General features: G+C 35.8%; 1 protein-coding gene across 1 annotated transcript; it reads right to left on the bottom strand.

The window, feature by feature from the left end:
• Positions 1–19,123: 19,123 nt before the first annotated feature.
• On the bottom strand, positions 19,124–59,092 carry slc6a11b (solute carrier family 6 member 11b). The gene is made up of 15 exons (XM_088916545.1): positions 58,862–59,092; positions 58,207–58,440; positions 55,454–55,588; positions 55,164–55,304; positions 53,885–53,969; positions 50,845–50,977; positions 43,938–44,072; positions 33,409–33,512; positions 32,209–32,333; positions 29,573–29,685; positions 27,530–27,667; positions 25,680–25,782; positions 25,121–25,221; positions 24,674–24,844; positions 19,124–22,436 (listed from the first exon to the last, which is right to left on the bottom strand). The coding sequence occupies exons 2-15, from the start codon at positions 58,424–58,426 to the stop codon at positions 22,284–22,286; spliced, it is 1,857 nt and encodes a 618-aa protein (XP_088772671.1). The 5' UTR covers positions 58,427–58,440; positions 58,862–59,092; the 3' UTR covers positions 19,124–22,283.
• Between the last annotated feature and the right edge of the window lie 12,997 nt (positions 59,093–72,089).

The following is a 72,089-nucleotide window of genomic DNA, read 5'->3' as shown; positions in this document are numbered from 1 at the left end:
GGGTCAGTGTCCTGTTAAGTGGTGAATTTTTGTCTTTATACTGTAGTATTGAAGCAAGTTTTCCTCTAATTGTTGCCTGTTCTTTGTTCCATATCCTTCCCTGCTGTTGGGAAGCAGGACAATAACATAATAGTTCCACATCATGCCTTATAATGGGTATGGCTCAAGCATTATGTTAGGTTTTCAACAGATGGAATACTTAATATTTAGACCAAACATTCACTATTATGTCTTGTCAGACCACAACATGTTTTTCTACATGTTTGCAGTACCACTTAAATGCTTCATTGTGTGTTTTTTTCAGTAATGGTTTCCTTCTCGTCTCTGTGCCGTTCAGGACAGTTTTGAGGAAGGACCAGGATATTGTTGAACTCTGTACAGGTAGCTCTTTTAAAGTCACTACTTACTTTGGCAACTAAGCTGCTCAATTTGAAGGGACACCCTGATGTAGGCAGTGTTTGGGAATACAATATACAGCACCTTTCACTTCTTAATGAATTACTTCACCATGATCAAAGGAATGGCCAGTGACTTTGAATTTGTTTTCTACCCTCTTCGTGTTTTTTTACAAATTTATCCCTGGGATGTTCTGAAAGCTCCTTGGCCTTCACGGTTGAATTTTTGCATGAAATTCACTACCTGACTTAGAGTCTTCACAGAGACCAGTGTCTCAGAAATCTTGCAAAATATTATTACTGCACATAGACAGAGGCCAATGAACTAATTCTGTTACTTTTCAATGTAATTTTGTGCACCTGAACGAATTTAGTTTTTTTGCAATTTTTGCTGAAATTTAACTCCTTTCAGTTTGTGCATTTAAGTTTTGATTAAAAAATATTCACTTCAAAAACTGTGTATATATCATTTGTAATTAAACAAGACGTAACACTTCTGGAATGGGCTGAATACTATTGTAAGGCACTGTATATATAGAAAATACAGATGAAACTAGAAGTTATTTGAAAGGCATTGAACATTATGCAAAAATATAGCAGCTATGCTAAATGCAATCATTCATATATTAGCATTTCCATTAAAATATGTGAAGGGTAATCAGTATTACCACTCAGCATAATTACTGTCATTAACACATACAGAACAGTCAAGCAACATGATTTGGCTATAGTTTTATGCAGCTGTTCTGTTACATACAGTAATTTTAACCTTTCACATGCAAGAAATGAACTACAGGTACTGTATATATGACAATGTTGATTTATAACTGTCTTTACATTTCTGACAAGGCTTAATTAATTAATTTATGTGTGCTTACAAGCAGATTTATTGTAAAGAGTTCCAAAATATATTTTGAATATTATTATAAAAACACAAATAATAAAACATGCAAACTTTAATGAAATAAAAAAGTAATAATTTGTGGTAAACATGAGAAACTAGACGTTTTTGGAAACTACAGTAAATACAGACTGTGCAAATGACCTGTAAATTATAGCTCTCCTGATGTCCTACAATGATTTAACCTCAAGAGAACTGTAAGTGAAGGCAGTGGGTTTACTCAATTTTGTGGCACTGTGGAGAAATCTTAGTAAACTAGTAAAGTATGACAAATTCAAAGAGAATAATGAAAAATGTGCAACAATATCCTAATAATGAGTCATAGAAAAAGTAACATTATTACATGCTTATCATTGTTGAAAGCTACTGCATGGTCTATAGCTGGTATTTTATTTCCTTGGGGATCAGAACTGAATAGATGCACCAAAAGTGTGACAGTAAAACTTCATTTAAAACATCTACAATGGAATTCAAAATCAGAAGTCAGCAGCAGTCAAATAATCCCAGTTGCCCCATGACTTCAAAGTGAAAATTAATGATTTTGAAAAATCAGAATGCTGCAAGCCAAATTTTGATTAATGTAAGAGTCTGTCCATTTTTTAGATCAATGCCCTTTACTATGAAAGCAATTTTCTCTAGTTACAAAGCAAGAGATGAGAGAGAGAGATGTACAATTTCAGCAAAGTGCATACTCTCAATCTGTGCTTTTTTTTTAAAAAAAATGTGGTGCAGCTGGAATCAAATAGATTTTCTGCTAACCTCTCTTTTTTATACAATTTTCTTTTTTTAACTTAACAAAATTTGGGTTGCATGACGAAAGGTCCAGTTTAGTTTAGCAATAGGTGGCTGTGACACAGCAAATGTGTGCATTACGTCTCTTATTTTACAATATATACTTTGCATATTCTTTTTGGTAGTAGCAATTGTAGAATTATTTTAATCAGCTTGAAAAGTCCAGATTAAAATCAGTCAATTAATATTGTTCTATGAACTGCCTGAAAGATATTCCATTTGCTGTTCCTTGTGGAAAGAATATCTGAAGAGCTATGGGAATGATGAGAATGAAAAGTAATTAAGTTTAAGGGTTCCAAGGCACTAAAAATACTTTAAGATACTTTAGATAAAGTTGTTTTAAAAAGAGTTGAAAGGACTTTTACAGACTTGTATATTTTTTCAAAACATGCTACTGTAAATCTGCAATTCAAGTTCGCCTCTTGAAGATGGCCCTGAATTTCGAGAGATGAATCAACAATAAATCATCAGCAATTTACTAAGAAATGGGAACGTTAACAAAGGATTATTACCCAATCAAATTTTAACTCACTGCGAAAAAGGGCACCTAAACCATCAAAATGCTGCTGACATGTTCACTTGGTTTTTAACAAAAGCATGGATAGCAGCAAACTAAGCCACAGCACTGACCTTGAAAATTACATTTACTATTAAAATTTGTTTTTTTATCTTGATTTCAAATTATAGAAATCTGATTAGGACAGCAGAACTTTTTGTATGACTGGACATTGATTTTACTAATACAATTAAAATATATAGGTGGACAAATTAAAAAATTACATAAGGCCAATATTCTTTATATACTATAGGTACAGTACACACATTTCTCCTTTTGCTATACTGTGATCTGCAAACAATTGTATTATACTCTTATAAATACATCTTTTTTTCTATAATAAATTCAAAAATAATTGTAGATGTCTCCAAATGGTTATTGCAGAGTAACTTTATGAATAAGTTGCCCTCTAAGATTGAAACTGCAATCCCACAAAACGACTGACACCTTTTTAATTTCCCTGCATGCCCGTAGCTAAATTGCAAGAAAAAAAATATTTGTCATGGTTTAAGAGGTTTATTAGCTTCAAAGCAAATGGAGCTTGATTCTAAAATCCATAATTCATGCCACACAATCCTCAGCGCTCGAAACAGAATAGAGTGGATCATGTGTGTTAAGTTTCAAAGTGAATTCGGAAGTTAAAGGTTTTACATCAGGTTTTAGATGTTAGTTTGAATTTGCAGTTTGCAATTTAATGTTATACAATCACCACACAAACAAATTAGGTATACCTGTATGCAGCACTATCAGCACAGTTAGGATGAATCAGAAATAAATGGATAGGTTTTATAATTTTCCTATCCTTAAATGCCTGTCACCCTGAATCATCTGCACAGTAACCAATGGCAACAAACAATAGCACCTGTCAATAGGAAATAATGAAAAGGAATTAAATGGTTGAGACATTTGTATTCCTTTGCATGTTAAGTGAAACCTATGGGAAATTGACCCAGTGCTTCTAATGGCTGCTGTGTGCAGTGGCTTGGGATATTGTTTAAGATAATAAAATCCAATCAAGAAATAACTCATGATTATGTTAATGGCATTGCAGTTGTCAATTTGGAGTCTTGAAATTACAAAATTAAATAATTCATTGAACACATCAACAGAAATAAAGAACACTCAATCCAAATGGTCATAAAGGTTAGCAGCTAGCAGCTCCATGAATATCAATCACTGACCACAACCACAAACAATCTCACGTACACACGAACAGCCGGCTTCTACTGAGCCTTCTGTTGCCGTTTCAATCATTTATGACATATAATGCTGTAGATGTACTGTATGAAACCCATTCCCCGGGCTCCAATAGAAGAAAAGGATGAAGTTGAATCAGCCTTTCAGTGTCTTTGAAAAATACTTTCACAGTACATAAACACCACCACAATACTGCTACAGCTGCACCTGAGAACTTACACTGTATGTTCCAAATTGCAGCAAAGGAATAAGCCTGCACATGAATTCTAATGATTCAGTAAAATGTAAGAATATTATGTATTTTCTAGGTTGAAGAAGATACTGTAATTTGTATTTCAGCTGTAGTAAAATATTTGTCCTGTAACACATTGATACAATTTATTTAAGTACAATGCCCTCTTTCTTTTTATGTATTTTAAGATCCTGAACCATAATCTCAAATAGGAGTCAATCTTAAGTAAAGGCTTCCAAACCGGTGTCTCTATCACATACAGGAATATGCTTTTAGATATTTGTGTCAAACAGCAAATTTCAGAGCTTGAATGCTCATGCCATTCTCTAACTTTGACATTTTCCTGTAAATACATTTTTCTTTTACGTCAAATCTAGTTTTGGAATTGATCTGGTAGTGTTGTTACAAATTATCATCTTAAATGACAAGTTGCACTGACTGAAGGGTATGTTTGAATTTTCAATTTTTCTGGAGACACCCTAGATTTTATACCCTCCTTTACAATACAATGGTTTGGCCTTATAGTCCTGTTGGTTTTAAAATACAAAAACATCCTAACAGCACAGGTTTTTAAAATTCCTTTATTAAACTTTCACTTTGAGATGAAAATATGCAAAAATAGTTCCGCTTTACCTAACACGGGGATTTAAAATAAAATGAGATACTATGTTAGCATGTTCAGTCATCTGCAGCAAAAATAATTTATTTAGATTTTAGTAAAGGTTATTAAACTTGCAAAATCTCCTATGGGCTGTTAGCCTGTTTATCTAATACAGTACCTTCAAGTGGATTTCAGTACTTTTTCCAAAAACATCTGTAGCTAAGCTATTTTCTTAACCTGTTTAGTTTTTAGTTTAAATTTTTGTAAATTGTAGTGGGAAGCTTTAAAGTGTATTGCAAGAACAACAGCACCACTTTAACATAGTAAACTCTCATGTGTTGCTCTTTAAAAGAATAAATACTAAAGTCAAAGATGCCTATTTTTGGCCTTTCTTCTTATGTATATTTGTATGTGTGCATGTTTAGGTTGAGGTTATAGAACAATGATGTTCAGCTCTATCAAAATTAAATTAATCTAAAACGCTTAAAGTAGTAAAAAGACAATTTTTCCTTTGTTTTATATTTCTGATACATAGTTCCATATTTTATTAGTTTTGGCTTGATGTTTTATTGATAGACTAAAAATCAATGGTAATAGGTTAAAAAGGTGCAAAATTTGAAGTCTTGTTTTATGTATCTATTGATCCTGAAACTAAAATCCATTACTTAGAATAAAGAAAATCAAGGTGTGATAGCATTTTATAAGACACAAAGATCAAATAATACCTCATCCATCTATGATTTAAGAAGTAAACCAACAAAATATGGAGGCTGTCAATTTCAGTTAAAAAATACCTGTTGTATTTTGGTGCACATTAGCAGAGAAAGCTAAAACTTTAATATGCGTTGTTGACCCAAAAAACGTTTTTTTCCAAAGGATCGGATTTACCCACAAATGATACAAAAAGGAGAAAAACACACACAAGCATTATATTTGAAAAAAAAAAGTTTTAAATTGAAAACTTGGAACATCATGTTTGATAATGCTTTCCTTCCCTTTTCACTTTCTGCTTCTGCAGAGGTCACACGTGTTAATGACATTCTGTGAGATTACAGCGCTCCAATAATTACTGTCCCACTGCTAAATATGATACTATCTGTCCACATTTGAATGTTTAAGTTAGAAGATTTGAAATGATCAGATCTGCTGATCAAGAAGAACCTCCGGTGCAACTCATGGTTGTGCAGTACACATTCACTATACTTTAAAGAGAGATTTGTTCTGTCGCCTGTAGTCTAATCATGTGAGATTTAAACCTGGGTCACAAATTTTCTTTATTTCTGACTTCTTTCTTAGAAACACTGCTGTTGTGTGCTTTTTGGAATAGAGAATTACACACTTTTATTAAATTAAGGTATCTAAACAGGACTGTTGCCAGAGTTTATATGCAGTATATGTATTTTTGAGTGCATGGTGCAGATTGGTGCTGTGACTGGTGCTTTTAAAAGAGTACAAATACCCAAAACACAAAATGAGCATGGTTTTGTGTATAGAGGTTCTTTGGTTGGAAACTTAAAGGATGACACCACTCATGCAAATTAATGGGATGTGGACTGCATTGTAGAAATATTGGTCTATTGATCGTTTTGTACTATTTGTTCTTATTGTGTTCTTCTTTTTGAAACTAAGAAAGCCTCATTAAATAAATCATCTCACAAAAAAAGAACTAGCACAGTTTTGAAGAAATGTGTGGCAATAAAAAAACCTTCGGAGTATACCACACATGAAATCTAATTCAAAGAGCAAAAGATCTCCAGAACATTAATGCAGTTCTAAATAAATTCCGTTACAGACAACAAAAAAGAGATTTTTAATTTACATTATCATGAGTATGTCACAAAATGACAATCATTTATGTAGCATGAATGTTTTGCAATTACACTGTGATTCACTGTTCACAAAAATGGGAAAAATGGATGTCTGAAAAAGTAATTTTCCTTCTCCTTGATGCTGTCACCCTGAATCTCTTCATACAATTGCCAAAAGCTTGCCTAGCATTTCAATGAACTGGTTGAAGGAAATTTCACCCCACAGTAAGGCCCTGAGTCCTTTAAGTATTTTTTAACGGTTGATGATGTTTAATTAAGGTCTCTTCAGCAATTATATGATTGGAGTTTCGCCAAATGTATATCAGTAGTTTATTTTCTATCTGGTGATTGAGTAATCAGCCCTTCCTGGTGAGAGTACAGCAAAATTACTTGGGAATGCAGGTAAATGTCTTTCTTAACAATTGTATTTGAGTCACTTTAAATAGCAGAGCCTATTTAGATACATATATTGTAAAAACTGGGACTTAATTGGCATTGTAATTCTTATTTAAATGGAACACTAATAGGAATGTATTTAAACTGTATATCATATAAAAAAATATTTCCTATACTCTGTACATTTTTTCATATAATAGATTAAAGTTCTTGCTTTGGGCAAGTGATGTTGAATTCTAAGCACAGGAAACCAGGACCAGGATACTGAGCAACCAACAGAACAGATCCTTTCCTATTCTTCACAGAAGGGATGCAATTCTTCACTGTTTGGTTAGGCGACAAATAGTTGCTATCTGTCAAATTCACATCTTTTCTTTTAATGTTGCAACAGAACACTGCCACAGGTCTGCCACAGATGACAGAATCATGAGGTCATACTCGAAAGACATTATAAGTATTGTGATTTTTTTTAATAGCTGTTACTAAGGTTCAGATCAATAATCTTTTACCACAGATCTTCGAACAATTCTGATTTCCCTCCATGATGAAATCAGTGCTGACTGTTATGCTTCCTTCAAATGCTTTATGAAAAATATTTTTTATATTACAGTACGTTTACAGTTCATTTTTTACATATTTCCAAGGCATGAAGAAAAACTGAACATTGTGTCTTTAGAAAATGTGCTATAATTTTGCCAATATTATTACAGATATCTTTTGCTTAATCAAATACTGATTGTCTTATAATTATTCATATTTCAATTCATTGGTACATTTTGTTTTGCTAGACCAGCTTCCGATGACATTTTTTCAGTGGTATGAATACATTTATTTCCCATGTTGTTATACTTCTGTCACATAAATTATTTTTGTATACCATTTTCTTGATTTTCCATATTGTAACAGGAATTATTTGACAGTAATCAGACGAGAACAGCAACAGGAAAATTAATTCAATAAAATTGTTGTAATTGATGTTTATAGCTAAAAAGATGCCAATACACTCTGCATTTGTTAGGAATCGTGTCGCCCCTGTGACTTAAAAATGGATAGGAACGTACTGTGTATTCCACACATGCCCCCCCTCCTTCTGGAGATGCTAGTAAAAGAGAAAGAAATCAGTCTGCTGGTCAGGAGGCTACTATTGCAAAACAAGGTCTTCAATGTTCAGCTGTTTAGGACATATTTGAACAGGCTTCTCAGAAGTTCTTCATTCACATTAATTCCGTGAAATAAATTAAAAATAGAACTTTTGGAAGATGTGTGTTCCATGCACTTGATTTTACTGCAGGGAGCACCGTTGTGTTAAAATCCGGTTGATTTTTATTATTATGATTACATAAGGCTATTTTAATTGGCTGCATCAGATCACGACATTGTGTCATGCAGAAATGAGAATGAACATTTGGTGATGTCACGTAACATGTCTGCATTGTCTTTTATTAATGAAAATACTGTATTCTTTGTATGTAATTTAAGCTTTGATTCAACGTATTTGCAAATATCATTAGGCTTTAGTTTTTGTTATTTTTTTAATTGTGCAACAGATAATCACCATTCATTGACATGAAAAATAAAGCATACAACTGTGCAGAGAATTACTTAAAAACATACTCGGATAGCAGATAGCAATTCATGCTAAAGTGTTGTTGCTTTCTTTGAAGGTTGTGGAACTCTTAAATTGCTGAAGATGTTAAGCATTGTACCGCATATCCTCAAAGTCCTACAGCCAGTTCCATTGGAACAAATAATCCACTGGAAAACCATAAAATTGTGCCAAGTACTTGGGAAATCATTCAGTTAGTTTTTGTTGTTGGCAACAACAGCAAGAAAAACTGACCTTTTCCTAGTTTCTCAAGGCTATGCTGTGAGTTACATGAGGTATGGATGTATGTAACATTTCTCAGCAACTTGTCAAATTAAAGCACACATGACTGGAGCACTGCAGGACTAAACATTGAGTTTCAGAGCAACCGATACAGTAGGTGATTGTAAAGCTACAGTATAAGAAAACAGAATCAGCTTACATTGCATTAAAATACATTACGTTTTTCACATGTGATTTCACTGATCCCTGGCTAGTTCCTTGCCAGTGTAAAAATCTTTCAATATTCCCAAAGAGAAAAGCTATTGGAAACTGGAGGAACAAATAGCAGCCTTAATACTTTGCAAAAGAAATATTGCAAGACAATTTAGATTTCAACTTTTTGGTCTTCCAAATGCCACTGAAAATCTGACTAACTTCACTGAATGATGAATTGCCTCATTTATACCACTACTGCAATAAAATCAATTAAAAAATTTAAGGTGCATTTGAGAACTATATTTCGCATGATTTGTAGAAAGTATAAGTTAAATTGTAAACTGTGTTAAGAGCATTTAGTTCAAGACACTTCTGGAATAAAAATACAGGACATTGATGTCAAGATTAGTGTTAGAAGGCAGAACCATCTGAAGAGGCATTTTGTTCTGCCTCATGTAAACAGAAGTGTGGGAGGAAGGTAAGATTTCCCAATCTCGCACACTGGCGCTCTCCTATATACTGTACTGTATATGGGTCGCACCTTTTAGGCCTTGCCTTTGCGTATCTCTCTCGTCGCATCTCCCCCCGCCCCACCATCGACAGCCTTGCAGCCACTCCTCAGCTCAGTCCTTGACATTGTGAGGGTGGCGTGAGCAGCTTATCCTCTCAGAAAGACAGCCATTCCCTCGCCTAGGCGAGTCATGTCAAATACTGTATTCTGTACGTACAATATTTCATCTCTCTGTCACGTTCATTAGTGTCTAACAGAACTGCTGAATTTTAAGTTAAAGCTAGTTAACCATGGACAAACTTTTCTTTGTTATTTAGGTTTGTCTGCATGGTATAGATGTATGCAGACCAGCGAAGACAGATATTAATTTAGCTCTACTTCTATTACATAGACGTCTAATTTTCATTTCTGTGGGCAACATCAGAGTTAGCAGCCAGATGTTTCACCTTTATTAGGACTTATTAGCATGACAACTAATTTCTAGAGAAACAGATGTATATGCATGTTACAAGGAACACCTTTCAGTGTTATGCTATCTTTTAAGAGCAGGTAGTCGACCGTGAATTATGAGAATTAAAATTAATTAGCTCTTACCAGTTCATAACGCTGAGGGGTGGAACAGTTAAAAAAGACTTCTGATTCCGCCCTTTTGCTTATTGAAATTAATTTGCTCATTAATTCTGAATGATGTACAGGTTAAAAAAAATAATTCAACAACCAAATACTATCTTTTTTAAGATACAGGTATGCATCAGGTATGACGATAAACAGATGTCACAAATTCTCAACTGTCAATGACATATATTTGCACATATTGCCATGTTGAACAATTTAAAGACATTGCACGTTAAACTCTTAAATAAAATAGATTATATTTAGCAGGACTCAAATATTTGTTGGACTGAATTAAAAAAGGGGTTGACTCATACTGTACATGTATGACTCATGTATGTCTGGAAACTAAGTAGTAATTAAGAGGAAAATTTAAAAATTATGTCTTCCTACTGTACCTACTGTAATTTTGTGAATTATACTGGAAAATGCCTTTAACATTAAAATTAATCTCTTTCTTCTTGATGAAGCACATACAACATATACAAAGGTATTCGTATCACAGCAATATAATTGCATTATAAATAACTTAAATTACACAAAACCCTGAGATCCTTATATCAAGCACGGTTATCACACCCAATCCTCACTTTAGAAAAAAAACTACTGTATTTGAATCCTTACAATAAAGCCTTTTAAACTAATAACTAAAAGATCGCATACACTGTATTTAATTTCAGTCAGAGTGATGCTGTTCTATGTGTATTTATTTCTGTTGCAGTACTGAGATTACTCAAATTAAAAAAGAAGAACCACATTAGTATTTTAGTTCACATCTTATTATGTGAACAAGATTACAGTCCATTACGAGTCCACAAACAGCATTTGTTTCTATCCCAAAATAAATACTAAAATATCTAAATACAAAAACATTACAAAGCTTTTATGTGTCAAACCTTACAATAACACGTAAGCAACTAATGTAAGTGTACAGTACAATTAAGTATAGTAAGGTTCGGGGATTGATAAAAGTATGCTAAAAGCAAATTAGATATGTTTAAAATATTTTCAGTCCAATGAGTGCAGGTATTTTTCATTACATGAGATATCCAAAAAACAAAACATTCATGATACTGAATACTGTATAAAGTTCTTTTCTGTATTCTGAGGCTAAATATTACATGCTTTGTTTATGGATTTAGGAATTCTTCTTCTTTTAATTCATAGGAGAGTTAACCTCAATTACCCTTTTAGAAAAGGAAGAACTTTGAAATCTTCACTTCATTTTAGAGGCAAATCTAATCGTATAAGTCAGATTCATTCCCGTTATGATATAATGACATTTACACATAATCAGGCTTTGAAGTGCTCTGGCAAAAGGGGTTGTTGGGTACTTCTGAGCATATCCATTCTACTGCTTATTAGTTTTTTTGTTACTTGATTCTTCAGCATATAGAAGATTGAGAATTCAAATTAAATCTTCACACATAAGGAGAAGCAAGATGTTAAATCGATGAAAGTAAACCACTCCAACGAAGTACACTAAGACACCTGAAAATATTGTCCTTTTGACAGCTCATTGGCAGGGCCGAATGGAAAACAAACCTGGAGACTTAATGATAAAGCAAAGACTTCTCTCAACCCTGCAGACAATGTGTAAGTTCATTATTTGCACATAACGTGCAAAATAAAATATACAGTGTAACATAATCACACACTAATATTAATAAAAGCACTAGCAGTACAAATGCAAACTATGTCAACCCTAAAAGAATGAATATTTAATATATAATACATAACAGGCTATGATAACTGCTTTGTGACATAATATAATAAAGGAAATACTTTTTCAACAGTGCTGGATCGGTCAGGTTTGCGATGCAAAACTAAAGCTCAGGTACACATTGTGTCTAACACAAGGGCACGAGAACAGGCTACACTATTTTATTATTTTTACTCTTGGTCCCATTTTTTCTCTATAGTGCATATTATATTTTTGTCTTAAGTTTTATTAACTGGATGACCACAACATTACGATTTAAATCTCTGCCTCAGGAAAACAAATGCAGATCATGCATCAGCAAATATTTAAATTCAGATTAAAGACTACTAAAAATGCTGAGAATACTTTAAAGCATGGTATACTGTACAATTGTGTAGGTTGATTGTTTGAATCACTCTAATTTCTTTTTAAAAACAGAATTAAATCAGGGGTTAAAATGAATTCTCTTTTATTTGGTAATGGAGCTACAAGGCCAACAAAATCCTAACAGGAAAATTACACAGTATTTGCCCTGTATGAATTGTGACTCACAAGATTACATGTTATGGTGACACTCTGTTTTGAAACGTTTCTCTCAAAAAACTGACAAAAAAAGAACTACAAGAGATAAATAGTAACACAGGATGTCTAAACTGTAATTTGGAAGGACTGTCAGAACCAGAATGAGTTTTGAATGAATAAAATATTGAAATGAGCAGAGGAAGATTGAGCATGTCGGTTAATCTCATTTACGAACCATTCAGTCAGCAGATGTGGGCAGCAGTGGTGAGGATAAATGGAAGGTTGAGGGTTCAATCTCAGGTTAGATGCTGCTGTTATAACCTTTAGCAAAGTACTTCACCCAAACTGGTCCAAAGTTACCCAGCTGTGTGAATGGTGCAAATGTTATGTTGCTTTGGAAACAACAGCCAAATAAATTAGTAGTCAAATATTAATGTTTTAACAATATCTAGTATATACAGTAACATATACGTACAGTACTGCATAGAAATAATGACACATACATTTCTAATTCTAAGATGAGGTTATCATGACCCACACATAATGACAATGTAGTGAACTTTCCCTTAGATTTTAATTAAAGCATCTGTGGGAAAAAAAATACATACAGATACACACGATCACACGAAGAGAGCATAAAAGATTGAAAAATGACCTATCAAGACAATACTTATCTATACTGCATCTGACAAAAATGGAATGGGCGATATAATATTTTTACTTTCAGTTCCATTCCATTACAAACCATCCTCATACTGACAGAGAAGTATTTATTTTCTACTGTACATAATCTTGAATTTGCCTACCAGAAACTGCACCCATGCTTTTTTTCTTGTAGAAGTCACTTGATGTTACACTTAGCATGATAAAAATTATGTATTAGAACAAACACACCTACTGTATATAAATACACAATTAGCTAAACACTTATATATATATAGTAGTATATTATAGTAACACATAATATAAATATGTAATACTTTCTCTATAATGAAAACTATTTTACTATAAGTAAATATGTACATATGTACTGTAAGTAGTCTACATATTGAAATTGAACTGTATGTTAATGCAGTAGTGATTGTCCTTTTGTTAAATTACAAAAAAGCTGTGCGGCTTTTTAACAGTGTACAATCTAGTTTCTTGTCTCTTGGTTTGTAAAAGGTTGGCCAGCCCTACTCTAAGCGATCCTAAAAATAACACATGTGAATCTTGTTTAACTGATTGCATTCTTCCATGTGTTAAAGTGTGGGTCATCCTGATCACTACATTTTCAAGGCTAAAAGATCATTCACAGCATATAACATAACAGAAAGAGAAAGAAGTATTTTCGTAAAAAGCTGTAACTACTGCGCATGGCCTTTGTAGTCTAAATTTGAGGTGTATTTTTAGTAGAGCAGAGGGGAATTTGTTCTCTGAATTATATGACTCAGACTTTATGGGTGATTTGTACAATCTTACTAGTTCAGAGAGCAGTCATAATTCATTCTTTGCCTCTCACATACAGTATCTGTTTGTAGTTTCTTCAATAAGGTCCTTATAGCTTCTGACAGCGCAGCCCACTGTGACGAACTGCATTATCATAAACTAGTGCTCTAACGCTTTCATTGTCTTTACAGAGTGACAGCAGTTGCTCTCTTTTCGTATGAGTGTTATGATTTTTCACCAAAGGGCAAAGGAATGGTCAGCTGATGTCTCTTATATGCATTCTCTAATTTCCATGTGACATGCAGCTATGACTTTATATGATAATGATGGTTTAAAGAAAGAATGAGTCATCTTAGATCATTATTAAATCAAGTGGAAACCAATCGCTGCTGCACCGAAAATGATGCACAGAAGTAAACAAAACGTTCCCCAGACGTACAAAAATGGTGGGTTTTTGTACAACCTTGTCCAAAAATGAATACCCAGCATTTGCTTAAACTGGCTCACATTACAGACAACATATTCCACCTCTCCCCTAATACCTGTCGTGACTGCTAGGTTGACTTAATCCATGAATTTACCAGGTCTCTGTTACATTGGTTTATTAGTAATAACAGAAGAAGACTTTTCTTCTTTATCTAAAGATAAACCTTGTTATGCCTCACCACATACGCCACCAAAATGTTTCCTGAGCTGTGGTCTTACAATTACTTTGTGAACTCGGCTTGATCAAGCATGAAATATACTGTAAGTGCATGGGTGCATTTGACGTCTTTTCACACATTTTACTTACAAGACTTACTTTAAAAGGACTGTTTGTGACATTATTTGAAATCAATATTTATCCACATTTTATATAAGAATCACATTAAAATAACAGAATGATGAGACAATAAATACTGTACAGTACATAGGTCCTCTCAGTTCTTGAGATATGCTGTGTCAGAATCCTAGATTTTCTAGGCAGGCCTAAGTGCATCTTTGAGTGTAATTATTAGGATGTAGCAGTGGCTAGTAAACAGCTCCATAGTTGGACTAAATTAAGAATTAGATTTAGGATTGAACTGTAACTAAAAAACCAGCTTGTAAACTATATAGAGAAAACAACTGCATTTTATTACAAAACAGGTCAAAATGGAGGACTGTAAGGCTGGCAACTGTAATGCTGCTATATGCATTTTGTAGCAGGGTATTTAAAAAAAACTCAGTAATATTTTACTAGTACCATTCCTGAGGCTGATTAAATGACCAATGTTTAACCTGTATTTGAAGCTACTGGCTAAATGATCTAAATCATTGATCTCATTTTGACAGTCATTTTTTTTCATTCGTATCAATTCACCCATTGCAAATATTGTACTGTATGTTCTATTTTTATTAGTATTTCTTAACTTATGGAGTGCATCCATCACAGTTAAGGGCACTTTTTGTCCTGTGGCAACAATAAGGCCCCTGCCCCCCCTCCCCAAGAGAGAACAACATGATAGTCATCAAGCCCTCATAAACCCCATGAAAGAAGACGTACTGTACAGTAAATGAAGGTGGATACAGATGAAAGTTTCCTTCCAGGACTTCTACAGTATCCTGGCTGCTCCTTAAACCAAAAACATAAGTTTTTATGAATATCAATACTTTTAATTCCTGGAAACATTCTGGTACTTATTACCTAAAGGATGAAAAGGAAACCATTCCCCCTCTTTACGATTTTCCCACCAGCTACAGTATATAGACCTGCTTCAGGTCTCTCCACCATTTTCTTTGTGTTGCTCACTCATTATAAAGGAAATTGCCTTCTCACCATGCTCCCCGCCATTGTGCAGTTTCTATAGAAACCAGAGCTAGAGATTACATTTGCAGTAAGGTAGCTGACATGTACTGAAACCTGAATACAAATACAAAACTGACCAAAATAAGGTAGTAAATGCACTAATGACCATTCATTCTTCCTTTCATTTTCTTCTTGTGAACTGTGAAGAAATACAGAAAATTGTATTTATCATTGGTTTTCTGTTGTTTTAGACTCGGGGAGGTGTACATCATATCTCCTGGGGAAAAGGATAAATAAACCTGTAAACAGTAACATTCAATCAAATGTCAATGAAAATCTCTGAAAATTTAATGTTAACCTTTTTTTTCAGCATTTTTAAGGACAGGAGTGTTAAGGTCTCTCATCAGCATTCCTTTTACTACAGTACATCAATGTTCCTTTTACTGTAGCTAAATATTACCGAATCAACCAACACCAAACACCAAATAATGTATCACGTACTGTGGTGTGTCTTTGAAATGTATTTTGTTCTAAAACAGGGGAGCATTCTAGAAACTATTTTTAAAATACTTAAAGAAAACAGCATTGTATGCATTTCTAACCCTCTGATCCTTCTGTGTTCAGAAACATTCCAGCAAAACAGCTCTGCAGTAATCGACTTTATCCAATATTTTGAATCTGCTGCCACCTGCTGTTTGTTAGGATTATAGTTTTGAATCTATTTGATACTCAGGCTTTATGGAAAAGTAAAACCCATTTGGAAAGGCTTAAAAAGGTATGTGCTTAATTCATTAGATTCAAGTTATCAGACCAAACTCAAGGTGAAGTGAAATAATAAATAAAAAAAACCCTCAAAAATCACAACCTTGCACTGATCAAAATCATCAATATTTTTGGAGTTGAATTTTAGCGGTTTTTCACAGCAAGAGGATTTTACTTTTCAGTCATTGTGGAATTCTTAAAGGGACTAATTGGAAGTTTAAAATCAGTTGGAAAGGGTCAGAAGTTATTAAGTTTCTTATTGTTGGAACATAATGTTAAATTAGAATTTCTGACACAGTTAAACCTTTTAAATCTAAATGTAAATATATTTGTTTGAGTAGGCTTATTATGAGCCTTATGGCTTATCCAGTGTTCACAGTGTTCAGTAAAGTGGTGTGAAGTGTTTAACACAAAGATAAAAATATAAAAAGGTCAAATGTATGATAATGCCTTGTGGTGATTCTGATCTTTCATAAATGATCTAACAGTGTTATTGTTTGGTCCCATAGCAGAATAGAATTAAAAAAACGGGAAAATGAACTTAAAATTAAAATGTAATTTAATTCAAACAATGGAACCTACTGAGATTTAGAAACCTGCATTTATGCTAAATTCTAAAGAGTTTCATTAAATAATATATGCATCTTTGATTGCATGTGAAGCTTAATTAGTGGCATGCAAATACAGGTAAACATCATTATAATGGCTTTACTTTACACATTTAAATAAGACTGCATACGTCTGAACCTAATGATGGAAATGATTGATTGACTTGATTTATCTTAAAGAAATGAATGTGATTAAATTTAAATTAAACCTCCTAAGGGAGTAATGCAGTCTAAAGATTTGAAAACATGCTTTTCCAATACAGATTAAAAAAGGATTTTTTTACAGCTCATGTACAGCTGAACACAAAGTTTATTTTAACAATATATCAATATTTGGGAACAAATGGATACTGAAGGAATTATTCAGTACATAATTAATAACTTCCACACCATAATGTTGCAATATTTTGGAAATTTTGTAGCTTAAATTCATAATTTAATCATCTTTAGCGAGCTGGCTGGTTTTACACGTATCGAAAGTTTTAGCACTCTGGTCCCTCATGTGGGACCTCGTATTAATGTGCTAAACTACTCTTCGTAATGTCCCGAGCTGGCAGTGTCACGTCAGCCAGTTATGTCATCACCTTCCAGCTGCCATGGAAGAGGACCGCCTGGAGTCCCTGAACACCTGGAATTGGTTGACAGCCACACCCTGGTCAGATGTGGTGTTCAATATAGACCCGGATCTGACAGGGCTTGGTGCTCTGACATTGAGCCCCTTGAGCTTGGTCTGTGTGTTTCCCTGGCTTACTCACGTGCTGCAGTTGTTGGTACTAACCCTATGCTTTCTTTCCAGCTTACGGCTCTGCAGCTGTCTGTGTACACAGCTGCACAGTGCAGATTGTCTGGCTGCCTGACACTTTCCCTTCGAGTGCATGTTGACTGCCTTGCCCGTTGTCTAGGAATGCTTAGCTCTGTAATCCGGCCCCACCAGCGTGCAGGTGTGCTGGGCAGTTACAAGTGCGTGCAGGCAGATGTGGTGTTGCGGTCTGTTGTCGGGTTCTTTCTCGTTCTCGGAACGCCATCCAAGTCCCACCTCGGTAGCACAATATTACACTCTTACCTTTATAAATCGTTGAACATCTATAAATCAATCCCATATAGGCATAAAGAAGGCAGATAATGTAGGAGCATTTGGCAGAAAAATGTGTACCGTTTTGAATTTGTTGAAATTTGTCAGCCAATCAGATACGAGGCTATATTTGGATGTTTCAAAAGTTGCCCTTTGTTTTTAGGGGTCTCTAGTTCCAAAAGTCAGGGTAATCTGAAGATAAGGAGTCGTGTTGAACAGCAATAGAATCAGCAGCATATTGGTCCCATTAATTACCAGTGAAATAATTAAAGAGGTGGCTGTAGCAAACTTCCAAAATAGAGAAGACCTGATGGGTTAGAAGATGAGTGGTCCTGTTTAAACATCAGACAACTACTAATATGACTCCTGAACCTGAATTAAATATAAAGTCTAGGGAGCTGTTAACCAAAATGCAGCCAGGCATACCTGAATACACGTTTTTATGGTAATACAAAAAAAGCCATCACAGTTTGCAATTGAACAAAACTCGGTTTTAAAATATTTTTGTTAAAGCAAGGAAACTGATGGCAGACACAAACTAGAGATGAAAGAACTCAGAGATTATGGCAATCCAGTTAAAACAGATATTAATGTACAACTACTAATTTTAACAATAACTACAGAAGACAGAAGATCACTCAAGTAAAAGACCGGTGAATGGATTAGACTGTAGTACTGCTGTAACACTGCTGAGTGCCACTGTGTTTTCCATCTTCATGCTGGAGTCATGTGACACTTTTCTGCCAGCACCCAGTTTCACAGTTGCCATAGTTACCAGGATGCTAAACCTCCTTTAAATCACCGTATAGCAACCTGTATCTATAAATACAGTAGCATGTTCTTAGTAAATTTTATCCTCAGACCACATTTTTTCCTCTCTGTCTTTGGTCTTGGCTTGGCCTCAGGCAGTGAACTGTCAAGCAATCACAGGAGGTATACTAGGCCTGCTTCTTTCCCACTCCTGACAGTGCAGTGCTTATGCACTCTATGGACGGTTATCGTCTCTGCTTAAATGTCATTTGCATTCCATTAGGGTTCAGTATTGCTCTGTTGCTTTAGCTTTGTAGCTCTAGCTTCTATACATTGATTACATTGCAGTGTATTTCATTACCTTAGATCTACAGTATGCAGGCTTTGTTTGCAGCAATCAACAGCAGAAGTACACAAAAAATTGGTGACTCTTTTATCAATTTTAAAGAGATATAGAGAGAAATAGAAAAGACCGGATCAAATGCAGTTTCATATAATACAATGTTTTACTTTTGTTTTTCACAGGTAAATCTCTCTTTCGAAACTAACAGCAGTTTTGACACCAACAAACCTTTCACAATCACATTTTCTAATGACAAAAAGATCGCCAGTGTAATGAGCAAATTTGAAACAGCGAACACAAAAAAAAACAATCTCAGTTTCATAGCTTTGCACTTCCTGTGCATAAAAGTTCCTTACAAACTCCCATTTTCTCCAAGCAGGTTTTGTGTTGACAGCTTGGAAAATATCATTGTTAATTAAATAATTCAGTCCTCCCACCAAAAGATTTATTTTGTGCCCAAGCCACTTGTGATATATTTGAATATTATCACAATATGTGTAATGATTGATTTGTAAACTTGGTGTTCACAAACATCAGCACAACCATTGCCTTATTCTCAGTTTCAGTATTTTATGGAAGTTGACTCAGTCATGAGAGTCAAACTGAGTTTAATATCACTTGTTCTGGACATAACTGTTACTAAAATGTAACTGAAAACATTCTTTATGAACAGTCAATCCACTAAGTAAGGAAATTATCAAGAATATCCATGAAAATCTCATGAATTAAAGTTGAAGTCAACAAAATAGCAAATCAGTCAGAGCAATTAATGTAGTAATTCAATAGGTTGAAGTTACACACACAATTTACTGATGTGTTAAACTATCCATGAGAGTTAACAAACCTTCAAGTTACACACTTTCTTTTTTCCTTTCATTCATGTTTGTAAAACACTACATAAAAGAAAGATATATTTTATATGCAAAATAAGTAAATCTCGTAAGTCTTTACTTCTTTAAACAACTTCATACAAAATCAATAACATTCATCTTTTCAATGACAATATATTCAAAATTAGTATGCGTTAAAGTGTTATTTTAGATTTTTAAGAAAAACAGAAAACCTTCTTATTTCATCACTTAAGAGAAAAACAGTGCCAAAAGCTACTACTGTACATTCATCCTCTTTATTTTGCAATGCAGAAAGCTAAAAGCTTCACATTAACATTGCTTTAATAAAACAATAAAGTATTCATTTATCCACCTTTGCTGCTTTATAGTTATATTTTTCTAGTTATTTTTACAATGCTGATCTCCTCAAAAGGAGAAGAAACCAGGGAACCCACCCTTCGGTTAACCCAAAACAAGGCAATAGCATTTCTTCTGGTCAATTCAGAAAAAGCAGATAATTGTTTAAGGGCCAAAAGGATTTTCTGTATATAGTCCTCTTGTTACTACTTTGCATTAAAATAAAACTTGCATTAACGGTAAGAACTGCATCATATACTGTTGTATACTGATAAATCACTAGTGATTTAAAGTGTATCTTGATACTATCAAAGACATTTGTCAGAGTGGTGCATGAAACAGTTGATTAAGTTCATTTATTTTCAGGATTACTTCATAGAAATTCATCTTTCAGGAACCGTTCACATGTTTACTTGTCATGAGAAATTAACCACTCTTTGAAGGGGCTAACCAATTAATGTTACAAACATGATTTTAAACAAGAAGGGTGGACTTCCGAAATTCTGATAATTTTTAAATCAAGAAAACAGTGCAAATCTAGAATCTGCCACACAGAAACAACTTGAACTGGTGAAAACCAATGGACGATACACATCATCTGTTTCAGTGGGCTCTAAGATATGAGCTAAAGACATTTCACATCTTGAAACTCAGATAGGTGAATGCAAAGAAATTGCAATTAAGAAATTGCATTTTCAGTTTTACTTATTTATAGAGCTGGTACAGACCAATGCATTTTGCTTGATGTGGTAGCACAATCTATACAACAAAAATGCAAAAATGCAAAACATTTATTAAACAAAGTGATGTAAAAGTACATCATTGGACTTTATCCTATTTTTAAACCTACACAGGCACAGAAAGAGCTAGTGAACATTAATTTTCTTTCCTTTTTAATATTTATTTTTAAATGTAAGCAGACAATAAAATCGTGTGCCCTATGAACACCAAAATCTGTATGTAAAACATACAGTACATACAACAAACAAACTTCAAAAAGACAGATTGCTGTATAACATATCAGAAGTCTTCACAGACATTTTTGTTTTCAAAAAACGTTTTCGTCCTGGGTGAGAGTACACAAAAATTGCCAGAATTGTTTAAAAATTACAACAAAATGTTAAATGGATGTTAAGTGCGCACATTTACATGCAAAACTTTTTTGTTAAAACTGCATGAGAGGGTAGACCACACCAAAGGAGTATGCATGTGTACAGAGTTCTTAGTAAATTCTTTACTTTGCAGCTCTGCTCCTGCTACACAAATAAACATCAGTGATGTGCCTGAAGCATCATCATCCTGAGATGAGGTTTCCTAACCCGGTGCAAACTGACTAAAACTAACCAAACTAAGTTTTTTTTCCCTGAATATAAGAATGCACATGAGGCTAGTACTAGAAAAATTAAACAAAGTCAAAGTCATGTGGTACACCAATCTGAACTTTTTTTTAAAAAGAAAGATGACTTTCAAATGTTAAAATGAGTAATCGGAGCCACAGTTAGAAGAAAATCAAGGAAAACTGCATTACCACCGTCAGCGTTGATTAAACTCAGTTTAATCATGTGTAATGTAAGAATTCTGTGTCTTATAAAATTTCTAGGAAAAATAGTATTCTCCAAACTCGCCCTGCGAGTGATAGCAAACAATGGAAATGCTGATGAAGAAGGACTAAGCACAAGAACAGGAATTGTACCCAAGAATTACACTAGGTCTTTCCCCACAGCAGGGAAAACAATCATCTCTCAACCTGTAGACATACATTTAAATTTGGAATGGTCTGAGTAGATCTACAAATTAGAAACATACTGTATCTATACAGAGTTCTTCAATAATAATCAAAGGTATAAAAGTTTTACAACACATTTTACATAGATATCATTCTAACAGTAAATACTTACTAGTGTCACAGGTATTACAATGTGATACTAATATCATGAAAGGTTTATATTATCATTTATTTTTACAATTAACAAAAGGTCACCTTTTTAATTATGTCATAATGCATATTTTAAAAATGAACTTGTTAATAGTTTGCAAAACAAGCGTGTCTCTATATTTGATTTCTTTTTACAAAAATAAAAAAAACAAGTCATTTCACTTCCTTTTTGTAGTCGTTTTTAGAAATGCGTTTCTTTTTCTGTGATAGTGGAGATATTCCCATCCCCTTTCAGTTTGGCATCACAGTCATTTACTGCGTAGGACAATGAGCTCCCACTAAGTTTACCTCGCATTCTCAGATCTGAGCTTGGAGTGGTTAGCTTTTTAATTTTCTGAAATCAAGACACACAAAAAAAAATAAGTTTCTGAAGAAAGAAACAAACTTTCCAACACTTTAAATATTTCCTAAATTTTCCTCTTGCTTCTGATAAACATTTGAGTTGGGTTTGCTTGCTAACTTGCTAAAAATCACACAGTACATCCTATAGATTATATTATTTCACACTGCAAACGAGACAACATTGGACCTTTTTTCTTTTTTTTTTATATAGACTCCCTTTATTTCTTTGTTCAAATATTTGCTTGTAAATCCTGACTATTACGTTTTTAAAAGAACCTTTGCTCATCATCAGAAATGGGCTTCTTCAATAATTTTACAGGTGTGCCAGGAAACAAAAAAATTTCTTTAGATGACATATTGGACCTACTGTATATTGTATTCTCTGTCTTTTTGCTCATCACACAGCATGTAACTGACACAAATTTAAAGCAATATACTATATTTTGACAAAGCTTTTTATACACCAGTCTTTCATTCTTTTTTTCTCTGCACCATTCTCTAGACTTGGTTAGCAACGGTAAGATACAGAAGTAAACATGCCATGCAGAAACTATAGTAATATATATATATTACTATATATAAGGTTTATGCAGTGGCCAGATACAGTATGTCTAGGACATTTTAATTGTACTTTATGGTTGTCAAAGTTTTTTTTTTAAAGCACACTTCATAAATGTTACATCCCAATGTGTGGTCCATGTGTATTTTTGTTGATATGTTCCGCACTTCCTGACCTTGATTGTTCTCCCTCCCCCATGGGTCCATCATTACACCATTGTTTCCGTATTACGTCGTCTTCAATTAACTTTCGACCAATCGGAACTCAGCTTATTCAGTATATAACTTGGAGGTTTTCAGAATGAAGGGGCCTTTCTTTGACTTCGGTCCCGTTTCGCTTTTGGTTTTGCTTCGGCTTCGCTTCGTGTGTGTTTTCGTATAGCTTCGGCTTTGTTGGTTTGTGGTCGTCTCCTCATACTTTCGTTTGTTTGTGTTATCCTGTATTTCGCCATTACCTTGCCCAGATGTATTATATCAACGTCTGTGTTGTTTTGTACCGTTACTTGTGTCTACACTTGTTTGTATTCGTAGTTCACTTGTGTATTTGTGTGAACTTTTGTGTGAGGGGTTTGGTAGAGTTGGGGTACGTCATTCGTTACCTGTTAAAGGAGTAACTTTTATTTTAGGAAATGACCTTGCAGGGGGTAGAGTATAGCCTACTGTTTTTTTTCCCTTGCTTTAACAAACATTAGATATTTGTTTTTATGGGTAGGGGTGTTATGTCCCAGTGTGTGGTCCATGTGTATTTTTGTTGCTATGTTCCGCACTTCCTGACCTTGATTGTTCTCCCTCCCCCATTGATCCATCATTACACCATTGTTTCGTATTACGTCATCTTCAATTAACTTTCGACCAATCAGAACTCAGCTTATTCAGTATATAACTTGGAGGTTTTCCGATTGAAGGGACCTTTCGTTTGACTTCGGTCCCACTCGGCTTCGGCTTTGGCTTCGGTTTCGCTTTGCTTTTGGTTTTGCTTCGGCTTCGTTTCTTCGTTTTCGTTTGTTTCGCTTCGTGTGTGTGTTTTCGTTTAGTTTCGGCTTTGTTGGTTTGTATTCGTCTCCCCGCATTTCGCCCTTACCTTGCCCAGACATATTGTATCAACCTCTGTGTTCTTTTGTACCCTGTTACCTGTGTCTACTCTCATTTTCCCTTATTGGTATTTGTAGTTCACTTGTGTATTTGTGTGAACCTTTGTGTATAGGGTTAGTTTAGGTTGTTGGGTACATTCTGCACAGGTAGTTGATCTCTGTATTAGTAACACTAGTTTAGGAGGGGTGAGTGCTGTTTTGTCTTGTATGGTTTTGGGTAGTCAGTGAAGGTTAGCTACAGTAGGGTGTTTGAAGACGCCGAAGACCGAGTGTTTCGGGTTTTCTTTTGTAGTTGGGTCAGCTTTCCCTCACTTCCAGCTCTTTTGTTTGTTTTCTTTCCTTTGGCACCGCTCTAGTTTCCTCTCCCTGTGTGTTATTGTGTCCTATTACGTACCACTCACCTTAAAATCATCACTTTTGCGCCGCCACTTGTTATCACACTTCCCAAGCCCCTCACCAGAACCTACCTGCATCCAAAAACTATCCTAAATGTTACACCCCTTTACACCTAGACACTTGTTGGCGTCACAATAAAAGTATGTTATGCTTTTGTGTTGAAACACTAACAAATGCTCTTTACCTCTGAAAAGGTTCCTTCTGTTGTCCAGAGTTTGAAGATAATGCCCAGAGGAATACAGATCATGGATGACAGAGCCATCATCCAGCCTATCCCATATCCCCAGTCTGGATACACATAAACATTGTTGTACTTTAGAGGCTTGTACTTAATTAGGAAAAACAGAAAGATTCCCTGAAATAAAAAAAAGCAATAAAAAAATGTCAAAGATGATTATGCACACATTTCAAAAAAATTCAACAATCTCTGAATTGATTTTACTTGCACCTTAATATTCTCACTTGAAGCAAGTATTTAACTCAAATGAGCTCACTTGGTGCATACACCTATTTTGAAATCCTTTTTATTCATAGCTGTGGAATTTAAAGCAACACTCAGCTCAGTTATTCAGATGCATTCACTTCCAGATGTAGAAAAATGAAAGAGATTTCAATCAACTTTTCAACATACCGCACAGATGCCTGGAGTTAAGAGCATCCAACACCATTTAATAAAAAACACTGGCTTATATCCAATCATATCTTCAATATTTTGGTAGAACCTATCGCTCCCTGTTAAAAAAAAAACATTTTAACAAAGAAAGTTAAAACAAATGAGTAAATAAACTTTGTTACCAATACCAAGTGAGGTTATCTTATTTGTAATCCGTGAAACACTAATGTGCAAGAACTCTTAAAAAGATAAGAAATGAAGTCAAAAGGAGGCAACTTGCATTTTTGTAAGAAAGCCATTACATTTATCACTTTCGTTTACCATCACACCAAAAGGGAATATAATGTAACTGACCAGCAGAGGGAACCAAAACAACAATAATAAGATTAGTAGGGAATAAAACATTACAGAATTTCCTCCGTCATTACAGGATTTTTGTCATTGACACTATCTTAACAATATAATATTATATTTATTCTTTTGAACATACACAGAAAGGTACACAACTTGGCACAAGTATGCACCAATCGATTCTATAGTCACCTACGTGTTAACAGGGCATCACCATGATTCTTACCGTATACCCAGCCTATACATATAGACTCAAAGATTGCTACGAACAGCAGGCACATTCCGCTGGCTGCATATGAATCAAACAACTGGAAAATATACATCCCACCCTGTGAAGAAAAAACAGAAGGTTAGACATGACTTTGGATACGACTTTGGAGTTTTACTCCAATTCTCCAATTAAAGAAAGAAAAAAGGTTCTATTTTTGCACTTTTGCTGTCAAGTGGCAGAAAGATACCCTTAAGATGCTCCTAAAATGCTCTTCAAATGACAACTGAGGGTCAAAAGTAACACCTAGGTTTCTAAATGTCATCGAGGACTTGATTTCAATACCACCAACAACAACTTTGCAAAGCTAAGGGGCAAAATGAAAACCTTACATAGAAAGGTGACTGTGGAAAGTGACATGACAACAGCTTTAGAAGTGTCATAATTTAGAAACTGGTGCCTAGCAGCCAAATAAGAGCTAAGACAAAGAAGAAAACACTTGAGATCCCTATAACTCTCCATGTGATGAAGTAAGATGCCCTGGTTGACACTATCAAAATCTGCACATTATTTCAGAAGTCAGTGGCATGAGTGTGAACTACCCTAACAAGAGCTGTATTAGTATTGTCTCTTTCTAAACTGACAGCAAGGGTTCAAAGAGTTAATTGAATGACATATAAAATGTAATTGAGCCACTGATGTCCATTGCACAATTTTGGCAAGAAAAGGTAAATTGGAAATTACAACATACTGTAGCTGTTAAGTACTTGTGGGTCCAGACTGGGCTTTTTAATATGGTTTACTAGTAGTAGACATTAAGCTCATAGGAAAAAGACCAGATTTCAAGGATTCATTGATAACATTAATCACAAAATGGACAGAAAGCAGATAACCAGGCCTTGAGAGAGAGAGAGTAGGGGCACATGAATAAGGTCCAAGACAAAGATAGTGCAAACATTGCATTAGCTGAGCTAATGAGTGTCTTCAGAGTAGGAACCTTTGTGTTAAATGTCTTCTCCCTGACAGTGACAGTGTTAGTATCTGTCTGCATTCACTCTTTTTTGCCTAAATAATTATTTGACCCCTGCGTAGCATGTGTGGTCACACCCCATCTTCAAAATACTGCTTCAGGCATCTCCAAAACCCCAACTCAGGGTGCACAGAACAAGGCCAAATCCTTGATGATATAACTGCAAGGGAGTTTGAATACTGGGGAGTGACCTGTTATACCACACTCCCTACTCCAAAGCAATCTCAGAAAATAACAAGTATCCCTGATGACAAGTATCACTCTCACTGATCTGAGTGACAGCACCACAGACTCCGGGTTGAACCACCGTCTCAGGGATCTTAGTTCACACTGTCCGAAAAAGTAGTAAGTCCATCCCCCTGCCGGTGACTGGTCAAACTGGTGTTTGACCAGTCACATTATAAAGCAAGCAGCAAGCAGCACAGACTTGGTCTTGGATATTAAGAGGAACCACAGGGCTTTTGTGAGCTTTCTGATAGTGTTTTAGTAGCCACATTTGTCGCAAACCATTCTTTAACTTGTGAATATTTATTCATATACAGTATATTCATATATAGAAAGTATAACAAAACAAAGCTATCACTGAACAGGTGAAATTTATCGTACCAGCGAATAATAAAACAAAGAACCAGTAGTAGTGTCTAACTTAATGTCATGTCCTTTCACATGGCTTATTACACATGGGTTTTAGCTAAAAGCTGGTGCCACATTCACAAAATTGCAGCTTACAAGGTTACTTGCCCCATACGGAAAAATAAGAAAAACCACTCGGACTTGACTGTTTCGCTTGTGTATTTGGAAAGTAAGCCAATTACTTAGGAGAAAGAAATGTTCTTACCTCTGTCAACATTATCAATCCAATGAAGTACGAAACCACTGACAGAGCAAGAATCAGGAGTTCTCTTCGGTGTCCCCTTCGGAACATGTTAGGATACATATCTGCTACTGCTGTCACCAGACTTTCCACACAGACAAACTGCCAACAGTGCAAAATAAACAACCCAAACACAATATTAAACAGGTTAAAACAGTCACTCCAGACCACAGTTCACCCTACATTTTTAACACACCTGGCACTTAAAAAGAGCCACATGGCTTTTTTTGTACACTTTTAACACTTAAGGTTAATCAGCAGATACCTTAGGCTTTTTATTAGTTAAGCCTTTATTTAAATGAAAAGGTTCTAATTGATTAAATCAGTAGAATATCATAATTATCAAGATAATTATTAAAATATATATTTGTTATAATATTTCATATCATATTACATACGGAGTGAAGTTAATTCAGCAAAAAAGTAGAATTAATGTGTTTAAAGAAGTCCATACCAATGCAATAGAGGCTCATCTTGGGCCAGAGCTCATGGTCCAAGGTTTTGTAGCGTTAAATGGACTAGAAAGCATGTCCCCCCCTCTCTGAATGGGACACCAGTTCGCAGGGATTACTCCCCCAACACCGTTACTGTATATACTCTACAATAGCTGAGGGGACTGGGGCAACTAAGGTAAGGTGCCTCAATCAAGCTAAACCACGCTGTCTGTAGTGTCAACCTGTCAGTCATGAATCCAAAGGATTACCCACCATGCTAAGCCATCCCACATTAGTGCAATTATGTAGGGAAATATTGAAGATATTGTAATTAATAATTCTGTGTCGATGTCATCATGGTTTGTAGTGAAACAGCTCTGCTGGATATAAAGATTTGTACTGAGCAGTCTGGCAAATATGACACTTTGGGTGTCCATTCTGTTAAAGACAATTTCTTCAGTTAAAGTAAATCTCTTATAATTCCAGTAAGAAATTGGGATTTCATGTATAGATTTCTGTTTCCATGTGCAGTTACGAGCAGGAGAGCAAGAGCATAACACATTTTAGGTAACAGTGCAATGCGATTGGTTGGTTGGTTGCTATGTTAAAAAAAGTTCGAAGGCTGCAAAGGACGTGGATTGCTTTTGGTGTTTTGATGATGAAAAGAAGACGAATGTTTGTGTGTGTGTGTGGGAATGGTACACCACCTATTTCCCCAATATCTTTAAGGTTTTAATATATAATCTCTAACAATTCTGTACAGTTGTTCTGGAAACTGACAATCATAATGCACAGATCTATTTTACATGAAAGATCATTTAAAAAAAGCACATTGACTCTGTAAATATATTAATTAGCTACTTCTTCCTTTTAACTGCCACAACAGTATGTTTTATGCCTCTCTTGTGCTGTAACAGTATTATGGCATTTTAATCATCTCTCTATACGTTCCATTATGAATTGTTATTAAAAAGCTGTACAGTATTCATCAGAATTTCTTGAATGAATTATTGAATCTATCCTTTTTTAGATGGTGGGCTTTAAGTGTTTGGTATAGAAGATCTGGAAAAGATCCTAACAGCTAACATCACTATTATGTCCAACATTTATTAGACCAAGACAAGCCCTTTGTACATCTGCTGTCTCTGACATGAAAAGTGACACCAGAAGTATAAAAAGCATACCAGAAGTTTAAAGTAGTTCCAGATAGGAATGGAGATGGTCATCATTCTATTTATTATTGATGATCCATTGCATTTATATTGCACTTTTTATCCCAAAAGATCTCACAGTGCTCTACATACACTGCAGGGGGAGATACTGTATGCATTAACCATCACTGAAGTACAGCACCCTCCTGGGTTACGTGTGGCAGCCATTACGCACCAGCAGCCCCACTATACAGATCTGAAGGAGACGTGAGAAATTGCATCACCCGTTATATTGAGGGGGAACTTCAGGAAGGCCATGGTGAGCACGCCCAGTTCAGGACCAAATTCAAAAGTCAAGTCAACATGGAAGAAATGCCCTTGTTGAGAGAGCTACGGTGGTATCACAGTTATTTTTTTTTTACCTGGCTGTCTAATCCGAGAAAGATGAGCATCATGAAGAACAGTGTTGCCCATAATGGTGATAAAGGCATCATCGTGACGGCTTTAGGGTAAGCAATAAAGGCCAGACCAGGTCCTAAAATAAACACATTCAACATTAGTGGAATTGATAAGATAGCTGCATGTGTAACTGTATTTGAAAGAAAGCTGGTACTGTAACTTCATAGATTTTATCCCTGTTATTTGTTGTTGTGCAGCAGAGCAGATGAACCAGGACGATAGCAATGGGGTTGGACCACCAGAGGGCGGCATTGCAACAGGTCCAGGAATACATTCCTTGCATTCCCAAATGGGGAATTGGGTGCACCTGGAGATGCCAGCTGCCCATAAAAGGATCTGAAAAGATCCTCACAGCCATGCTGGGTAGTGAGTGCTAAAAGATCTCAGAGTGAGATCCTTGAAAAGCATTTGTTCCAAACTTTTTACACACTCTTTAGGTGGAGTGAAGTCTGGCGAAGACTTGTCTTGCCTAGTAGCTGCCTCGGTCGTTTCTGTGTCAGCTCACCGGTAAGAATGAAAACGGGTAAGAGTGAGACTGACCAAACAGAATCGACTGGGTGACGATTTTCCACTGCTGCAGGGGTGAAAACAGGGAAGAAAATAAGCAGAATAGGTAAACCACAAGGGTGGCTGAGGATAAAAGCAGTGTGGTTCCTTGGGCCATTTAATCTCCGTTGTTTATGTGTTTATGTGCAGATTCCCCATGCTGATCTGCCTATAAGGGGGGAATCCGTTACACCTTGTTAATAGCCAGTCGTAAACTAACTGGTCTGATTTATTAAAAAACAGGTAAATACAAAAGTCACCTCAATGCTACACAGGTGAAAGATGAAGAAGAGAAAGAAATCACCTGCAGTGACCAGATAGGTACAGGGCTACTACAATCTGATGAAATGAAAAGCTATATTGTCCTTTATCTTAGAATAAAAGAGTGCACACTTTCTATGGGCAACAGTAGACCCTCCTAAGGGTTTCGACAAAGAAACATCTCAGAACTGGTTGCTATGGTGACGTGGATCTTTTTAACCTTCAAAGCCTTTATGATAGCAATTGTGCAATAATGTTCACTGCCACAGGGAGGAAAAAGATCAATTTTGTTTTAAAGTGACAGTTAGATAAACATACACATTATTGTTGTGAAAAGCTTTTTTAAAATATTCATATTTAATCATGTAGGATTTTTGCCTATAATCTTTAACATCAAAATTTTCTTAAGCAGACTACAGACAATGAAGTACAAAACAAACAACTCTTAGGTCTAATGAATTTAAACAAATAAGGATATAACAAATAAATATGAATAGCAAAGAAAATCCCAGACAATGGGAGCAAAATGACAGATTATTGAATCATAAACCTTCAGATGAAATTTGAGACAGTCAAAATAAAAACATTGCAAAGGTAGTATTGGTACGAGTACTCTGGACATTAGCACTCCTACCAACACTGACACACAGACCTGATCTGCCTCTGGACAGAATGCTGTGATATTCTTGTCCTGTGCAGCAGCACCCAGCCGGTGAAGGCTGCAGTTGTCTCTTCTCAGTGAATTGGCTCTACAATTGGCTCTAGAGACAGATCCTGGTCTAAGCTCAGAAAAAACGTTGGGCATAGCAAGACCTCAACACTTCTTTTCTGGAAGTTGTGCCCATTGTAAAACTAGAACTGTATTGTCATGCATTGTTCTGTTAGAAAATCAAAACCTCCAGACTGACAAGATATTTGGTTATGTACTGCTAAGGAATAAGGTTATACTCAATCTGACCAGAGGTGTTCTTGTCTTAAAGATTCCTCCTCAGATCAAGATAATCACACTTCCATCTTCTTGCCAGTTGCCAGTTACCATCTTTATGCTTCAACAATCAGCATCACACCTACCATCATGTCTCCATACAAACTGTCTTCTGTTGAAACTGCAACACCATTCTTCATTGAATAAAACATTGCAACAATGACTCTGTCACCACTTTAGATATTATCTTACCCACAAGAAGATATCAATTCTGTCTATCATCTGTCAATAGATTTCCCTGAACAGCCGTTAAGCACGCAGATTATTTTATGTAGTTGGTGAAATACAGTCTGTTCAGATGTGGGCTATTTGTTCCTGGAATTCCTTGTGCAGTCATCATGCAAATGGATCAGGTGGATGTGACAATTCTGGGCTGGAACCACTCTACCTTTCAGGATGTGTGTCTAATGTACTGATTGTTGAAGCAAAATATCATGCTCTCCAGGCAACTTCTCTCACAGACTGCTTTTAATCATGCTGATAGCAGCCAGACAATCTTCATTACTCAAGCAGGGCACGGTACGTTAATTAAAGTCATGACTAATAGCTAAGTCTGTGCTCAATGATCTATTTATATGTCCAATTAACACAATGAAATCAGTTTTACCTGAAGAGATGTATAGCAAACATAAATTAAATTGCCAACATACAGTATGTCAACCAAATTGCAATCCTATCTTAAGAAAGATTGGCATAAAATTCCTGTCAGTGTCCCTAATAAATTACAGTTGATGACTTTTGAAGTAACTTTTTATCAGTTATATGTCACACTTATTGAACAAAAACATTTTCTAATCGAGAACGTACCTGATTCTGCTACTGCTTCTATAGGAACATTCTGCTCATAGGCCATGAATCCCAGCACAGAGAAAATGGCAAAACCAGCCACAAAACTGGTCCCACTGTTCAGACAGCACAGCATAATACAATCCCTATACAAAGACACATGTTTTACTTTGATCAACAGTACAAAGGAAAATAAAAGCTTCCTAATTTGCACAGTATACTGTAGATGTATATCACTCTGTTTAGTTTTGTTTTGCAAGATAATTAAATGAGTTATCTCACTATTATAAAGCAAGCTCATAAGCACTTCTTGCATGTGACAAACATGACCAGGAGACAGCATATCACACTGTGTTCAGTTAGCAAGCAGGGACTGGGGAATAAAAGCTGGAGGGGAACCATGTAAAGCAGTCTATCAAACCCAACCCAACTTTCACATTTCTAAGAGGAGGCAGAAATAAGACACCCAAAGAAAACACACATGAAAACAGGGAGGACATGCAAATACCACACAAATGGTATCCCAAACCAGAATCAAACCCAGACCCCAGACTTTTAAGGACATAGGACAAGAGTTTTATGCCAGCAGTATGAACCACATTACCACCATGTCACCCTTAATAAAACAAAATAAATGCATACAGCACTGTGGTGGGCCTAACAAAGGCTTGCAATTAGAAAACAATCTGCCACTAGAGGCCGCCACTGGGCTGGGCCTCTAATTTCTGTAAATAGATTCAGTGGGTGTCGATTTTGTTCTAGATTATTCTTGAGGGACATACTGTAAAAGTGCACACACATGGGTTTTAATAAGTTGTTTTAAAAAAAAGCATGCACACTGTTAGTGATGGTTGGGTTTTGATTGTGGCATGAGAGAGCTGTTTTAATTTTTTATTGTAATCTTTGAACAAGTCTGCAATAAAGCCTTTGAACACCTTTGTGTTTTTTTTTGTAAGCAGATCCTTGGGGCTGCTCTAGCCAAGGGGGACCTATTATAATAAGCACCTTACAAATGTACAGTATATTTGAAGAAACTGATGGTTTGTGCTTCTGGTGTTTTTATTTTAAATATTGCAGCTGGAATATGACTGCATTGACATTGTACTGTTGCATAACATGCACAGAACCTGTAAAACAACAGTATTTTTAGTTCCCAATTTGAAACGTATTAGTTCACTTTTTACTCACTTCCCTTTCAATGAAGATATGTTTTTACACTACCTGTAGCAGTTATTGTTATAACTGTTATAACTTCCTAGTGCTGTGAGACAGCCCAGACAGATTGCGTACGAGAAGAAGATCTGAGTTCCTGCATCCACCCACACCTGAAGGAAAGTAAAAAGAATGATCAATTTTAACTGAGTATTTGGATGAGAACAGAATCATTATGCATTATTCCTTAAATTGTGTCACTTGAATACTACTAAGTATTATTTAGCACCTTCTTTCCTGGTTAAGAATACAGAATTTTCCATTAAGAATATATGCAGTGTATACACTGGGGACACATATTGTATTAGGATATCTTCAGTAATACTAATTGAAAATAAATTAATGCATGCATATTGGCTATTGTCTTGCATATGTTTAAAAAAAAGTATTCCATAGAAAATGCATTGTCTTGAAAAATGTTGCTGTTGCAAATAATCTTTGCTTCAGTTGATCAGTGACTGGAAAGTACTAAGGCATAAATGATGACTGAGGATATAAGGCTCAGAAAGAGGACATAAATTAAAACGTCAGGAGGTCACACCATCTCATCCTGCCATATCTTTATTTTTTACCATGGATTTGAAAAGAAAACATCTATGCATTGAACACATTCTGACACGGATAAGAAAGTGAAAATGGCTTTTCACCTTTTCACCTTGGAAGCATTTACAGAAATAGAGAAACACTCCAGTGTAAGGGTTTTGTTCTGTGAGAAGAAAACAGGCCATGTTGCTTGAAAGTTGTCTCTATATATACACATTTGCATTTTAAATGTATATATAATCCATAGCATTGCTGCCTCGCAGCTCTGTGGTCACAGATTCAACTGTGGATCTGGGGTACTATCTGCAAGGAATTTGTAAGCTCTCCCCATGTTTGCGTGGGTTTCCTCCGGGTGCTCCGGTTTCTTCCCACAGTCCAAAGACATTCCGGTAGGTTAATTGGCTTCTGGGGAAACTGGCCTCGATTCCAGAGTGTATCCTGCCTTGTGCCCATTGCTTTCTGGAATAGATTTCTGCTCCCATAAAACATTGAAATGGATTAAGCAGTTAGAAAAAGGTTGGATGGATATAATCCATGTTTTAATACATCAGACAATGAGTAAAGCTAAGTGTGGTCTTAAAAGTATACTGTTGTTCACTTTACACAGGACATTTAAGCAATCAAGTATTCACTTCATTGTGCTTCCAGAGGAAGCAATTATAAACGTTATTTGCACAACATTCTCAGATAAACTACCTGCATGATTCTGAAAAGTAATTAAATCATTGTGTGATATTTGCACTACATCTTGTTTTAAATTAGCTTTTCCCACTATGAAATTAGTTTGCAGTAATGAAAACAAAAGGGATAAATGCAAATGTGGGTCAAACATAATTATTTAATCAAAACACATTGGTTTGCTTTTCAGATAAATGCACTGCACTGCACTGCAAGCAGTTCAATATGAGAGGTTTTCATGAAAACTGCAGAAATAAGCCAAAACAAACTTCACAAGTCCTCTGATAACCTTGAAGACAATACTGATTGCTGATAGTGCATCTGACAGTTCTGTAAAGGTACACTGCAGAAAAAAAGATGTCAACATGATATTGCATATTGGTAAGTGTTGTGCCTCCTCAGTCACATCTAAAAATGATGAAAACAAATTTGAAAAAATAAAGAATGTGCCATGGTCCTACAGTATGTGTGCTTACCTTATTGCTTAGGGCTATGCTACTGTTTGTGCTGCAACTTGAGATTCTTAGTAAACAAAGTGTAACTATTCTTTACTTACCCTGTAGACATTATACAACATATATATCTTATTTTGAGTACAAAAATGTAGATAAACAAAACCCTACAATGTAAAATATTAAATATTTAACTTTATTACTGCTTTTATAGTACTGTGTACATTACTAAGGCAAAAGCACATGTACAGTATAAATGTCTTAAGGAAATAAATAGGCCTTCCTCATTATTACTTTAGCTTTCATTACAGTGAAGCTAAATAGCTCTGCAGTGTGACCTTAGAAACAAACTTTGCTAATATTGCCACTAACATAGACATCCATGTATCTGCAACTGAATGAGGGTCTTTCCTGTTAAACCACTGAAATGTGACAGCTACTGTACTTCGACATGCACGCTCCACATAATATTTAATCAGCTATGGTAGTCTGATGGCTTTTAGAATGTCATGTTGAATTAAAACAACAGACAACTATTGTTTAGCATTGTGCAGCACACACTTAGACAAGGCTAAAGAGCCTACAAACTTTCTATACACCACCAGATTAAGACATGTTGTATATCCGAGGTCTATCCATGACCAGAAAAATACATATGCCTGCTTAGGGTAATGGCAATCAGATAACAAAGTTGATACCAGCATTTCTTTATAAGGTGGGAGGAAATCAGAGCACCTTTCAAAAACCCACATGACAAACATCCTGAAAGAAGAGTGTATGTAATATCACAAATACATCACTATTAATTATTACAACAACTCAGCACTATGGACATTAAGAATATGCAGTATGTGAAGAATTACGTACCCCAATGACAAAAGAGCAAGCACTGACCTGAACCTTAAGACACCAAAACAGGCTTACTGAAGCAGTGACAAATGAAACATTTCTTTTTAAAATGCTCTCACATAACCAATGAGCCACTAATCTCATTTACTGAGAAACAATTGACAACTGGCAGCATTTTCTCCCCTCTGAGGGTTTCCAGGGAAACACTTTTGACCTTCTGCTAATAAACCCGCTTCATTCCAAAACCATCCTTTCTACGGTGATGTTCATTTATGTCCTGTTTTATTTTAAAACACAAGCATACCATGGACGCTTTTATCGTGCGGCCAACTGCTCCTAAGGATTCGGTCCAGGGATTGTGTTGATGTTGTTGTTGTGAGCTCATTTGAGGGAGCTGTGTTTGGTCATGTGCTGGATACACCAGCAGTCTTATTAAGTAGATTTTTCATGCTGCTTATCACTGCTGCTCAGTGAGGAGCAGATAAAACAAGTTACCAACAGTGTTCTGAGCTTACTAACACCTTCCAATAACACTTGATCCACTCTTTGTATATTGTTTGTGTGCGCTGGAGGAGGAGTAACACGGGGAACAATCAATCTGGGTACAGAATGTGAGAGAACATCTTTCCAAAAATGGTAACTGCTGTCAAACAGATGATGTGGGAACATATCCTTATTGTAAACAGCTGTTTTTTTTTCAGAAAACAACTGGCATCCTTTACTAAAAGAGCAAAAAAACGTAGTGTCTGTTTTCTCCCCATGCAGGGTTACTGAACATTTAAATGGAGAATAAAAATTTTGAGAGTCAGGGGGAGGTCACCACAAATACTGAAATACAATAATTGAGTAAACTGCTAGATTTTGGTTTTGAACTGATAGTTTGCTGAATCGATTCATGCATTTACAAAAAAATTAAAGTGAAGAGAATTTAACTTTCGTGTTACAACATACTTTACACTGTTTTGAAGTACCGTATGTACTGCAATTGCTTTTATGAAAGAAATGCACATGAAGATACAGTAGCACAGCGTTTTTCTTATTACATCTCAAAGGCATTCCTTTACAACCAATACAGGAGGGATTCTAAAAGCAAACTTCACTTCACACTTTTGATGTTAGAATTCAAAATCGTCGGAAATGCCTCTTAAACTAACCTGTTTTTCATTTCTCTTACTTGGTTAATTACGGTTGTGCAGTGCTGAAAGCCTAAACAGGAAGCAGGGAACATTTTGTAATAATAAATAATGTTAAATGAACATAAAAATGTCAGTGTTGTCAGATATGTACATTTCTTGTTTTGTGCACTTTCATTTTGTTCAGAACACCTCGTCTCTAAATCTGCAGCTTAAACCCAGTGGTGAGTTTCAGTAGATTGTGTGCTGTTAGAAATCTCTGACCAAACCAGACTGGCTGTGGGATGCCAGGGTAGCCATGAAAATGAGGTAGGATGGTTTAGATAGAAGCCAAGAGAGCTGATGACAGAGGGCGAGTGATAAAATGCAGGAAATAAAGTCAACAAGGGATTTATGATCCATCTGACAGCTAATTAAATATTAGTGCTGGGGACTCTCTATTCAAATACTATGCAGTGTTTTTCTTTATCCAGTATTGTGCAATTTACCTTTCACCATTTCAGACAGCAGTCACCCACTGTAAATACAGAAACGGAGCTATACACTGTTTCTTTAGCCTTAATTAACCCAGGCTATCACCACACTTATGATTTGACTTCTGAAGTAGACTTACATTAAGTGAATAAAACTGCAGTGTCATGACTAGTATTTGACAGAAGGCACAGAATTTTGAATGTACAGGACAGTACCTTTTAAGATCTGAAGAAATGTAATACTTTGTTAGAAATAATTGTAAGTAGGTTAACAGTCACTGGTTAGATATAAACTCAGGCCGTAAAACAAATCTCTTTCCCCAGTCCTCTCCTTCCAACTTTGAAACATAAAAACATTTAACACACAGATAATTCATAACAGTTCTACAAAAATGTAAAAAATCTCACATTTGAATGTTGACACTGTTCCAGAATAAGGAGTCTGAAATTGGCAGATTAACAATTGACTCAGATAAGTTTTTGAGGAAGCCATCTGTTAGTGATTTTATTTCAATCCCACAATCAGGAGGGCATGCTACCTACTGCAAGTTACAAAACAGGCCAGACTAACATTCTGCAATCACCTTATATAGCAAATACAGTATATCATTGCCCATTGCACAAGTGGCAGTAGAAACCTTTAATATGAAGCAAAAACGTAGACCCTGTTTAAAGATAATTAATCTTAAAATAAATCCTTGAGACAGTGAAAACTGTTGGAGGCAGTGTGGAGCAGTATTTGGCGGGTTTCCTGAAGGTATCATAAAACAGTGCTAACACAAACATCTTTAACCTTGCAAAAAACAGGCAAACAAACTGACCACTTAAGACTTAAAAGTCTTCTAATTGAAACATAAACAAGAGACTACTGTTGTAATGATGAACATCATTACAACAGCTCAAAACAGCTCAAAATTGTATTCTGTACAGTATTTAAATATGCATTACAGAAGAAGAAATTAGTCACCAATTAATCAGTCTAAGGGAGCATAAAGAGCCCAAATCTTGGAGTTGGAGTTGTTTTCTAAATCCATTCCTATTTAGCTGAGACATGCTCAAAGCTATTAGGTACAATACAATGCTTAAAAATAAAACTTTAAATGCAACCACAACCTAATTTGCAGTAATTGGGAGCAGATGTATTCATTCTGCATTCAAATACAATGCAAGGGCAGATATTTTATTTATTGCTGTAAGGGGCAACAAGGAGGAAACACAGATGGTTGAGGACAAAATGTTATTTCAGGGTTTCCTAATCCTTAATTCTTGATCCAAGGCACTCCAGCATGGAGAATGTACTGTACTTGAATACTTTAATTTTGTCTCAGCAGGGGTAATGTGACCTTCAAGGGCTTTTACAAGAAGAAAACAAACACTGAAATTCTTTAAAACCTGGCAGGGTTATTTTTTTCTTTTTGTCTCTCAATCTGGAAAAAACAAATATTGATTAACATAGTTTCAAACGTGTGGCCATTGTACCAGCAAATCTCACAGACCCTGTACACTTGATTAGAGATGCAGCTCTCACTGACCACAAGGCCAATGCCCAGGCACAATGCAACAGGTTTAAAGAGCCTTGGACTAAGGCAATCAAACAAATCCCAATTAGGAGAACCTAAAGCTTTCTGGTTCTTCTTCCAACCTAAATAGAATATTCAAAAAACTTCCCAATTATTTTATCACATATAAAGTAGTGTTTTATAAGATTGTTGACAGCACATTACTAAAAATATTGAATTTGTTCATGTAAAACTACCTCCAAAACCAACAATGTACACAAACCAAAGGTTTACTGTGATCTATGCATCCTTGGAGACACTCACACAATTGTGCAGCAATTCTTGTATACTCCTGGTCTCTTTAACTAATGGCAAACTCCAGATTCAAATGTAATAGACCTTAATTGAACCAAAATCGGGAACAATTTCTCAGTTATAGTGATGACCTAGAGACTACCACTTATCTAGTTAGGCACAACCATAGCGCCCCTTGTATGGACTATAGTGTTCAGCCTATATTCCAATCTGGTGCATTTACTGATGGAGCCATTTGAAATTCCGTAAAAGTGAAGAAAAGAACATTTTTTAGGAAATATACACATTTGTTTTCCTGAAAACGTATTTCTATTCAAAATCGTCAGATTGAAAACCAATACAGTTGATGTCTATAGGGAAAACAAATTACTCCCCTGATAACGTTTACTCCTGTAAACTTTCTAAACCTTTACATTATAAATAAACATAAAGATAAAGAATGCCATGTTACAGTATCTGTCCAAGATATGACAAAGATATGTTTTTATGACAAATGTGATACATTTTTACAATATTTGCCTGATTTTTAAACTTATTTGTATATGTAAATTATTTGGAAATTATTTCAACATTATTGACTGATGCTCTTGCCTCACCAGATTTTAATTACGAATTATATTTATATATAATTCTATATTATTAGATATATTAGATTATATGAATATCTAATTATATGCATATTTGTTTAGTGTATTGGAAGTGTGCGTTTACTATCTCATTACTGCAAGTGAATTAGTACTGATAATTGAATTTTCCTATCTGTAATGAATTTTAAATTTAAGTCTTGTTATTAAATTAAAGAGCTATGTATCCAAGATATATCTGATCACAAACAAGTTTTTCACCTTTTACTAAGGAAACCAAATTACAAACAAGGAACAGTATGAAACTTAATATGTATAAGTTAACCAGTATTTTAATTAGACTTGTTCAACAAGCATTAGAGCAGTGCATCGATATTAATTTCACTTCTCTCCTTATTCAAGCAGTAGATGCATGGCACTACCACTCAACAACAGTGTGTGTCTTTAGCTACAGTATGTGCTTGGCTTACATATTTAATACAGAGATGACTAACGATATACACTTTGCTTTACAAGCCATCAAAACAGCATGTGGCTGGTTTACTTTTTCTAATGGTAGGAAGACTTTTACTCAATAACTAAATTAAATGCAGCAAAGCACAGTACCAACCACACCATTGACAGAAATGCTACATAACTTGTTCTCATAGCAGATTAGGATATCCTAAAAGAACACAGAAAAGTAACAGTTCAATCTGTAAAGCAGATACAGTACATGTAAGGATCCAAGAGCAAGGCTGACCACAGTCATAGTACAATGTTACACTGTAGGATGGCTGATGGGATGCTGTAGCAGTCCAGAATCTTAAATCTACTGGCATTGCTGAACAGAGAATCAATTCACAGGACAGATGCTGACAGCCCATGCACAGCTAGGAAAAGATGTTTCTGTGCAGCATTTGAAACAAAGGAAAGCAAAGGATGATACATTATATCATCAGTTTTAGTAAATTACCAAAATGATATACAATTCACTTCACGTGGCTGTTTCTCCTGCCCGCAAGATCGGTTGCTTTTATTTCAAATAAGGAAAGCAAAATTTTTACAGTATGTTTAAGTGGTAGCTTTTTAAATAATAATTTACAACTATTCATCTAAAGCTTATGTTTCTACTGTATATACAGTATGACAAAGCAGCACTCTTGTGATTTCACGAAGGCATTTATGACTTGCAAAAGGCTAGTAGAGGGAAAAGGGACAGAAGTAACAATATTTTAAATTTAAATTGCAAGATTATCTTTTGTAGCTGAACATTGTGGTGTGAATGTGTGCATGTGTGTGCAATTTGTTGTGTGGGTTTCAAAACTCCAGCATTGTGGATGAAATACATACTGTAGGAGAAATTATAAACACGGTACAATACTGTGCATACAGTACCACTAAACACCCACCATCTTTCATTGATTACTTCTTTCTTTTGAATTTTAATGCTGCTGCTTTGCATTATTGTACATTTGTACCATACTAATATGTAATGTAAGTCAATATTTTTCTTCCACTGCTTGCAGAGCTAGTGACCTGTTTTAAACTCTGTATGAACTTTCTGCCAGATCACGTCCTCTGCAATATAATGGATTTGTGCCGACACTACAATAGAGGCCATTATAAGTGTTCTTGCACTCGGGAAGGGCCACAGCTACTGGAACAGCCACACATTTGTCAATAATAATTACTGAAAAGCCAGGTTAGTTCCTTTGGTGTAAAGAGCCAGCTTCGTAAATGTTTAATTTGTTAGAACTTGGATAATATGAAAAACATAATCAACTTTTCTTCTTACAATCGGCTTCTCACATCCTTGAACGCTCAACAAAGAACTACAGGGGAGCTTGAAACAAAATTTCCTTTCCGGTCAAGTTATTGCTGGTCTCAAAGCAAAAGGCAGCTATACGAACACGCGTTTCGGTATAATTCCAATGAGGCCCTAACATTCGGGAATGTGTTTCCTTGCATCATGTTCAGTGTCAGATTTTTTTCACAAAATATTTTATTTACAGTAGTAATAATGAATAAGACAATTGTCCATTATCAGAAAGCTGTTCATTCATGGTAAAGGTTATATACTGTAGGCCCACAAAGCATGCTAGAAACACAGGATGCCAGTCAATTCTGGGAATTTAACCCAGCTCCCAACAGCCATTAACATAATCGTAAGTGTTATAATTTCAGGCTTTATTAATGTGTGCTTTCATAAGCATAGGTGCAGGAGGTAAAATGGTTCTATTCAACTGAGAAAAGCTCAGCCCCCTCAAAACAAATTAAGAAATACTGAACAATAGATGAAGACTTGACTAACAAAAAAGTAGGTCACCAAGACAAACATACGCAAGCTGCAGGAGTTTTTTTTTCACTACAGTTATTCAATTCAATAGAATTAAAATTTAATTAGCTTAGACAATGATTTCCCAGGGCAAAGCTTATGTGAAGTCCATGTAAACCACATACTGAACGTTAAAGATAAAAAAAAAAGCTTATTGCACTCACAAAACCTAATCAGGTTAGTTAATGTATAAATTGCACCAATAAAGAATTCCCTCAATGAGGTATAATACTAAATAAATTCAACTGTAAATAACGTATTCCTTTGACGAGGGGGAAAAGACCCAGTTCTATTTCACAGGGACTTGAATTTCTCTCTCCTTTGTCAAGAATTAGAAGTATAACACTTCAGTAGAGTGACAGGAGCTTGAGTATAGAAGTCACCCTCATTCTAACAACTAGATGGCTAAAGGTTTATCAAATGCTTTCTCTGAGCTGTTGCCTAGAAACTTGGGAAATCAACATTAAATGAATAGGGTCATACTTTCCATTTTTAAATCATGTACCTTTCAATATCAAAGCAGATCTGAAATTTACTAGAAACTAAAAAACCTGTCTTCACTAAAATGCTCTTCAAGATTTCACAATCTTAATAATATAATGTAGCAAAGCATTATATAATAATAACTATAGCTTATAGTACATGTGGTCCCAGAGTGCTTCACACATAAAAGGGAACCCATTTTATCAACGACTGAAGTGCAGAACCCACCTGGATGATATAAACCAGTCCCATTACTCAACAGGGGACGAAACAAGACATTTCCATCCGTCCATTTTCTAACTGTTTTATCCAATACAGGGTTGCAGGGGAGCCAGAACCTATCTTGGCAAGCAACAGGCACAAGGCAGGATTCACCCTGGATGGGATGCCAGTCCATCACAGAGAAACAAGAAATTTCACTCATTCAATTAAGGTGGAAATTTAGAAAGGCCAAACTGTGCAAGTCCAGAAGTTCAATTAAGCCATGACACACCCACGTTAATTTCTGTGTTATTATGCACAAAACCATGCGCTAAAAGGTCATGTAGTCAGGGACTTCATTTGTTTAATGTTGAAGAAAAAGAGCAGTGCTGTCTTTTCCAATAATTTAAAACAAAAATGGTTTACACTAGTAAGTACTATTTTTGTAAGGGTTTTAAGATGCTGAATATGTATTGTATCCTAGCCTAGATCCTTACATCTTCAAAAATATTTATCTGAGCCAAACGCATGGATTGGGTGCCAAAATTCCACAGTACATGTTCGTGTATAAACTTCAAGAATCTCTCTTGTTACAAATATGATGTTTTCAGAGCCTAAAAGTGAAGGGATTATCTTAATTCAAAGAACTGGTAAACCTCTTCATGGATTAACAAATAATTTAATACTGCTTTTAGACTGCCTTTCCATTGTGAGCAATTTTAAAATTGAAGTTTTATGAAGAATTTCATGTAGAGAAGGAAATAAAGCAAGCCTACTGTATATTTAGCAAAGCCTGTCATTTATAGTTCATTGAAGTTCACACCAGGTTACATCCTTCACCTCCACATACAGGTTTTCTTCAGTACTGTAGGTCTGTTTAGTAATATATTGCATTTGGTGTATAAGCACTGTGCTTTCATTAAATAATTTTTTAGACTAGAATGCATTTTCATCTGCAGACAGTGTCTTGTGAAGCTGTTAAACACTAGCCCCAAGGAGAAACGTCCCTACCTGCGGGTCGGAGAGGCGAGAGATATCAGGGTACAGGTAGAATTTAATCCCCTCAGAAGCTCCAGGCAAAGTAACTCCTCGTATCAATAAGATCATTAGCATCACATAAGGGAATGTAGCAGTGACATATACCACCTGTGAAAAAACCAAACAATACATATTTTAAAATATAAGAGAAAAAATCCACAAATTAAGAGAAAGACAACAACACCGTCATTCATATTTAAAGAGATGTCCTTTTTATAAAACTGAATTTGCTTTTTGGCTTTTTCTCCGCAAAAGCAAACATCTTCTAAGCACAAATACAGTTATGCTGTAGGATTTCAAAAAATAAATGATCAAGAAAAGAAGTGAACAAGGCCATTCCATAACAAACCTTGCATTGACCATTTTGATCAAATAAAATGACATTACTACTTTCCTGAACTAGAGACGAATATTCAATCTGATTAATTTAGCACTGTATTAAATGTTATACAGTAGCATAGATTTAGTAAAACACATTTCATTGCCATCTTGTGATTCTTAGGCATATTATTATTAAGTTAGGTATCATTACACATGTAGAAGAAAGTGTGTCAAGGTGAGAGGTACAGTACATGTAATGTTTCTTAAATAGGAGGTTCAAAACATCTGATAAGCTGATTCATAAGAAAGATGAAGTATAAATGCTACAGATCCACGCTTTCCCAGAGAAAAAAATGAGATCCCACTAGGATCTAGGCAAATACATTTTTTAAAAAGGTTTTTGATCACACGGGTGACTACTGTATCTTTTTGTTAGCTTAAAATAAATCTAGAACTGTTCTGTAATTCCATTTTACAACACATAACAAAATCTGTAAAACAATGTGGAAAATGAGACAGGGAGTAAGACCAAGAAACTATGGCAAAAGGGTTAGACCTTCAGAGGCTATAACCAGCTAGCCAGGATGTGTTCTGGAAATGGCTAATTTAAAGCAGACTAAAAGGTAAATCTCAGGAGGAAGGAGAAGGCAGAGCTTTAGCCTAGTGGGTTGATTGAAAAAGCACTCTCTCTTGTCTCCTGCTACAGGAAAAACATAAAAATAGAACACTTGGACTTCAGTAAGATTTAACTTGTCAACCTAATGTTCAGAGCCTGAATCACAGCTATAGTACATTTCAACAGGATATAGTTCAAAGTAGCTTATCAGGGTAGGCTTCTGCCTCCATAAATATCGTTGCTTGCAGTTGGAATACAAGTTTTTTCTTTATATAGGATTGATGCTTATGCTATAGAAGACCACAAAATGTAAGATGTCAGAGGATAAGGGTTTAAAGACCTTTGGTATGGCACCTACAGAAGTCATTTCCACAATTTATTGCCTGTTTAATGTTTCCTGGGCCCTTTTAATTCCTCTGACAAAAACTCTACTGGAACTGGCTATACATTCTCTCTCGTTGGCTGTTTGTCAAGAGCAACTAAGGACAAGATGGGATTTGAATACAAAACTATCCTCTCAAGAGTTTTCAAGGAAGAGTTTAACTGAGTTCCTCTGGCAGTGTGGGAAAGCTCAAAGTGTACCTGCAATTGTACCTACTGTAATTGTAACTACTCACAGAACATTGAGTGTTCCTGAGATACACATGAAACAAAATTCCAAAGCATGACAAAAATGAAAACACATATCACATTATCACTATTGGAACACTATTATCTTATTATATCTGTATACATAGGCTATTAACTGTATCATCACCATGATGTAGAAGGGTATGTCAACAAAAACACTACTTTTCAGGCATTACACCATATACAGTACATATTTATACTGTATATTCCCTTCTTTTAACTGCCCTAGGACAGTGTTAGCCAAAGACTGCAAGATTTCAAAAGCTTTTGTAGCGCTAGCATTTACGTTGTTTAAAACCTGGAAAGAAAACCAGTCAATTGTTTAAACAAATCTTGAAGTTTTAAGTTGGTAATCAGAGCAGGACTGTGACATCAGTGTCAGATTCTTGACTGATCGTAAACAGCCACAAGGCATCTCTGGGATTCCACTTCACCTATACTCTCAGTTTCTTAACTTAAGAATATTGAGAAAAGGTAAAAACAAGAGGAGGCTATTCAGTCACTGTCAGGCCATTCACAGTCTTCATTCTGGCCTATCCGGTGGTTGATCCAAGGATCCCATCCAGCAGTTTCTTGAAGGAAGCCAAAGTTCTGTATCTGCTATAACCAAAATGAATTACTTGATACATAATTGGTTGCATTTGTTCCAAGTGTTAAAGGTAACCAGAGGGACAGTGGATCGCCAGGACTGAACTGGGCCACCACTGATGTATGCTAGACCCGTGGAATGGCAGTGATGTCAGGAAGTCATTCGTCTTTATCTGATTTAAGCAAAGCTTCCAAACCTTGATACTATTAATCTATACACAGCATATATATATATGTATGTATGCCAGCAGCCATATCACCCTGTAAATCACAACTGGCAACCCATTAAAGTTAAGCAGGGGTGAGTGTGATCAGTACTTAGATGGGAGACCTTCAGGGAATAACTAAAGTTGCTGCTGGAAGAGGTGTTAGTGGGACCAGCAGGGGCTGCTCACCCTGCAGTCCGTGTGGGTCCTAATGCCCAGGTGTAGTGATGGGGACACTAAAACTGTAAAAAGACATTAAAAATCCCAGGGTGGCTTCATCACTCTGTTCTCCTCCCCACTGATAGCTGATGTGTGGTGAGCATTCTGGTGCACTATGGCTGTTGTCGCATCATCCAGGTGGATGCTGCACATTGGTGGTGGTGGAGGGGAGTCCCCATTACCTGTAAAGCGCTTTGAGTGCTGTGCTCAGAAAAGTGATACATAAGTGTAAGGAATGATTATTATTATATGGAAATAGAGAGAACATATATCTAGTAGTACATGAAATTGGTAAGACATGTTCTGAGTTTATGCATTTATATGATGAAATCACATTAGGTGTAAAAATTATCAGTTAACTTTCCTGGAATCTGATACCTATTACAAATATTTTTTCCCATCTGTATTTCAGGTGGTTAAAATAAACCTGATATTAATTTGTATGTGTGCACACTCTTAGTTGTCAGACAGAAAAAATTAACACTGCTTTTTTATCTAAGTAGATTATACTGTATATTTTCAGATTATAGTCTAATTCCTGGTAAAAACCTATTTGGATCTTTTAAAGACAGAAACTTAGTTGCAGAAAATGGATTCAGGCATTGCAAAGATCAGCAAACCATTAACTTTTATGACATCTGTCATATTAACCTATATAACCTAGTGCAAGCACAAATTTGGATAAATCAAACTAAGGAATCAATTCAATTCTGAATCCTCAAGCAACTAACCTACAGCAGTCTGGAAACCAAGCAAGAATGTTATATTGATTGTTGTATGAGCTCTCCATCTCATTTTGGTGGAATCGATTTTAATGAAACCAAAAAAGGTAATGTTGCTGTTGTGGGACATTAGGGTATTTTTTTTTATTCAAAGCCTCTCATGTTGCCCTAGTTGTTGTTTTTTTATTCTTATTGTCTTGCCTAACCTGCAGTTTGTTTCAAAGTTTAAATACAGCTTCTATAGAAGTAGATTTAAGAGCAGTGTGAAGCTGTCAGGCGTTGTTAGAGGACAAAGATAAATACGTTTTTTCAGTAAATGAATGGATCTTTTGAAGACAGCTAAAAACATAGCATTGTGTGTAACAGAGAGGTAAAAAAAGAAAGGTTAAAAAGGAGGACTCTAAGGGGGAGCACTTACTTCCTCTTTGGCAATAGAAACAACTTTTAATTCACTGAACAAGAGACAAATAAGAGCGAAATAAACTTTGTATGTTTCAAATAATTATAGGAGATGCTTGGAATATTTTGACACTAGTATGTTTCATATTTTTGCTCTGTTTTCAATATATTGTATTTTAAAAAACAACTACAATGCATCCTTTTTTGTAAAAAAAAAGTCAAAATATAAATGACTCCTTACAGACACAATTGTACTCTTAAAATTAACTTTATATTTAGGTAAGGTACAGTATATTCCCTAACTTGCTGAGCAAATGTTTTTAGAACACAGGTGTTCCTCTCTATTTACTCCTCCAGATTCGTCTTTACTTCCAACATTTTTCTCCTTGTGAACCCACTTGTAAATACTTTCAATCTCAATTTACGGTCCTAGCAGACTGCCATAACTCTGGCCACAGCTATGTGAGAAACACTCTGAAATGGGCTCACAAAAGCCTGAAGCAGCTTAGTGATCGTCTTGAATGCTCAGATCTGTATGGGGGTAAACAAAAAAAAATCTCACTAGATGCTGTAATTCCTCATACAGAGGAGACGGGAGAGAAGAAACTCTGCATGCATCTCATGAATGTTCCACTTTCCTCCTGTGAATACAGAAATCAATCTTAGGCTGTCTGTTAAAACCTTGCCATGAAGGGGCTTTCTTCCCTATTACTTCATGCTTAAACAAAAGGCACTTCAGGAGATATAATCATTGCTGCCTAGCTCCTATTCCTGGACCTGCACAATGTGGACTCATTTATTTTTCCTCACACATCTCATTCCCTTTCTTTGCCATTTCTTTATGCTTCATTGAGTCTGTTAGACGTTTTAAAGGCTGCTATAGAAAATCCTTCTGAGGAAGGCTAGCGACTGAATCTTAGCTGTTGGCACAAGGACGGTAGCCCCTTATAATATTGGGAATTCTGGGTAAAAGGCAAAGGTAGAGGAAGGCCAAAACACTGCTTTGTTTATCAAGCACGCAGATAATACACTGAATGTCTTTAAGGGTTTTCTTTCTCAACAGGTTGTAAACTATTTCCTGAGTATTTTTTCCTGCAGTTTGTTTTAATTATTTAAATATTGAATGTTCAGAGCTTGAACGAATCAGTTAATGTCCCCAAAATAAATTTTCAGATTAAAAACCTCATCATTGGCTCCAGTGCATCAGCTGATACTGCTACATCTATTTTAGCTTTACTTGTAACTCCCTCAAGTACATTTCATCTGATGGTTTCCAGGTAACATTAAATGATACTTGGGGATCTCCCTAAACCTTACTGCAAGGAAATAAGAAAGAAAAATTAAAGCAAATAAATAAAAAAATAATATTATTATTAATATTTTAACCACACAATACCTCATGTTGACAGAAGAAAAGCAAGAGCGACCTTAGGTCTTTTTAATATGGTGATGTAGTATCAGTTACCAAATTAAGACGCTTAACTAGAACATCAGTTTTTCAGTCATCCTTTCAGTTCAGCTACGGGTGCAAGAGAATCCGAATAAAAGAGGTTTATTCAGTAAACCATCTACCTCTGCACAAGAGAGGGAGGAGAGTAATTGCTTTAGGTCCTCTATTGAAAGTCAATGTAAGTAGCAACTGATGTTTCTTTGATAGCTGACAGGCTGTAATTGATTACTTTTTTAATTCATTCTTGCTACTGCCAGAAAGACCTTACAAAACATTCCCAAAATGGGATTTACCATGAAATGTAAGGAGTTCTCTAGGCTTTTGTACAGCTTTATGTAAGTTGACTCATCTGATCATTGTGTTAGGTTTTGTACTGCAAACTGGATTCTTAAAAAGTTAATATTCTGTTGTTGATGATACATTACAATTATTTTTCTAATTTTTGTTAACAGGGGATGAATAGCAAGAAATAAAAGTATGAACAACATTGCGGACACATGCATTTTCCTAAAGCTAAATACCAGTGTTGAAATGCATTCCAAAGCAACCAACCCATTGAAGTAAAATGTTTTACCTTGTGCCACTTTTATCACACTTCCCACAGTAAAAGAATAGGGAATGCCTTTTTATGCTGATTTCAATTCATTATTGCATACTTGAAATCAAAGATGTTCAAGTGCAGAGTAATGAATACTGTAATAATAATAATAATAATAATAATAATAATAATAATCATCATCATCATCATCATCATCTGCATAATAAGGCATTTTTGGTGTCTTTTGAAAAGCATTTAAAGTCACAATGACATTTAAAGGTAGTGTCTAACACAACCCCCCTGAGCAAGAGAAGTGTCTTTTCCCTAGATAACGTCCAGGACTAAGGAATACAACCACCTTGTTGTTGTACTCTTCATTTTTGAGCACCGTGGTCTGTCTTCACTTTTTGTGCGACCTTTTCTGCTGGAAACTCTAATCTTACACTATATAATGGCCATCATAAAAGAAAATTCAGCGCTAGAACTTGCAGTGTGAACTTGCTCCAACTTCCTTCCTTGTGTCTCAAAGTGCAAAAGTGGTTCTCTTTCCAGTCCCTCTTGTTTTGAGCTTGCACTGAAATGTGCTGTTCAGTGAAGTTGAAGTTGAAACAGCCAGTCTCTGTGCATACAGTACGTGATCTGTGTTCGAGTTAGTCAGGTCAGGAGGCCATGAAGGATGTCAAAGGATACAAAATCGCCTTGTGCAAATATACAGTACATCAGCACCTGATTCTATCTTTAACTATTCTTGTAAATTCAAGTACCTTATTAATATTTGCAATTAATTAATACATGCAAGTCACAAATGACTAACACATGGGCAGCAGGTTTTAAAGATCACAACAAGTCACATCAGTTTCTAAAAACATTTGTGTAATCATTTGGTCAATACAGCAAGTAATTTGTTGACCAAAAAGTGACTTAGTATTTACAACCTACAGCATGTTAACTTTCTTTATTAAACAGGATAAGAGTTTTACAAGATATTCAGAGTACAGGTTGCTTCAACAGGACCCTTCTATTATTCTGATGCATTGTCTATTCTTCAACAAACCCCAAACTTCAAATCGCTATTGTTCTTTCAAAACGTAGTAGTAAATATTGTTTATGTTTAAAATGAAGTCCAGGTCCTATCCCTCAAGTACTAAATATACACTAGCAACGTTTTCTAGCTAAGAGATTACTACTTACCTTTCCAGTAGATTTGGGGCCTTTCCAAATACAAAAATAACATATGAACCACGCCAAGAGAAGACAGAGAGCAAGTTCCCATCGTAAATTCCCAATGTGCTCAATTCCACTTGATATGGAGAGAACTCGTCTTCTAAAAAGAAGTAAAAACAAATGGTGTGAATGCATTACACTCAAGCAAAGTCAACACTTTTTAGAAAAGTCACTTACAGATTCCCAGTTTGTCAGCTGGAACAAAGGAAATGCAAAAAACATGAAATATGGAATATAAAGAAATCCTCACTATTAATACTTCTAGTCTATTATTTCCACTGACTTGCAGCAGGATGTGTGAAAATTTGTAAAAGCCTGCTTTCTCTAATCAAACAAAAATGATCTGAAAACATACATTACATTAATAGCTAAATAATTAAATCTAATGATTAAGTTAAACAAAATGATCAGATAATGAGACTCAACAAGCATAAAAAGCCAATGCACACCACAGAGTACATCAAGGACTTTGTACTTAAATTCTTCAAGAAATGTCTAAAAACAATATCCTTTGTCCTTGCATAATCTCTCAGATTTGCTCATCTTTAAAGTACCAGTGCTGTTTCTTTTTAAAAAATCACACTTCAAACACATATTTGAAATCCTTATTAATTCTGATTAAATGAAATAAAATAATTCAAAATGCCAAAAGGCCTTCAAACGTTCTGTACTTCATTAACTTAGTACTGTAGCTCAACATACTACTAAGTGCTGCAGATAAAGTACATACAGATAAAGATACAGTAGATAAAGACTAAAGAACATAAGAATATTTACGTAGGAGAGGAGACCATTCAGCCTTGGTTATAACATTCTGAGAGTTTTCATAAAACCAATGATGTTTGGATTTTAGAACACATTTGTTCCAAACAAGCACATTTACAGTTCTCAATAGCTGATATCTAGACTGCAGATCTGCAAATTACATCTAGGCTCACAAATCTAGTGTTCATCAGTGATGGCAGAACTAACATTTGGAACTGCCAATGAAGTACTCAACTGTCACCAACTCACTGGCTAAAGTCACTATCAATCAGCAAGAACAGTGTGATGTGAAACCTACACAGCAGGTTCTTTACTACACACTGCATTGCTTGTTTAACCAAACTACACTTGGTGACAATACTCTGAGAGATTAAAGAATAATGTACCTGGAACAACTTTTCAATTTTACTTTCAAAGCATGGAGAAAAAGTCTGAAAGACCTCCCCAACTGGGAAGATTCCTAGTTATTGTTGAGCTTGTGGTAGAGCTTGCAGTGACCACCTACCAAAATGAAAATTATTGTACCAAAGTTTTCCTTACAAGTACCTCTATAAATAATAACGTAAAAACAGCAGCCCTCTGAGACATAATATTTTTACCTTTGCTGTCCTTCCTCACACTGCCAATATAACTTAATAAAACATAAACATTCTCTTCAGTATAGTAAACAGAACAGTTAAAATGTTATTCAACAGTACACTTGTAATTCATGGAATTCACACTTCATATTATCCTGTCGGAAAGCAAATAGTTACAATTGTTTGAGCTTGTTTTTTCTCTAAGCCTTCCACTGGCGATGTTACAGCAAATTCACACCATAAAACAAGCACAGAGTATGCCAAAACAATGTCCATACCATCTCTAGCTGTGCAAGTGCCCTCATGATGCTGGCTGACAACAGTAATGTAAAAGGAATGACAAATTATAACACTAGAAGGTTAAGCATTTCAGTTGTACATTATCAGAAGCGTACTGTTCATAGCACACATCATGCCAAAATTATTTTGGCTGTCAATGCATCCTGTTTCTGCTTTGCTTATGAAACTTTCCAAACACAGAAATGTAAAAACTCCAACAGCCAGGTCCACAACAGGGGAAAGAAACCCTTGAAATATGTAAACCACTTCTTGTTTCCAAGCATGCAAGCATGAATCAAGCTCAGACGTAGCCCTACTGTATATCAAGCACAGATCATTCCTCCTGCACCAATATAGAAATAAAATCTTAAAGTTTTGAGTATTATTTCTTAAGTACCAATGCCATGAGGTCAATTACTTCAGATGGAAAGCAGCAGACACTGTCAAACAAAAGGCAGTATACGGGTCACAGACTTTCTGCTACTGTTTCTAAATGAGTGAGATGTTAGTCTGGTAAACGCAAAGGCAATCTCTTTAATCAAAACACAATGGAAAAGCAACAGTGCCATTTTTACAAACAAAGCCAGTATCACCTTTTGACAAATTCTCAAAATTGGAAGCGCCTTAGAATCATCAATAACAATGGATCTCTGCCCTTCAGACGCCTATGTTAGTTGGCAATCTTCTTGACTCAGCACTCGCTATGACCTTCCAATTCCAGCACAGGAAGGATGATAGCAGTGCATATGTGCTCTGGGATGTGTGCAGTCAAGCCATCTGCTATTTTTTACACTGTGAGCCACTTAACACCTACAACAGGCATTGCAACATACAAAGGGCAGATGCAGGTGGAAGTGATGACTGTCCGTTCTCATGGGCACCCAGCAAACTACAGAATAAGCTGGTGTGCAACAAAATGAGAATTTCTTGGCCAGTCCACTTAACCCTGGCGATGCTCACACAGTTGTACAAACCAATGTCTGGATAATAGGGACATTCACTCCAAACAAGTATCTTTCACTGAGCCACAGCTCCCAAAACTTGGCATCTAGTCTGCAAACTTGTGCTCACACGTCTAGTGTCCATCAGTGATGCTGGAAGCTGTGTTTGAAACTGCCAAGGTAGCACAGACCAAGAATAGTGTGATGAGAAACCCCACACAGCATCTCAATCTTACTTTTCAAAGACATTCCATTTACTCTATTCCCAAGCACACAGCTACTTTGAGAATCAAGATCACTCAATTTATGACATAACGGAAAACACTTCCACTATCTGCAATATTACAAGTCCATTTCTCTGATTACATCCGGTACTGTACATATTTATAGGATATAGGAATTTAGTCGTAGAACAAACAAAGAACACACCATCTAAGTACTTACTCCCAAAACTCAATGACAGGCGATGTTGCATTGGGGTTGACTGTGCAGTTGCTAGAATTCAGCTTCTGAAACTCCATGCAGTTTTCTAATAGTGAGGAAAGAAGTATGTTAATCAAGAATTGATTATAATAAATAAAACAGGTTATAGTTGATCCTTGTTCAACTTGACTGTATGTTGTGCAATGTGTTTTTATTTTAGCTTACTCTACTTAGATTCTTAGAAGTGAACAGTGTGTCTGATAATGCATCTGGACCTGTGCATTCACAAGGTATCGTAATTACAGGCATTAGACTGGAGCTAATTATAATGATCCCTAACTAAGACATACATGAAACCATTGTTAATGGAATATTTAGAACACATTTTAAAGGATATTATACATTTTTGCATAGTATGATAAACGTTGAGAAAATTAGTCTCTAAATTGTTCCCGTGTGCATGTGTTCATGTCCTTTATTGGACTGGTGTCCCATCTAAGGTCTTGTTCCATATGTTTCCAGGTTGAGCCCCAGGTTGCTGTGATCCTTCCCAGAAGAAGCTAAGCGTCTGATAATGGATAGGTTGACAATATTTAATGTATTTCAGGTCTGATGCTCTAACAATTATCTCTATGGGGACATGAATTTGCAATTGTCTTGAAAGAGACTACACACTTTAGACAAATGATGTTGATGGCTGAGCCGAATCTGTGTTTACAACATCTTTCTATCCAAGTAGAGAGAGCTAGTACTCTACCAACGCTGATACTCATTCCCTCAGAGTCTAACAGGAGCACATATTAAATCTCTTAGCATGAGAATGGGTTTTAAAATATACAGCATTTCCCCCTGGAAACAAACCACAAATGGAAAAAAACACTCTTTAATACTTATTGGCAAGTTCTGTCAGAAATACAGCAGTCTGGACATAGAAATTTTACAGGAAGATTCAGACCTTAGAATACTGCTGAATGTGATGTGTTAAAACATATTCCATAATTGGTCATTCATGAGAAGGCATAAGACTTCATGATCATAATGAGTTCGACAGTACTAAGCATTTCATTCAGATAGTAATTGTAAAATCTCAGGTTTCCTTGCAACTAATGGGGAGTCATGGTTTCCTCATTGATGAATATTTCAGTTGATACTAACTATACTTTGATGAAAACATACTGTACGAAAAAGGTGTTTTTTATAGAAACATAGCCAAATAACTCAGGTCATTTAAAGCATCTACCCACAAACAGCAATACTATAAATTCTGTACATATAATAGAACTAAGGATACAGTACATACCTGTATTCCATTCATGTCCACAGGATGCCCATGGCAGATCAGTAGTGAAGCAATTAAACAGGTAAAAAATAGCCCATGCCAAAATAATGATATAATACACATTCAAATGTGCCTCAATGACTTGAGTGGCATATCCAATACCTGCAAAACAACAATGTTCCTAAATATTAAAGGTTACAATAGATCTTGTTCCAAATAATTTTCTTCTTGAAAACAGGCACAGCTCATGCATCACCATATGCTACCAATGCAATCCAAGAGTTAAGAACAGCAGCTATTCACACAGTTACCTTCAAAAAGTGGGCACACTTTCCTCCAGCAGGTAATACCTCCTTCACTTGTAAACTGTCCCAAAGCAGTTTCAAGGAAAAATACTGGAATCCCACAGCAGATAAAGAATATCACATATGGAACTAGGAAGGCACCTGTAAATAAAGAATATCAATGAGAACTGTCCAAGGCACAGTGTCTTAAACAAAACCTATTTCTACTGTCATCCACCAACAGATCCTTAGAAAAAGAGTGTTAGACCATGTCAAAGTTAGAGACATTCAGGGAAGTAAACACCACTTAAGTCTAGAATAATTGTTGAACAAATTGTTTCTTTCACAGGTGAACGTCTCAGTAGAACTTAAAGCACAGGTTTTGGGAGGACTGTCAATTGATTGCCCAGTTTCAATTTCTCAACAAATGTGTTAATATATTCCTTAAAGTGCATTTGTTTTAACTCATCTAGTGAAATACAAACAATTCAAAAACATTATTCTCCCCGTTTTCTATGTAATGCTTAAATTCAGCAGATATGACATAGCAAGCTAGGGTCCTCAGTCACTAGAATACTGAATCACGTCTGTCACTGGTAGCAGGTAACAAAACAATGAGCCATGTCAATTACATTTTCAAGGAAAATCCCTCCAGTTAAACGTGAAACTTCTACTTCACTCAAAATATACAGTATCCCTTCATATCTGTTGTTAAGCAGACCTCTCAAGCAGTTAGTCTCTTCCTTGGTTTCACACAAAAAGAAACCCATTAAATAAATCCAAACTCATGCTAACATAATGTAGGTCTAGCTTGCAGTGGAATTCTCTCAAGTGGTTTGCAAATAGAAAGCTTTTCCTTTTTCCTTTTCCTATTTCAGCTTCAGGTTTGGGGTTATCTGATGTAACTCCAAGGAGACATAAATCTATAATATAATGTATAATAATAAATATAATAAAAAGTAACATTTATTTACTGAGCAATTTCCTTTTAATTGCTTGACAACTGCAAATGTGTAGAGTAGAAGATGACCCTTATTTCATATAATGACTTTTCTTGTCATGTGCCAATTGAATGGACAAATATCAGACAGGTCCAGTGGACGTGCTAGAAAATGAAAACACTCTTATAGAATAACCCATTGGATCCCACCAAAAATTCACATGCTCAAATCTCAAAAGACAAGCTCACCTTAGATGGCACAAGTAAAAACCATTAACTACCAGGTTTGAGTCAAAAACATCACTTCTTTCAAGAAATGAATGGATAAGAACCTCAGATTAGCGAGTGACATGACTAAATGTCAAACAAGCTAGACAAGATTAATGGCCACTCTTATTTGCAAATGTTCTTGCAGTTTTATTAATACCATATTAGCAGTAAAAGCCACAGGTGGAGGTCTGGATAGCAACATGACACATAATCATGCTTGCTTAAAAGATTAATTTACAGTATGTTGTAAAAGTGTATTTTATTATTTGAGATTTTATTTTTTATACTTGTTAAATTTAACTGTAAATTCTAAATTCAAGTTCACTACTAATGTGTAATGACAACCCAGGACAGAATGTAGTCTTAAAGATACTTCAGAATATCTGCTCAGTAACAGCATACAGTATTTCTTTATTCTGGACATGAAAACGTTTTTATGAGAAAGAGGGAAACTAAAAAAAAACATTGAATTGTTCCTGAAAAACATTAGTGCTAGCAATCCTGTTCTTTTCTGACAGTAATTCTAGAAAAGGATACTTTTTGATTTTGTAATGTTAACTTAATATTAATTTGATTTTACATGCCCTCACTGACACATTAGGTTTTTATGAAAGGAATAAATATGTTTTGTCTGTTAAAATAGATACACTAATATAGACATGCTTTCCATCCCATAGTATTACACTGTTTTGTTAATGTTTAGACTTATAGCACATATTCATTCCAGTGTTAACCTAGTATTAGATTTGAAAATATTAACCTTTTATATCCAACATACTGTATCTTTAAAAGGGGTGTGCGACACCTTTTTATTCTTGCCAACATTCTCAAAGTTCTAACAGTGCTAGATTCCCCCTATAAGATACTGTATAATTGTGTACCATATAAATTAAATAGAATTCTAATAAAACTAAAGAGTCTGTTTCCAAAATGAATACAATCAATTATCAGTCCTACTATTTATTGAAGTTGAAATTTAACTATGTACATTAGTTGACTCGTTTGATTAATCTCACAATTAATCCATTAATATCACAATATCACAATTAATATATGTACAAATGGTATCTGATGTTTTGTCTCATTATTATTTCGTATGATACATTAAATGAAGCTTTATTTTACGGTAGTCCAATGTTGCCAACACCTTCATGGAGCCCCCATAACCACACTTAATACATTCAAAAGTATTTAGAACCATTTCTGCAAAGTAAATAACAGGAAAGTATTGATAAAACCATTAAATCAAACCCTAATGTTAGCCACAACTCTAACCCTTTACGCACACTATATTCTTTGCTGTGACAAACATTACGGAGTATGCATATTCCAGCACCTGTTGCAGTTTGAATTCAGACCAATAGCCGTCTGTAAGGGATCACAAATGTTACTGTATCATGCGAAAGCCCCACGGAGGTGTTAGTCTGGGTACAGAAGGCCGTTTTCAAATAAAATCTAAGCATAAACGTCGCAAGCAAAGTGCATTTCCTAATCTTCCGATCGATTATCGGTGTGGTTCTGTTATATTGTTATAAATATAAAAGAGATACAGGAGTCCCCGGTCTCTTACCGCCTCCGTTCTTATAACAAAGGTAAGGAAATCTCCACACATTGCCCAGTCCAATGATTTCCCCTGCGACGGAAAGCACGAACTCAGTCTTATTATTCCAGTGACCCCTCTCGTTCACTTTCTTGTCATTGCTGCGAACTAAATTGGTATTTGAAGCTTCGGGATCCATTGCCTCGTCCGGTTTTCCATTAATTACTGGAATAGTCTTTTCAGCTGTCATGACGTTTTAACAGCCTGCAAGACACGGGGAAAGGAAAATGAGTATCTTATAGTACAGTACCTCGTTTATTCTATTTGGTTAAAAAAAAACTTTTACTGTAACATTGCATTTTATTAACTTTCAGCATCATACACACAAGGGATCAACGCCAGTTTTCCTCAGGCTACAAAGTATAATAGGATATAGTGGAAACATGCTCTTAAAGTCCCGATTCATTTCATTTTTCTTAAAATGCGTCTGATTGTTTGAAAATAGAAGCGAATACCTTTGCAAGAAAAAAAAGCACGCAAAGGTTTGATATGAATGAGAAATTACATCAAAGCGAGAGCCAAAGACCCTGAGAGCCAGACTCACCTTCGATAAAATTAGGATTAATTAAGTCTTCTCCACAGTGGATGAATTCCGAACTTGACAAGATGAAGACACATTACTCACCAATATAGGTTGTACAGTAAACCTTGTTGGCTCAGACGAAGAGCGCCCGCAATTCACGTTTCTCGAGGATGGATGGTCAGAAAAAGACGCCCAAAAAAGAAAATTCTGGATCCGACTTGGAAGTTTTTTTGGGGGGGTTTGTTTTGTCTCTATACAAGCGAAGATCCCAGTTGCAAAGATGCTATCTGGTACCCAGTCGATGGATAATTTGCAAATGCTTTGCTTCAGACTAGTGATCTGGTCACAAACGCCTCTCTCATTGGATCTCAGCCATGTGCTCAACAACAACACTGAGCCTACCAGTAAAGCAGTGTAATTTACAACGCGCCAGAAAGCGCCAGAGTGCAGACGGAGAGAAAGAATAGAAACTGGACCTTGTTTTCTGATACACAAGTGAAGCTTACCTTCTGAGCAGCGTTGCCTTTTAACGCCCGGAATGGCATTAGTCAAATACTGTACTGTTAATGCTCACCTATAAAGCGAAGCACCCTGGTGTATTTATACAGTATGTATCACTCTGACAACTCAGTAACGAAGAATCGTGTTATTTCTAAAAAAAAAAAGTTCATCAAAAGCCAATTCCCAAGGGTCCAATTGCAAGCAAATATTGGTCAAGAATCTCAGATGGTAGAACAAATGTCAGTGTACCAATAAATACCAATAAAAAATGCACCAATACGCGGTGTATTTTTAAAAGAAATGAGAAGATGGATAAGTCCTGAAACTGCCTTGCTGGGCTTTCCTGGGTGTTCTAGAGGTTCTATATACAGTACATACAGTATTGTAACGCAACGGGGGCTCAGGCGGGCGCCCTTGCCGCATCAGGTCGGCCCCACACTGTCCGGGGCTCGAACCCGGGACTTCCGCGTCTCTCTGCAGCGACCCAGCACCGTGAGCTAAAGAGAGATCTCTCTCCAGCCCAGTAGCTGTAGTCCTGCTATCATAGGGAAGGGCGGTGACGTCACCTGCTCTGGTACGCCGGCTCTTACACAGTACCTGACGGCCGTAAGCGTTACACTCTCCCCCGCTTAAATCGCCGTCCCCGGCGAAGGGCTATCCCACCCCGCTTCTGACACCAATGTAACGCAACGGGGGCTCCGGCGGGCGCCCTTGCCGCATCAGGTCAGCCCCACACCGTCCGGGGCTCGAACCCGGGACTTCCGCGTCTCTCTGCAGCGACCTAGCCCCGTGAGCTAAAGAGAGATCTCTCTCCAGCCCAGTAGCTGTAGTCCTGCTATCATAGGGAAGGGCGGTGACGTCACCTGCTCTGGTACGCCGGCTCTTACACAGTACCTGACGGCCGTAAGCGTTACACTCTCCCCCGCTTAAATCGCCGTCCCCGGCGAAGGGCTATCCCACCCCGCTTCTGACACCAATGTAACGCAACGGGGGCTCAGGCGGGCGCCCTTGCCGCATCTGGTCGGCCCCATCCCGACTGGAGGCTCGAACCCGGGACTTCCGCGTCTCTCTGCAGCGACCCAACCCCGTGAGCTAAAGAGAGATCTCTATCCAGCCCAGTAGCTGTAGTCCTGCTATCATAGGGAAGGGCGGTGACGTCACCTGCTCTGGTACGCCGGCTCTTACACAGTACCTGACGGCCGTAAGCGTTACAGTATTCAGTACATCACATACAATATTAAGCAGAGTGCATAACGTTACCGAAAGTGTTAAGAGAAGCCACAGAAACATTTTTCAATCATCGTATCATGAGTTGGTTACGAAGTAGCAAGCACATTATTTTGATACAGGCTGGCTTGACTGTCGTGCGTAAGTGACACGGCAATTGGTAAATAGCAAATGACAAAGTAAAATGAGGGACTAAAGGTGCCAAGAGTTGCCTACTGTATCCTTAATATTGAGATACCGGATGGAGAACTGCCCTAAAGCTTCAGACTCAAGGCCGAAGAGTTAGGGGTGGGGCGTTATCTGAGCTCCACTTTGCAGATCTGTAACATACAGTAAACTGAGACAAGTGCTAATTCAAATACATCTTAATACGAACAATAACAGAAGAAAACGCGGAGTTTGTTTAGACACGTTAATTATATTGTCACATTGCCTATCTTTTTATTATGGGTGTGCAGTCAGTGTACAGTACAGTATGTTTACAGTACGTCTTTAATTTATTTGTCCATTGTTTAAATGTTGTATTTTATTCAAAGTATTGTTTATTTCTTTTTAAATTAAAATACAAAAAGTCAGTTTATACAACCGGTACACAAGGTAGCCTACACAAAATATCGCTGACAATCAGTGACAGGCTCCCTTGATGAGTTCTTATTATCACAGAACAATTTTCTTCCATTAGCGATTGCTGCTGAAAGTAGATATGGTAAATGCATGTTAAATCATAGAACATAATCTTGTAATTAACAAGTCTTCAGCAGAGTCATCTCCGTTTTAATTAATACTTTACAAGTTAAAAAAATGTTTAGAGGTAGATGTGCTAGAAATTCCCTTAAAAATTGTGTATGCTTTGCGCAATACTGTAGGAAACGCTATTATTAGCAACATGGTTTTTCTGGGGTCAGCCTTCGCAGATCTGTTTCTGGGAGGAAGATGTCTGTGTGAACGCATTGCCTGAGATTTAAGGAGTTAAGTGTGTAAGAGACAAAATATCGGGGATGCATTAGTCCTCTAGGAATGACTTAAGGTCTTGTGTATATATAATATACAGTATAATAAATCCGCATTTAGCTGTTTTGTTCAGTATGAATGTAATCTACAAGAATTTATAAGTATATTCATTTTAACTTTAAATTTCTGCATGGCGACTTCGCTTTACCTCATACAGCCTGTTCCTCCCTTTCAATACTGCGGCAATCCCCCCAGCGCTGCACAGACAGAATTAAAAAGCTTGTTACTTTTCTGGTGCCTAGTTGGTATCCTAACAAAAATAACTAGCTTCATGCTGATACTTAACAATGTTTTCTTGATAAGACTTTATGAACTCTTAGGATTTGTTCACACTTGATTGCTCAGTTTATTAGCTAGAAAAATGGGGTGCACTGCAGGATGGAAAAGTAGCCAAATGGGCCTTATTCCCAGCTCCAAATGTCTTCAGCAATAGAGAGGACAGAAAGCCCCTCATTATATACTTATTGCTGAAGGTTCAATAGTCATCTGAAATATATTTGAAGTTCAAGGAATCAGCAAACTACATAAGAGTGAAGGCCACCTAAGATGCTGAGAGTTTAAATTGCATCAATCTGTTACCAAACATAAAACCAAAACTAATGCAATTTGGCTTTTTTAGGTTCTACAGTAAGTTAAAAGCATTTTTTTCACATGCCTGTAAACCCGTTGTCCTGATACAGTACAGTACTTTCCTAACAGTGAGTGCCTTCATTTCAAGGATCTTGGATTAATATCACAACTCCTTGCATGAGATACCCACAGAACATCTTTCAAATAATAAATTAAATGATTTCTTAATCTATTTTCTCATTAAATACCAATGAAACTCCTTGTTGTTGGCATTTGAAAAGATTCTGAGTGATTTTGGTATAATTGGAGCCCAGCTGCAACTCGGTTACTTCAAAGCCTAGTTTTAGAAAAAGGGAATACAGATGTGCAAACTCGGAACAGCGTTCGACAATCCATAGACAATCTCTGATGCTTTTGCTGCGCTCTTGGGTATATTTGAAAGGCAGGAAAAGTGATATCACCTGTTTACCTGAAAAAAAATTTTGGACCACTTTTGCAATTTTTCAGTGATTCATTTTTCAAAAAATTGACAAAATTTCAGTGTTGGAAAAAACACTTTCCACGTGCTGAATTCTCTTGTTTGTTGCATTTTAAAACCAACATTAGGATAGCTTGAGATAAATGTTAGTACTAAATGTATTTCTAAGCTATTCATGGCACAAAAATATTAATTTTCAATAAAAAATCTGCATTATACAGGGAAATAAAATCTAGTGAAAACTCAATCACATTCACATCAGATGCCTTTACATTCCATGTTGTTGGTATTTGAAAAGATTCTGATTGATTTTGGTGGCATTGGAGCCCATTTCTAATTCAGTTACTTCAAGGCCTACTGTAGCTTCAGATAGAGGGTCTAGGGGTTCCCGAACTAGGGTTAGGGTTAAGCTTTCCACAATACATAAAGAATTTCTGATGCCATTGCTGTGGTTTTGGGTGTATTTGAAATGCAGGAAAAGTAATATCTCCTGTTTCCCTAAAAAAAAATGTCAGACCACTTTTAGTGTTTTTTGCTGACCCGCTGGTCGGTCATAAAAGTAACAAAATTACAATGTTGGAAAAAACACTTTCCGCACGCTGAATTTTCTTGTTACTTGCATTTTAAATGCAACATTATTATAGCTTGACCTAAAGTTAAGTGGCAATTGTATTTCTAAGATATTCATGGCACAAAAACATGAATTTTTAAAATACAGATTCAGCTGCATTATACTGTACATGGATTTGAAATCTAGTGAAAACTCATTCACATTCACAGCAAACAACATTAAACCTCCTTGTTGTTGGTATCTGAAAGGAGTCTGAATGATTTTGGTGGCATTAGAGCCCAGTTTCACCTCAGTTACTTCAAGGCCTACTGTAGCTTCAGATAGAGGGTCTAGGGGTTCCCGCACTAGGGTTAGGGTTAAGCTTTCTTCAATACATAGACAATTTCTGATGCCTTTGCTGGTAAAGCTGGTAAATATGGTAAATCTGGTAAAACTCAATCACATTTTACTTTTAAAACTCCTTGTAGTTGGTTTTTGAAAATATTCTGATTGATTTTGCAGTCACTGGAGTTCAGTTCAAACTCAGTTACTTCAAGGCCTAGCTTCAGATAGAGGGACTAGGGGTTCCTGAACTAAGGTTAAGGTTAAGCTTTCCACAATGCATAGACACTTTGCTGTGCTTTTGGATATGTTTGATATGCAGGAAAGTGAAGTCACTTATTTACCTGAATAATTATGCCAAAATTATGATAGCTTGAGACAAATAATATTAATACAAAGCTAAACACAAAACAGAAAATGGGTATTTTGAATGCAATTTCAGATACGCTTACAGGGAAATAAAATCTGGTGAAAACTCAATCACATTCACATGGATTACTTTAAAATTTCCTTGTATTTGGTTTTTGAAAAGATCCTGATTGATTTTGGAGTCGTAAGAGTCATAAGAGTAAGAGTCATCATAATTGTAATTAAACTCACAAAATTACAAGAATTGTAACTTTCCTGCTCAGACCACTACTCAAATTCTGAAAAAAAATTACAAAACACAGTAGGGATTTTAAAATCTTGAAATGAGCAGTATGGTGAATGTATAATAACCTGGTTGCATACAATGTGAATTATGGGGAATGTTACTGAAAAGAACAATGTAGTCACAGTTTGTGCCTTATGTTTCATGTAGTCTTGAGGTTGCAGTTTCAAATGCAGGTTTTATTACTTGCATGTTGAGGCTGGCGGCTCCAGGAGTTTACTGCATAAGCACACTTCTGTATTGGCGGTGGCTGTGCTTGCTAGCAGTGGCCTCTATTGCTGCCTAAACTCCTACAGAATGGGGACTCACAGTATACAGTATGTGATTGCTTAGTCTGCTTTCGTTATTGAAATTTAATTTTTTATTTCAAAATTAGGGGAAAACAAAAAGGAAACATCTGATGGAACTACAAAAAGTTTTACCACATTGCTGGTTAAACTAATTGATTTTGGCTTCTCACACTAATGCACTTGAGGATCTGTAGTTAGTTCACTTCTCTTTGAGCTACTGTACATGTTTCAAACCAGCTCCCCAGAATGGAGGGCCTGAGTATCTGCTCACTTAGACTTCTCATTACCTCTTTGAATTAATTATCAGCATAAATGGACCAGTTCTTTAGGTGACGGACATATAAAGAGACCTGTAAAATCTACTGGATTACAGAGTTTGAAGAACTGAAATTGTGCACCCCTGATGCAAAAATGTAAATTTCATCCATTCATCCATCCGTTTTCTTACTGCTTCTTCCAGAGCCTATCCCAGTAAGCAAGATGTTAATTTCAATTTTAAAAAAGAGTGCATAGTTACTTATATTTAGATGAAAATGTTTCTGAAATTCTTAAGTGTCAATTAAATCTCACCTCATGTTCAATCAAAGACTGTCTTAATTAAATTAAGCAATGACTTTGGAAACAGTAGACATCAGAATATTAATATTGTATCGATGAAGAAATGAGTGCAATAAAAATAAAGAATCGTTTTCAGCTTTTTTATCCTGACACAAAGCACAGAGAAGATTGTGAATCCCTCAGTTATTGTATAAACAGCACCACAGTATTTCTATTTAATTAGTGTTAGAGCAGGAGGCCGTGACAGTTGTGTGATCTGTAAAAAGACAAAGATGTTTAGGTGTGTGACCTCCAGACACACTGAAGAAGGCTTCACAGTTAAAATGTCAAGTAACACTTTTATTTTTATTACTTTTCATTGCCAGATTAATCAATTTCTGCTTTATAACTGCAGTACAAGTATGGTCTTCGTTGTCAATATAATGTACACTATACTGCCCTCTAGCTTCCAGAGCTTAGGCTGTTTTTGAGGTTGTCTTACTGCAAGGTTTCCAAGTCTAGGTACTCATGGTCAGTGTTTGTTGGTGAGTGTTCCAGATGAGCTTTTTAATCATTTAATTGGACCACAATATTGTAATTAATAATTTACTAATCTAACTTCAGGACCTATTTTTTGTTCAGAACTATCAGAGATTTCTATTTACCTGAAGTTCATTTTTAACCTGAAATTAACTATAATTTATTTCAGTTAAAGGTTCTCAATTAAGTAACACAGGACTGAAACGCAACCTTAAGTAACTCAGCTGGACTGAGTATCAACAGATATTAGGTTCACAAATACTGACCTCAATGGAAAACTTAAATCAATGAAAAAGGATATGTAAGCACTGCATGGTGATACAGTCCATGTAAAATTTGAATCATCTGTCTTTGTTAACTAACTTAGTAAAGAAAAACTTGAAATGCTTCGTCATGGATTGAGGTGATGTAAGAATCAGTTTGATTTTTTTTTGCTACAGAATCATTCACTGATGTCTTTCTGTTTACTCCTGTCAACATAATGTACCAGCTGTCAGAAATAAATGACATGCAGGCACAGGCACTCAAAACAACACACATTTAATTAGTTGCCATTAATTGAATCTAGCAGCTTTGTAACACATTAATAAAAAATCACGTCGCTGCATGTAGACTGCTCAAGACTGTGCAGCTCATGTATTGCATTTACTGCAAGCTTAATGGTATAAAAATGTTGATAATCTTCCGTCTCACTTGGTATATTATTGTCTTGACTTTAAGTCCAAGGTTTTGTACCTCTCCAACAGAATAAAAACAACAAAGGTGTTTTGAAAGACCACATTCCCATTAGTAATGCACACTGTAAGAAATAAAATGCTCTAGAAAAGTTATACAGTTAGAAAAGACATTCTCAACATCGCTGAACACTGAAGCAAGGGTTTATGAGTGGAATTGTAAGAATCTGGCCTATCATTTGTTTCCTTTGAACTCCACAGGTGAGCTTTGTATATGAGGTGTATACTAATTTCAAAGCAAAATTATTCTGGCCTACCTAAATTTCCCCCTCGGTTCATCAGGCACGATAGTTTTGTGCTTCTTCACCTGGTCTACTGCAATAGTGAGAACCTAATGAAAAATGGCTGCACTTCAGTCACAAAGTTCTTATACCTACTCTGTGTAATAGGATCCTTCTGAATGAAAAGACATATACTGTAGTATTATTTCTAAAAAATATTTCAGCATGTCAACTTCAAAGTAAAGAGATTGACAAGGTTCTGTATCATAAAATACAAAGTACTTCTTGCATAGTACTACATCAAGACGTGAAGAACTATCTCATTTCAAGTAGGAGGAAAGGTTATCCAATGAACTACAGTGTTGTCTAATGTAGAACTCAATGCCCATAGAAAATTGCCACCTTTCAACCACTTCACTTTAATTTTATTCAGCTTTAGGAAGCTCAGTCACATTTACTGGAGTATTATGCAAGTTCAATCCTCTTACATTAGAGGCAAGCATAACCCTTCAACTACATATACAAAAAAACACATTGAAACATACTTAACATTGAGATACTCCAGAGAGGTAGAGTAGGATATGCATTAAGAGCATTGTATTTAATCATGGATTTTGTTTTGAGACAGGCAGATATATTATAAAAGGATTTTAGTGCCAGATGTGTAATCACAGATCCTAACAGTAGACAAAAAACAGTAAAAAGATCACCTCATCACCTTCTTTTTAACGTCATCAACAGTACTACTGCTTGAATCCTTAAACATCAGAAGTTAAGATATACTAAATTAGCTGTAAAGGATGACAAAAACGTTTTGGGGATTCAGTTTCTTCCCACCTCTCAGAGACATGAAGGGTCAGTTTGTCCAGTTACTCTATTAATTGTCCTTTTTTTATGTTGTCAGTGGGAGAGGGATTGCTCCCAGCATGACCTCTACCAGTTATGTGATTAAAATTGGACCAAATGAGTATGAAAGGCTGAATGACCTCCTCTCTTTTGCAGCAATTCAGATTAACATTTTAACATATTAACATATAAAAAACAACAGCTGGTGTTAGCACCTTGTAGCTTGAGCTTCTCATTTGTCATTTGTCAGAAGGTAAGCAAGACTGGGTCTGGTCAGTCCTGGGGTGGGAGACCTCTAAGGGAAAACTAGGTTGGTGCTGTAAGTGGTGTTGGTGGAACAGTAGATGGTGTTCTTCCCCCTAGGCTAGAATTTTCTAATCAATGTCATAAAAATGATACAATGATACAATTCCAGTAAGAATCGTAGACAATGTACCAGAGGGTAGGAAGGGTGTCCCCAGTGGCAGTGACAAAATACAAATCAAAATACAAACTTCACCTGGCAGAGAAGTGTACCGATGCTGTCAGTGCCGATGACAGCAAGAGTCCGTGTAAGAGCAAAGATTCCATCGGACATTCTTTCTAAACCCAAGCGAGCACTTTTAAAGTACTACAATAGTAAGAAGCTGGAGATGGGATCTTAACCTATGCCTACAGCATCTTTTAGGAGAAAGATATGCATTAAAAGCATATCTTGATTTTGCATAAAAATCAAGATAAAGATTTTGCTATTAATGGAGTGCTATAACAGTGTATTTGACAGTACAATACAGTATATTACAATGTTTTCAGCTAAGTATCACAGCAACAGGGGGCTCTACCAATCTCAAGAACACAGGGCACCAGGCACCAATCCACCGCAGGGAACAAAAAGACAGCAATTAACATTAAAGTCCTCAGAACAGAGAAAGAAATAGATTCATCTGGAATCAAACCCAGGACTAAAGAATTTTGACTCAGCAGGGTTCTCTCTCACACCACCATATACATTGCACATGGACAGATATCACATGTTATCACACCTATCTAATAATTATTAACACAGTACTACTGAACAATTGATGGAATTAAAACAGAATTCGGTTTCATCTGAAGAAAATTGCTGAATTAATTGTAAGTATGTCAGCAGGGATCTAGAGAGATTGTAATGGCAGGCTAGACAGAGATGTTGCTAGGATACTATACATCTATCATTTTAACAAAAGGATAAAGCTACCTTAAATGTAGGACAGAAAACTCTAAATACTTTCTTGTGATTTATGTATCCATGGTAGAACAAATCCATCTAGTTTCAACATTATTTTGACAACTGAAAATTATAGCTAATTGTCTTAGTGTTTTGCTCACCCAGTCTTTCATGTACTGTGTGTATTTAGTTTGATTGTTATAATTTAAAGTAACCATGATAAGCATCTGAACAGCTTGTTTGGGGTTTTCAATTGAAATCCCCTTCTGTAGCTTTTAAAATGTCTTATTTTCTGTATCCTGGGTAAACGTCAACAGTTGTTTTCAGATCCAATAGTACAGTAGATCCCCTTATTTGAAATCCACAAAACAAAGGAGTAGTTGATCATCTGCTAGTCTATTGTTTTGATTGTAATCTTGCATGTGCCTGGTCATCTTATTTTGATAAATGTATTTTAAGTGAAGCAATGCAAATGAAGCACACTATCATGTTGTTTGACAGTAGATGTGTTTTATCAAATGTTAACATACCGCATGTGTATTTCAACATTTTGAACTCACAAGTTTTTTGCTCTGTAAAATAAATGAAGCACAATTTTAAACTTAAGTTTTGAACCAAGGTGGAGAATACTGAAGTTACAGTACAATGATTTACTGAACTCACCCCCCCCAAAAAAGGAAAAATGCTTCAGTTTAAAAAGGTTTAAGAAACTGCTATGAAGTTGTTTTTGTTAAAAATAAAAATAAAAATTGTTTAAAAATATATTTCTTTTCTGAAAAGAGATTTGAGAAGCCTTTAAAAGGCATTTTCTTTTGAGACTTTTAAAGGAGTTATATAAAATAAAGTTAATTTTATTCTCATGAAATGATATGAACCGACTGTTCTATTTTGTGTCTAGTTTTCAGGGCATCAGTACACATTACAACACAGTTAAACATGAAAGTATGTTAGCATTCCATCAACCACAAAGAGAAAGGTTTTTATTCAAATTGTCACAGTATAGGAATACTGTCTTAACTGATTATGCAAGTGAATCAGTCAGTAGCATTTTTAGAAGTCAGTAGCATTTTTAGAATTTGCTTTGAGATATTACATGTATTTTCTGATATATACAATATATCTGGGTGTAGTTTTTCTATTTTAGTCAGAGAAATATCTCAAATAGAACAAGTAAAGGTTTATTCCCTGCTAAAAAAGAGAAGAAAGCTTTACTTTAACAATCTCAAATAGAATTCTTTGTCTCAAATTTGTATTGAAACATAACCAGCTCTGTTTGCCTTTAATTTGCATGAAGCTGAACTAAAGGCAACAAAGTGAATTAATGAAATGCTGTAGGCTCTGTTTTTTTCTAAGTGCTAACTCATGCACATCATGGTCAGGGACACACCTCTGTACCTACATGGTGTACTGTTGATTCCGAAAGGCACATGAAAAATAACGCACCTAGTGAACTGAGTTAGAAACATCTTAGCCCCTGAAACACGTAAGCTATTTGCTTATACAATTATGCATTTGAAAGCAAAAATGAAAACATTAAATAATGTCTTTTTAATATAATGTAAATGTAATACATGTTTTAATATTTTTTAAAAAATAATGAATAATATTATGAATCTTTGTTTTTATGTTTTTATGTGGAGGGAAACATTATTTTTTATTTGTGCATTATTTGCAGAATTTGGACAGATCTCTAAATTGCTGATGTTTGGCCAGCAATTTACTTTTTTTGTGCCTGATGGAATGACAATAAGTGTAGTGCAAATTAAAATCAAAGAGATCAAACAAAAACTTCCCCTCAGGAAAACAGCAACCAGCCCATGAACAGAATCAAATAAAGTATTCATCAAGTGTTAAAGCTAACTCCACCATCCCCCTTTTCACACTGAGGCAACAAAACCATCTCATCTGCCAAGGAGTGAGTTGAGTGGTTAATAAACACAGGACCACCCACATGTTGGCTTATCCGCCAAGATATCAGGGCATGCCAAGGAACTGTTGCATTGCTGTATGACAGACTGAATAATAATATGTAGCTCACAGCAGTGCCTTTATAATACATATGCATAAACCATACACATGCACAATGGTAAGGACCACAATAACCTGAAGTAAATCTTTAAGTTTTGCAGCAATTGTTTTTCAAGCCCACACTTTTGTCTCTTAATTTTACTTGTGTTTAACATTAATGAAAATCCCTCACAAAAGGGTGTATCATGACAAATGTCTAATGTAGTTTGCAGGATTCATATTCATCATTATTGTCAATGTAGGTTGTTGCTGAAAGTAAGTTTATTAGCTTACACTAGGCTTTCCCTTCTACTTATACATGAAACTGAACTGAATGCTTGTGTTTGCATTGTGTATGATAAAATAACCTAATTTGGACACATTCCATTACTTAGGACATTATGACCAGTCAGTGCCTGTATTTAAGGACATTGAGCTGAGTCAGATTTAATCTAAACAAATACTTCTTTTAATGAGCAACATGAAATAATACCTAAGGGAAAATTCTGCAGCTCTCTGTTGATGGCATTCATGTCATAGTCAGTGTTTACTTCCTTTTGCTTTTTCACACAAAACATTGTGTTTTACGTTTAAGACTGAAACTGTGGCTGTGGAAGTTAAGAATGACTTGCTGTATTGGAGTCTTGTTCATTGGATGGTTTCTGTAAATAAGACATAAAAATATGCAGAATATGTATTTTTAAAAAAAAAAACATAAATCTTAATACATGCTTATGTGCATAAGCTACCATTAACTGTGTTTCTATGCTCTGATATTTTCCAGCTAAATACGTCACTGCAATTATTTCTGATAATCCATTTAATTATCTATAAATTCTGTTGTACTCTTCATTACTGTAGTTTTGCTTTTCTGGTAAAAATACAGCAAAAGTAATTAGATTAAATTTACATCATTATTTTAATCAAATATACTCCTTAAAGTAAATGCATGTAATGTATGTTAACTAAAAATTCATCAATTTTATTTTTTTCTAGTAAAACCACTAATAATTTCAGTTTTACTAATAATTAGATTATTTCTAGGCTTTAGAAGCTTCTTTGAAGGATAACATGTGTTACCAGATTCTAAAATTCCTTTATGGAATGAGAAACCTTTCACCTACATAGCAAGGTGGAGTTGCTGCGATGTACAGTAGCAATACTCCCCAGAAACATTTACCATAATATGGTCATGGTATTATATTGGTCAAATATAGTACAGCACAGTGAAAACATCTTGAAACTACAGCAGCAGGTTATAGAACCAGTAAAAGAGCAGACTTCCCATGGCCAATTACCAAAGAACCAAGTTTCCTTTCTGTCTCTGTGTCTCTGTAAATAATGTTCACTGTATTAAGATATGTGCTGTTTGTCTGTCAGTGCCTTATGTGTGAGTCTGAATATGCACCATTTTTATATTGTATTAAACGTCATGAAACAGCACAAATCCCTTTCCTGGAACCTGTTTTTTTCTGTGCTATATTCTTAATAGTACTCACGTGGGTTACCTACTGTATACTCATTTTAAAATATTTACATAAAAGTTATTAAAAATGAGTGCAGGGGATAATATCAAGGAAAAAAAAACAACATAAGTTAAACTAGATTCAGCACCATGTAACATTTCCTGTGCATGTT

Source organism: Atractosteus spatula, chromosome 5, assembly GCF_055471065.1.
Source record: "Atractosteus spatula isolate fAtrSpa1 chromosome 5, fAtrSpa1.hap1, whole genome shotgun sequence".
Taxonomy (NCBI): domain Eukaryota; kingdom Metazoa; phylum Chordata; class Actinopteri; order Semionotiformes; family Lepisosteidae; genus Atractosteus; species Atractosteus spatula.
This window is presented reverse-complemented; position numbering and strand designations above follow the sequence as displayed.

Coding starts and splice junctions, on each gene's coding strand:
- slc6a11b (XM_088916545.1), bottom strand. CDS start 58,426: ATGACAGCTGAAAAGACTATTCCAGTAATTAATGGAAAACCGGACGAG. Junction 50,978..53,884: donor CCTGTCATTGAGTTTTGGGA/GTAAGTACTTAG, acceptor ACTTCTTTTTAG/AAGACGAGTTCTCTCCATAT. Junction 22,437..24,673: donor CAGAAGGAACCTTTTCAGAG/GTAAAGAGCATT, acceptor TCTTGATTTCAG/AAAATTAAAAAGCTAACCAC.